The 72,089-nt window shown below is 44.9% G+C and overlaps 1 protein-coding gene across 1 annotated transcript; it reads left to right on the top strand.

Moving 5' to 3' along the window:
• The first annotated feature begins 44,133 nt into the window (after positions 1–44,133).
• Positions 44,134–65,948, top strand: ogna (osteoglycin, paralog a). The gene is made up of 6 exons (XM_038983919.1): positions 44,134–44,392; positions 59,918–60,023; positions 61,804–61,968; positions 62,937–63,139; positions 64,607–64,699; positions 65,003–65,948. The coding sequence occupies exons 1-6, from the start codon at positions 44,234–44,236 to the stop codon at positions 65,171–65,173; spliced, it is 897 nt and encodes a 298-aa protein (XP_038839847.1). The 5' UTR covers positions 44,134–44,233; the 3' UTR covers positions 65,174–65,948.
• Positions 65,949–72,089: the final 6,141 nt, after the last annotated feature.

Genomic DNA, 72,089 nt, shown 5'->3' with positions numbered 1-72,089 from the left:
CATCTGGGCAACAACCGGAGGAAGTAACATACACACACACACACACACACACACACACACACACACACACACACACACATAGGGGTTCATCTGGGCAACAACCGGAGGAAGTAACATACACACACACACAGGGGGGTTCATCTGGGCAACAACCGGAGGAAGTAACACACACACACACACACACACACACACACACACACACACACACACACACACACACACACACACACACACACACACACACACACACACACACACACGAGGATTCAGCTGGGCAACAACCGGAGGAAGTGACACACACAATGGCAAGGTGAAGTTGTAACCATGTGGTCATATCTATCCTATGTAGTTACAGATCTACAAGTGCCTACCTTTCTAGGGAAATTGGGTGTCTGTCACGATCACAAGCCATCCTATAGCGCCTCCTTCTGGTAGACTTCAGTAATACCCACCTCTTCAACACACGGGATTTTTTTTTGTAAAGACCAACTCTTCGATCCTCCTCAACGAGTCAACAAACGCTTCCACCCCCTGTTTGTACTTCAGTGTTTTAGTCGATATCTTTGTTTCTTCTCTGTTTATGAATTTGTATCAACTGTTGGATATGTTCTCTTTGTATTCCTTAGTTACACTGCATGCCTCACTTTTATAATCTGCTAGATGTAGCCTAAATAAGACTGATTTTCATGGTGCTAAACTTATATAATTACGGACTCTAGTCAACGTTATATGTCTAGATGGTGATAAACATAAATTGACAGAAAATACTAGTCAACGTTACATTACATGTCTACATGGTGCTAAACATAATTAAAGAAACTTGTCAACATTTTACATGCCTTCATTTGAACATGATTATCTATTGTAGCATACATGTATGTAACTGTTGTAATTAAATAAACTTGACATATAAATTACAGAAAAGGAAATATTCAACTTTTATTTCACCTTTAAGAAAAAAATGTATTTGTTTTTCCATACGTAACAAACCTGCATATTCATGGATTGCACCTGACGTTGTAAACAGCGTTGCCTCGCCACGAGTCCAACAGGTGACTCAGAACTTCAACTGGGCAGTGTTAGCATCGACCACTGTTAAATTCAACATTATGTTATTGTCAATGTCTTCCGTATTTATTGGATGTGTGATAGCAACAGTAGAAAGATATTCATCAACCCTTCTCTCACATCACCAGTAGAAGACGCCACTGAACCAGGTCTAGAAATATGATTTAAAAGCAGTCAGAGGTACAGTACACAGAATATGACAATACTGTCCGTCAGTCAGAGGTACAGTACACAGAATATGACAATACTGTCAGACAGAGGTACAGTACACAGAATATGACAATACTGTCCGTCAGTCAGAGGTACAGTACACAGAATATGACAATACTGTCAGACAGAGGTACAGTACACAGAATATGACAATACTGTCTGTTAGTCAGAGGTACAGTACACAGAATATAACAATACTGTCTGTCAGTCAGAGGTACAGTACACAGAATATGACAATACTGTCTGTCAGTCAGAGGTACAGTACACAGAATATAACAATACTGTCTGTCAGAGGTACAGTACACAGAATATGACAATACTGTCCGTCAGTCAGAGGTACAGTACACAGAATATGACAATACTGTCAGACAGAGGTACAGTACACAGAATATGACAATACTGTCCGTCAGTCAGAGGTACAGTACACAGAATATGACAATACTGTCAGACAGAGGTACAGTACACAGAATATGACAATACTGTCTGTTAGTCAGAGGTACAGTACACAGAATATAACAATACTGTCTGTCAGTCAGAGGTACAGTACACAGAATATGACAATACTGTCTGTCAGTCAGAGGTACAGTACACAGAATATAACAATACTGTCTGTCAGAGGTACAGTACACAGAATATGACAATACTGTCTGTCAGTCAGAGGTACAGTACACAGAATATGACAATACTGTCTGTCAGAGGTACAGTACACAGAATATGACAATACTGTCTGTCAGAGGTACAGTACACAGAATATGACAATACTGTCAGACAGAGGTACAGTACACAGAATATGACAATACTGTATGTTCCTCAAATTCAAATTCGAAGCCAAAGCAGCAGTACTCTGGACCTCGCTGGCCACGATTTGAATGCTGTACGTATTGGATAAATGCAGACAGTAGGTTTAAATCCGCTCAGCTTCCATAACGCAGTCGTGTCTTTTTGCCAAAACTGACTGACATCAATGATTTTGAAATGCCTGAATCCGTCATGACTGCTTATCTCAATGCATCACAGGCCCACTGGGTCTATTTAGTCAGTGACAGATTTTAAAGTGTTTTTGATCCTCTAAGTTTCTTTGGTCCCCATCCACCAGCACCACTCTTCAAGTCTGTTTAGGATACCCTGACCACACTCACTCCGTGTGGGGCAGCACGTGGGGGGCGTGACTAGAATATGACCCTGGTCACAAACACCTCCTAGGGCATCCTCAACAAAGGACCCAACACCCTGCTCAGCTGTAACATAGTCCTCAACAAAGGACCAAACAACCTGCTCAGCTGTAACATAGTCCACAACAAAGGACCCAACAACCTCCTCAGCTGTAACATAGTCCACAACAAAGGACCCAACAACCTCCTCAGCTGTAACATAGTCCTCAACAAAAGACCCAACAACCTCCTCAGCAGTAACATAGTCCTCAAAAAACGACCCAACAACCCTCCTCAGCTGTAACATAGTCCTCAACAAAGGACCCAACAACCTGCTCAGCTGTAACATAGTCCTCAACAAAAGACCCAACAACCTCCTCAGCTGTAACATAGTCCTCAACAAAAGACCCAACAACCTCCTCAGCTGTAACATAGTCCTCAACAAAGGACCCAACAACCTCCTCAGCTGTAACATTGTTGAGGACTATGTTACAGCTGAGGAGGTTGTTGGGTCCTTTGTTGAGGACTATGTTACAGCTGAGGAGGTTGTTGGTTCCTTTGTTGAGGACTAAGGACCCAACAACCCTCCTCAGCTGTAACATAGTCCTCAACAAAGGACCCAACAACCTGCTCAGCTGTAACATAGTCCTCAACAAAAGACCCAACAACCTCCTCAGCTGTAACATAGTCCACAACAAAAGACCCAACAACCTCCTCAGCTGTAACATAGTCCTCAACAAAGGACCCAACAACCTCCTCAGCTGTAACATAGTCCTCAACAAAGGACCCAACAACCTCCTCAGCTGTAACATAGTCCTCAAAAAATGACCCAACAACCCTCCTCTGCTGTAACATAGTCCTCAACAAAGAACCCAACAACCTGCTCAGCTGTAACATAGTCCTCAACAAAAGACTCAACAACCTCCTCAGCTGTAACATAGTCCTCAACAAAAGACCCAACAACCTCCTCAGCTGTAACATAGTCCTCAACAAAGGACCCAACAACCTGGTCAGCTGTAACATAGTCCACAACAACGGACCCAACAACCTCCTCAGCTGTAACATAGTCCACAACAACGGACCCAACAACCTCCTCAGCTGTAACATAGTCCACAACAACGGACCCAACAACCTGCTCAGCTGTAACATAGTCCACAACAACGGACCCAACAACCTCCTCAGCTGTAACATAGTCCACAACAAAAGACCCAACAACCCTCCTCAGCTGTAACATAGTCCTCAACAAAGGACCCAACAACCTCCTCAGCTGTAACATAGTCCACAACAAAAGACCCAACAACCCTCCTCAGCTGTAACATCGTTCTCAACAAAAGACCCAACAACCCTCCTCAGCTGTAACATAGTCCTCAACAAAGGACCCAACAACCTCCTCAGCTGTAACATAGTCCACAACAAAAGACCCAACAACCCTCCTCAGCTGTAACATAGTCCTCAACAAAAGACCCAACAACCTCCTCAGCAGTAACATAGTCCTCAAAAAACAACCCAACAACCCTCCTCAGCTGTAACATAGTCCTCAACAAAGGACCCAACAACCTGCTCAGCTGTAACATAGTCCTCAACAAAAGACCCAACAACCTCCTCAGCTGTAACATAGTCCTCAACAAAAGACCCAACAACCTCCTCAGCTGTAACATAGTCCTCAACAAAGGACCCAACAACCTCCTCAGCTGTAACATAGTCCTCAACAAAGGACCCAACAACCTCCTCAGCTGTAACATAGTCCTCAACAAAGGACCCAACAACCCTCCTCAGCTGTAACATAGTTCTCAACAAAGGACCCAACAACCCTCCTCAGCTGTAACATAGTCCTCAACAAAAGACCCAACAACCCTCCTCAGCTATAACATAGTCCTCAACAAAAGACCCAACAACCTCCTCAGCAGTAACATAGTCCTCAAAAAACGACCCAACAACCCTCCTCAGCTGTAACATAGTCCTCAACAAAGGACCCAACAACCTGCTCAGCTGTAACATAGTCCTCAACAAAAGACCCAACAACCTCCTCAGCTGTAACATAGTCCTCAACAAAAGACCCAACAACCTCCTCAGCTGTAACATAGTCCTCAACAAAGGACCCAGCAACCTCCTCAGCTGTAACATAGTCCTCAACAAAAGACCCACCCTATACATTGCAATGTTGAGGTTAGATGACTGAATGCCTGAAATGGCCCCAATTCACCTGAAATCTGCATTTGAATGAAAGGAGGAGAGTTCATCAAGATCATCAGCATGACTAAAAATCCATTGTTCCTCTATTATAGCATGCAAATGCCGTTCTCCCCCCACCCCTCTATTATAGCATGCAAATGCCGTTCTCCCCCCTCCCACCCCCCCCCCACCCCTCTATTATAGCATGCGAATGCCGTTCTCCCCCCTCCCACCCCTCTATTATAGCATGCGAATGCCGTTCTCCCCCCTCCCACCCCCCCCCCCACCCCTCTATTATAGCATGCGAATGCCGTTCTCCCCCCTCCCACCCCCCCCCCCACCCCTCTATTATAGCATGCGAATGCCGTTCTCCCCCCACCCCTCTATTATAGCATGCGAATGCCGTTCTCCCCCCCCCCACCCCTCTATTATAGCATGCGAATGCCGTTCTCCCCCCTCCCACCCCCCCCCTCACCCCTCTATTATAGCATGCGAATGCCGTTCTCCCCCCTCCCACCCCCCCCCCACCCCTCTATTATAGCATGCGAATGCCGTTCTCCCCCCTCCCCACCCCCCCCCCTCACCCCTCTATTATAGCATGCGAATGCCGTTCTCCCCCCCCCCACCCCTCTATTATAGCATGCGAATGCCGTTCTCCCCCCTCCCACCCCCCCCTCACCCCTCTATTATAGCATGCGAATGCCGTTCTCCCCCCTCCCCACCCCCCCCCCCCCCACCCCTCTATTATAGCATGCGAATGCCGTTCTCCCCCCCTCCCACCCCCCCCACCCCTCTATTATAGCATGCGAATGCCGTTCTCCCCCCTCCCACCCCCCCCCTCCCCCCCCCCACCCCTCTATTATAGCATGCGAATGCCGTTCTCCCCCCTCCCTCCCACCCCCCCCCCCCACCCCTCTATTATAGCATGCGAATACCGTTCTCCCCCTCCCACCCCCCCCCCACCCCTCTATTATAGCATGCGAATACCGTTCTCCCCCCACCCCCCCCCCGCCCCTCAAAAAATAAAAAGTTGCAATCCGGCTGTTTTCTTTTGTTAATCACGGGGACTTGGACATGCTGTGTGAGGCCTAAGAAAAAGGAGGCAAACCAGCCTGCATCCCAATGGCACTCTATTCCCTATACGGTGCACTACTTTTGACCAGGGCCTTATCCAGGGCCCATACGGCTGTGGTTAAAAGTAGTGCACTACTTAGGGAACAGGTTGCCATATGGGACACAGTCTCTGTCTGCTCTGCAGCGAGTGGCGCTCAGGAAACATATGGAACAGATCTACCGTTTTGGCCAGGCCTCCACAGCTCTGCCACGTCTCACATACCGCTCAGAGACTCTCCGTACCACAGCCTAAGGCTGCTCAGACCGTTATGACAACTCACTGCAGGTTTGGTCCTGGCCCAGCCTAACTTAGCCAGACACCTGGGGAGTGGACCAGCCTACCCCTCTAGCCTACGGCCAGCATGCCTATCTGGGACCCAACCTTGTCTCTCTCTGTACAGCCATGGGGAATGGGGAATAGACCTGCCCCTCCACCTCCACCAACCTCCTGGTACAACAACCCGGTAAAACAACCCGGTAAAACAACCCGGTAAAACAACCCGGTACAACAACCCGGTAAAACAACCCGGTAAAACAACCCGGTAAAACAACCCGGTACAACAACCCGGTAAAACAACCCGGTAAAACAACCCGGTAAAACAACCCGGTACAACAACCCCGTACAACCCGGTAAAACAACCCGGTACAACAACCCGGTAAAACAATCTAGTAAAACCTCCTGGTAAAACAATCTAGTAAAACCTCCTGGTAAAACAACCCGGTAAAACAACCTGGTAAAACAACCCGGTAAAACAATCTAGTAAAACCTCCTGGTAAAACAATCTAGTAAAACCTCCTGGTAAAACAACCCGGTAAAACAACCTGGTAAAACAACCCGGTAAAACAACCCGGTAAAACAACCTGGTAAAACAACCCGGTAAAACAACCCGGTAAAACTAACTGAAGGGCTTTAACACATTTATATTTAAATCATTTAGCAGACGCTCTTATCCAGAGAGACTCATCTTCAGATAGCTAGGTGGGACAACCACATATCACAGTCATAGTCAGTACATTCATCTACAGATAGCTAGGTGGGACAACCACATATCACAGTCATAGTCAGTACATTCATCTTCAGATAGCTAGGTGAGACAACCACATATCACAGTCATAGTAAGTACACGTTTCCTCAATAAAGTAGCAATCAGCAGCAAAGTCGGAGCTAGAAAGGGTCAAGGAAAAGTGTTGGTTCCAGAACAGTCGGAGCTAGAAAGGGGTCAAGGAAAAGTGTTGGTTCCAGAACAGTCAGAGCTAGAAAGGGTAAAGGAAAAGTGTTGGTTCCAGAACAGTCGGAGCTAGAAAGGGTCAAGGAAAAGTGTTGGTTCCAGAACAGTCAGAGCTAGAAAGGGGTCAAGGAAAAGTGTTGGTTCCAGAACAGTCAGAGCTAGAAAGGGGTCAAGGAAAAGTGTTGGTTCCGGAACAGTCGGAGCTAGAAAGGGGTCAAGGAAAAGTGTTGGTTCCGGAACAGTCGGAGCTAGAAAGGGTCAAGGAAAAGTGTTGGTTCCGGAACAGTCAGAGCTAGAAAGGGTCAAGGAAAAGTGTTGGTTCCGGAACAGTCGGAGCTAGAAAGGGGTCAAGGAAAAGTGTTGGTTCCAGAACAGTCAGAGCTAGAAAGGGTCAAGGAAAAGTGTTGGTTCCAGAACAGTCAGAGCTAGAAAGGGTCAAGGAAAAGTGTTGGTTCCGGAACAGTCAGAGCTAGAAAGGGTCAAGGAAAAGTGTTGGTTCCGGAACAGTCGGAGCTAGAAAGGGTCAAGGAAAAGTGTTGGTTCCGGAACAGTCAGAGCTAGAAAGGGTCAAGGAAAAGTGTTGGTTCCAGAACAGTCGGAGCTAGAAAGGGGTCAAGGAAAAGTGTTGGTTCCAGAACAGTCAGAGCTAGAAAGGGTAAAGGAAAAGTGTTGGTTCCAGAACAGTCGGAGCTAGAAAGGGTCAAGGAAAAGTGTTGGTTCCAGAACAGTCAGAGCTAGAAAGGGGTCAAGGAAAAGTGTTGGTTCCGGAACAGTCGGAGCTAGAAAGGGGTCAAGGAAAAGTGTTGGTTCCGGAACAGTCGGAGCTAGAAAGGGGTCAAGGAAAAGTGTTGGTTCCAGAACAGTCGGAGCTAGAAAGGGGTCAAGGAAAAGTGTTGGTTCCGGAACAGTCGGAGCTAGAAAGGGGTCAAGGAAAAGTGTTGGTTCCGGAACAGTCAGAGCTAGAAAGGGTCAAGGAAAAGTGTTGGTTCCGGAACAGTCAGAGCTAGAAAGGGTCAAGGAAAAGTGTTGGTTCCGGAACAGTCGGAGCTAGAAAGGGTCAAGGAAAAGTGTTGGTTCCAGAACAGTCGGAGCTAGAAAGGGGTCAAGGAAAAGTGTTGGTTCCAGAACAGTCAGAGCTAGAAAGGGTCAAGGAAAAGTGTTGGTTCCGGAACAGTCAGAGCTAGAAAGGGTCAAGGAAAAGTGTTGGTTCCGGAACAGTCGGAGCTAGAAAGGGTCAAGGAAAAGTGTTGGTTCCGGAACAGTCAGAGCTAGAAAGGGTCAAGGAAAAGTGTTGGTTCCAGAACAGTCAGAGCTAGAAAGGGTCAAGGAAAAGTGTTGGTTCCGGAACAGTCAGCGCTAGAAAGGGGTCAAGGAAAAGTGTTGGTTCCGGAACAGTCAGAGCTAGAAAGGGGTCAAGGAAAAGTGTTGGTTCCAGAACAGTCGGAGCTAGAAAGGGTCAAGGAAAAGTGTTGGTTCCAGAACAGTCAGAGCTAGAAAGGGGTCAAGGAAAAGTGTTGGTTCCGGAACAGTCAGACCTAGAAGGGGTCAAGGAAAAGTGTTGGTTCCAGAACAGTCAGACCTAGAAAGGGGTCAAGGAAAAGTGTTGGTTCCGGAACAGGGGGCCGAGGTGAGGAGGGGGATTATTGAAGATACTCTTTGAAGAGGTAGGGTTCCAGGTGTTTTTGGGAAGATGGGCAGAGACTCTGCTGTCCTAGCTTCAGGGGGAAGATGGGCAGAGACTCTGCTGTCCTAGCTTCAGGGGGAAGATGGGCAGAGACTCTGCTGTCCTAGCTTCAGGGGGAAGATGGGCAGAGACTCTGCTGTCCTAGCTTCAGGGGGAAGATGGGCAGAGACTCTGCTGTCCTAGCTTCAGGGGGAAGATGGGCAGAGACTCTGCTGTCCTAGCTTCAGGGGGAAGATGGGCAGAGACTCTGCTGTCCTAGCTTCAGGGGGAAGATGGGCAGAGACTCTGCTGTCCTAGCTTCAGGGGGAAGCTGGTTCCACCATTGGGGGGGGCCAGGACAGAGAAGAGCTTGGATTGGGCTGAGCAGGAGCTACCCTTCCATAAGGGGTGTGAGGGCCAAGAGACCAGTGGTACCAAAACAGAGTGTTAGAGTTAGGGTATAGGGTTTGAGCATAGCCTGAATGTAAGGAGGGGCAGTTTCCCCACGCCAGTCAGGAATAAAGTCTCCACACTAGACCTATTCTGTCAGCTCTTCCTGGAAGCTGCCGTCTCAATACTGTGAAATGGTTAACCGTCCTGTGGTACTTCCTAGAAGTCCATCTGGAAAACCAGTTGTGTTTGTATTATAATGATCCCTGGAGATTTTCAGCCTTTGGTGGAACGAGAAGGAATCCCCGGGATGGTTTGAGGGGGTACAACGACATCCGCGTCCCCAAATGGCACCCTATTCCCTATATAGTGCACTATAGAGCCATAGGGCTCTGGTCAAAAGTAGTGCACTAAGTAAGGAACGAGGGTGCCATTTGGGATGACGTTTTGAGAGGAGAGGTCTGTGGTGGAGGAAATCCCATTTGATTTACATTACTGCTCCTTAGATTGATTATCCAGTCACACTCCACCATTCAGTAGTGGACATTGCAACTTCATCGATTGCAAATAGCATAATAATAAATAATAATAATGAATATTATTAAATAATATCTTAATGAAATAGCATGGCCACGACTGTGGACACGTGAAGCCCAGTGAAGTGTATGTGTGTTCCACAGTCCGTCCCTCAGGTGAGCTGACTGTCAATGTTGACAGAATAATGGTTTCGCTCAACGGTGAGTTATTTGTGGGGGGTTTTTCCGTGAAAAAACACATTCCATGCATTCCAAACCCTTCTAATTTAAACCATATGGGACCTCAACTCTCGACACGACCCAAACCTCTCCAAAAAAAAAAAAAAAAAAAACACAGGTATTATTTAAAAAACAAAGGTCACACATTGATCTGCCGTAAGGATGCCGCCAAAACGTGACTGAAGACGTGATCTATTGGACTGAGCCTCAGAACATAACTGGTGTGCCTAAAACCATCATCTTAGACCAAGTCCTCGGTTAAACTTAACTCGTCTTGTCTTATGATCTTGGCAACCAGAAGCTGTGACGAGAGGCTACTTGTGTAATTATACAATACAACGGAGAAATATATCTGTCTGACTGCCTGCCAAACTGTATCTCTTGAGGTTTCCAGTGTGGATCTGAGTCAGAGACAGGCCTGTTGAACAGAGGCCCTGAGAGCAGTTATAAACGAGGGCAGATTGTCTCCTTCTCCTCCCTGCATGGTAAGATCATTAGAACAAACTCACGTGCAGACAAGAGTAGGTTCTCATGGTTGCTTCAAAGCCCTGGTTCCCAACCGCTAATGGGTCTTTCTATAAGCTAGGGTACCAAGCGAGGATGTCCTACACTGGACCACTTGTTACAGCTGTTAATAAGTCATCGATAACAACACCAACAACAACAAAATCATGCCATTACATTAAGATATAAGGGCGGGGGGGAATCATAGCAATATTCAATAAAACCCTTTATCATGTTTGGTGTCTTCACAGATTTGTCCAAAATCGTGTGATATAAAACATTGCTTTTCTGTCCTTGCATTTATAGCAGTGTAAGCTGTCATTATAACATATATTAAGCATTAATCAGTTAAATTAGACATTGAACTTGAACCGTGTAAGAATTCCTGGATCTAGCTGTCGGACAAGTTTTTTTTTTTTTTTTTTTTTTTTTTTTAAGGGGTGGATCAGTTTAATATTGCGGAAAGAATGTTGCTTCCAATGTAATTGTCTGCATCATTTCCAATCCCCCATATTTTTTTGGGTAAATATATATATCCATACACGTATGCATACATATACACATATATACATACACATACCTATATAGACATACATACTTTTTTAAAGAGTATACCTTTATTATTATTCCCCGCAAACCCTACCACCGATCCCCCAATTGGAGTAAACTGATAAACATTTCTGTTTTTACCTTCAATTTATACATCTTATACACATTTTACAGACACAGTCTACTTTATAATAGTTCTCTCTTGTTTGTTCTTAGTCCTTCCTCTATTTCTGTTGTCCATCCAGTTTGATTTCCACTTGTAACTGTGCTATTTCACAAAGGCTCCGCACCTATACACATTTCACAGATCCCGTATGCCCTACATTGTTTATCTTGTTATTAGTCCCACCCTTCAGCTCCACTCAACCCTTCCCATCTATCTTCCAACATCATCCATTTCGGATTTTTATTTGCCATATATTTTTCAACTGTGCTGTGATGCTTCACAAAAGATTTGAATCTTCCTATTCTCATAGCTTCCACGGATTGTAAATTAAAAATAAACATTTTTGCTAAAATAATTATTATATTATTGATTGATTGACTATGGCTTTTCAAATCCCCCAGTATTGCTATCTGTAGCGTTAGTTCTACGCAAATGTTGCAATTCTTCAACCATTCCTGGACCTGTGACCAAAAACGAGCTACATACGGACAATACCAAAATAAATGATCTAATGACTCTGCCTCCTCACAGCAGAATCTGCAGAGCTGGGAAGATTGTATCCCCCATATATATAACATTCTATTAGTTGCAAGAATTTTGTACAATAATTTAAATTGAAAAATTCAAAGTTTTGAATCCGGCGTTGTTTTGCGTATCAATTCATAAACCATGTGCCATGGAATGGGTACATCGAAAATCTCTTCCCAACTATTTTGCAATTTATATGGCACAGCTGTCAGTTTTTTGGTCCTTAAATTAAATTGGTATATGTTTTTATTTATCACACTTTTCTTTAACCATTTATGTTCTTTAATATAGGGCCGACATACAAGTTCCTTACTTTTTTCCCCTTCTACTTGCCTCTTCCATTTTTGTGGTAATGCTGCAATTAATTGGTTGTAATTTTGGGTAGAGCAGACATTTCCATATGTCTGTGTTAGCTGCATGTGTGACATTACTCCACCAGTCCTATTTATGATATCATTCACAAAAATTATACCTTTTTTAAACATTTCTTCGATAAATACAGTTTTTTTATCAATTACTATATTTGAATTTAACCACAATATTTGTTGTACTATTTGTTCCGTCCTTTCAGGTGGATTAAACTGAAATTGCAACCAACTTTCTAAGGCTTGTTTAAAAAATAAAGATATTTTGGAGATTATTTCCTTTTCAAACAACCGAAAGTGAGCAGGTGTAATCTGAATAAAGGGAAAAAGGCCCTTCTTGAACATAGGATGAGACATTCGTACCAATCTACTAGAGAACCAGTTTGGATTTAAGTATAACTTTTGTATGACTGATGCCTTTAGTGAGAGGTCTAATGCTTTAATATTTAATAATTTCTGCCCTCCGAATTCATATTCGTTATATAAATAGGCCCTTTTAATTTTATCTGGCTTGCCGTTCCAAATAAAATTGAATATTTTTTGTTCATATAATTTAAAAAGCAGGTCACTAGGTGTAGGCAAAACCATAAGCAAATAGGTAAACTGTGATATGATTAAAGAGTTAATCAGGGTGATTTTCCCACAAATAGACAGGTATTTTCCTTTCCATGGTAGCAAGATCTTATCTATTTTTGCTAACTTTCTATAAAAATTTATTGGAGTGAGATCATTTCTTTCTTTTGGGATTTGTATACCGAGTATGTCCACATCTCCGTCAGACCATTTAATTGGTAAACTACATGGCAATGTAAAATGTGTATTTTTTAGTGATCCAATACGTAATATGGTACATTTATCATAATTTGGTTTTAATCCAGAGAGGATAGCAAATGTATCTAGATCCTCTAAGAGGCCGTGGAGAGACTCTAGTTGTGGTTTTAAAAGAAAACATGAATCATCAGCGTACAATGACACCTTAGTTTTTAGGCCCTGGATTTCTAATCCCTTAATATTAATGTTTGATCTAATTTTAACAGCTAACATTTCGATGGCAATAATAAATAGATATGCCGATAGTGGACAACCTTGTTTTACTCCTCTAGATAGTTTAAAACTTTCTGAGATGTAGCCATTATTTACTATTTTACACCTAGGGTTACTATACATAATTTTAACCCATTTTATAAGAGATTCCCCAAAATTGAAATATTCTAGGCATTTATATATAAACTCCAGTCGTACTTTATCAAAAGCCTTTTCAAAATCAGCTATGAAAACCAGGCCTGGTGTCCCGGATATTTCATAGTGTTCTATTGTTTCCAGTACTTGCCTTATATTATCTCCAATGTATCGTCCATGTAAAAAACCTGTCTGATTAGGATGAATAATATCTGACAAAACTTTTTTTATTCTATGCGCCAAGCATTTTGCTAGGATTTTTGCATCACAACACTGAAGTGTAAGAGGTCTCCAATTTTTTAAATGGACTGGATCTTTATATATACCACTTGGGTCCTGTTTCAGTAATAATGATATCACACCTTCTTGTTGCGTGTCTGATAATCTATCATTTATATAGGAGTGTCGGACAAGTTATTTGTATAGGAGATCTCAGAAACGCAGATGTAACTAGGTAACATTTTGTGTCTCCTTATGTGGTGAAAACAGTTTTCATGAGCACACAAATCCTAAATAATAAATGCAAATTGAAATCTAAACGCTTCACCGAAATAACCACCTTACCTCCGTAGTCAAAAAACCTAAATCAATACCGTCATTGACGTAGTTCTTCAATAAATATCCATAATACTTGTTAGATGTGCATTGTGGTGTTGAGCTGTTGAAATACACCTTGATATTTTACACACATCATCTGATCCAGGAAGGAATTTTCTGATTGACAGCAAAGTGACGAACAGCTGTTGTGATATAGAGCATGTGATGCAACAACAGCTGTTGTGATATAGAGCATGTGATTAACACTATTGTGATATAGAGCATGTGATTAACACTGTTGTGATATAGAGCATGTGATTAACACTGTTGTGATATAGAGCATGTGATGCAACAACAGCTGTTGTGATATAGAGCATGTGATTAACACTATTGTGATATAGAGCATGTGATTAACACTGTTGTGATATAGAGCATGTGATTAACACTGTTGTGATATAGAGCATGTGATTAACACTGTTGTGATATAGAGCATGTGATGCAACAACAGCTGTTGTGATATAGAGCATGTGATGAACACTGTTGTGATATAGAGCATGTGATTAACACTGTTGTGATATAGAGCATGTGATTAACACTGTTGTGATATAGAGCATGTGATGCAACAACAGCTGTTGTGATATAGAGCATGTGATGCAACAACAGCTGGCGTGATATAGAGCATGTGATGCAACAACAGCTGTTGTGATATAGAGCATGTGATTAACACTGTTGTGATATAGAGCATGATGCAACAACAGCTGTTGTGATATAGAGCATGTGATGCCACAACAGCTGTTGTGATATAGAGCATGTGATGCCACAACAGCTGTTGTGATATAGAGCATGTGATGCAACAACAGCTGTTGTGATATAGAGCATGTGATGCCACAACAGCTGTTGTGATATAGAGCATGTGATGAACACTGTTGTGATATAGAGCATGTGATGAACACTGTTGTGATATAGAGCATGTGATGCCACAACAGCTGTTGTGATATAGAGCATGTGATGAAACAGCTGTTGTGATATAGAGCATGTGATTAACAGCTGTTGTGATATAGAGCTTGTGATGAAACAGCTGTTGTGATATAGAGCATGTGATTAACACTGTTGTGATATAGAGCATGTGATGCAACAAACAGCTGTTGTGATATAGAGCATGTGATGAAACAACAGCTGTTGTGATATAGAGCGTGTGATGCAACAACAGCTGTTGTGATATAGAGCATGTGATGCCACAACAGCTGTTGTGATATAGAGCATGTGATGAAACAACAGCTGTTGTGATATAGAGCATGTGATGCAACAACAGCTGTTGTGATATAGAGCATGTGATGAACACTGTTGTGATATAGAGCATGTGATTAACACTGTTGTGATATAGAGCATGTGATTAACACTGTTGTGATATAGAGCATGTGACGAACAGCTGTTGTGATATAGAGCATGTGATGAACACTGTTGTGATATAGAGCATGTGATTAACACCTGTTGTGATATAGAGCATGTGATGCAACAACAGCTGTTGTGATATAGAGCATGTGATGCAACAACAGCTGTTGTGATATAGAGCATGTGATGAACACTGTTGTGATATAGAGCATGTGATTAACACTGTTGTGATATAGAGCATGTGATGAACACTGTTGTGATATAGAGCATGTGATGAACACTGTTGTGATATAGAGCATGTGATGCAACAACAGCTGTTGTGATATAGAGCATGTGATGAACACTGTTGTGATATAGAGCATGTGATTAACACTGTTGTGATATAGAGCATGTGATACAACAACAGCTGTTGTGATATAGAGCATGTGATGCAACAACAGCTGTTGTGATATAGAGCATGTGATGCAACAACAGCTGTTGTGATATAGAGCATGTGATGAACACTGTTGTGATATAGAGCATGTGATGCCACAACAGCTGTTGTGATATAGAGCATGTGATGCAACAACAGCTGTTGTGATATAGAGCATGTGATGAACACTGTTGTGATATAGAGCATGTGATGCAACAACAGCTGTTGTGATATAGAGCATGTGATGCCACAACAGCTGTTGTGATATAGAGCATGTGATGAAACAACAGCTGTTGTGATATAGAGCATGTGATGCAACAACAGCTGTTGTGATATAGAGCATGTGATGAACACTGTTGTGATATAGAGCATGTGATTAACACTGTTGTGATATAGAGCATGTGATGAACACTGTTGTGATATAGAGCATGTGATTAACACTGTTGTGATATAGAGCATGTGATTAACACTGTTGTCATATAGAGCATGTGATTAACACTGTTGTGATATAGAGCATGTGATTAACACTGTTGTGATATAGAGCATGTGACGAACAGCTGTTGTGATATAGAGCATGTGATGAACACTGTTGTGATATAGAGCATGTGATTAACAGCTGTTGTGATATAGAGCATGTGATGCAACAACAGCTGTTGTGATATAGAGCATGTGATGCAACAACAGCTGTTGTGATATAGAGCATGTGATGAACACTGTTGTGATATAGAGCATGTGATTAACACTGTTGTGATATAGAGCATGTGATGAACACTGTTGTGATATAGAGCATGTGATGAACACTGTTGTGATATAGAGCATGTGATGCAACAACAGCTGTTGTGATATAGAGCATGTGATGAACACTGTTGTGATATAGAGCATGTGATTAACACTGTTGTGATATAGAGCATGTGATACAACAACAGCTGTTGTGATATAGAGCATGTGATGCAACAACAGCTGTTGTGATATAGAGCATGTGATGAACACTGTTGTGATATAGAGCATGTGATGCCACAACAGCTGTTGTGATATAGAGCATGTGATGCAACAACAGCTGTTGTGATATAGAGCATGTGATGAACACTGTTGTGATATAGAGCATGTGATTAACACTGTTGTGATATAGAGCATGTGATTAACACTGTTGTGATATAGAGCATGTGATGAACACTGTTGTGATATAGAGCATGTGATGCCACAACAGCTGTTGTGATATAGAGCATGTGATGCAACAGCTGTTGTGATATAGAGCATGTGATGAACACTGTTGTGATATAGAGCATGTGATGAACACTGTTGTGATATAGAGCATGTGATTAACACTATTGTGATATAGAGCATGTGATGAACACTGTTGTGATATAGAGCATGTGATTAACACTATTGTGATATAGAGCATGTGATGAACACTGTTGTGATACAGAGCATGTGATGCCACAACAGCCCAAGTGTTGGCAAGAATATGTTGTTGTCTCATTCGTTACACCGGTGAAGACAGTTGTCTGTATCCACGTTGGATCTGACATCCCGAGCCATCCCGAGGTTGATCCTCTGTTGTCTGTTTGATTTACTACAGCAGGGTCTCGTTAGATTTAACAGAGAAAGCATCGAGGTAATGAGTTCATGTGTTTTAGTACCTCGGTTTGGACACCGAGTCTACTGTGCCTGTTGTGTAGGACAGACTGTTGTGTAGGACAGACTGTTGTGTAGGACAGACTGTTGTGTAGGACAGACTGTTGTTATTACAGACTGTTGTGTAGGAGACTGTTGTGTAGGACAGACTGTTGTGTAGGACAGACTGTTGTGTATTACAGACTGTTGTGTAGGACAGACTGTTGTGTAGGAGACTGTTGTGTAGGAGACTGTTGTGTATTACAGACTGTTGTGTAGGACAGACTGTTGTGTATTACAGACTGTTGTGTAGGACAGACTGTTGTGTAGGAGACTGTTGTGTAGGAGACTGTTGTGTATTACAGACTGTTGTGTATTACAGACTGTTGTGTAGGACAGACTGTTGTGTAGGAGACTGTTGTGTAGGAGACTGTTGTGTATTACAGACTGTTGTGTATTACAGACTGTTGTGTATTAGGACAGACTGTTGTGTAGTAGGACAGCCTGTTGTGTAGGAGACTGTTGTGTAGGACAGACTGTTGTGTAGGACAGACTGTTGTGTAGTAGGACAGCCTGTTGTGTAGGACAGACTGTTGTGTAGGACAGACTGTTGTGTAGGACAGACTGTTGTGTAGGACAGCCTGTTGTGTAGGACAGACTGTTGTGTAGGACAGACTGTTGTGTAGGACAGACTGTTGTGTAGGACAGACTGTTGTGTAGGACAGACTGTTGTGTAGGACAGACTGTTGTGTAGGACAGAATGTCGTGTATTACAGACTGTTGTGTAGGAGACTGTTGTGTATTACAGACTGTTGTGTATTACAGACTGTTGTGTATTACAGACTGTTGTGTAGTAGGACAGACTGTTGTGTAGGACAGACTGTTGTGTAGGACAGACTGTTGTGTAGGACAGACTGTTGTGTAGGACAGACTGTTGTTATTACAGACTGTTGTGTAGGAGACTGTTGTGTAGGACAGACTGTTGTGTAGGACAGACTGTTGTGTAGGACAGACTGTTGTGTAGGACAGACTGTTGTGTAGGACAGACTGTTGTGTAGGACAGACTGTTGTGTAGTAGGACAGACTGTTGTGTATTACAAACTGTTGTGTATTACAGACTGTTGTGTAGGATACTGTTGTGTAGGACAGACTGTTGTGTAGGACAGACTGTTGTGTAGGACAGACTGTTGTGTAGGACAGACTGTTGTGTAGGACAGACTGTTGTGTATTACAGACTGTTGTGTAGGACAGACTGTTGTGTAGGAGACTGTTGTGTAGGAGACTGTTGTGTAGGACAGACTGTTGTGTATTACAGACTGTTGTGTAGGACAGACTGTTGTGTAGGATACTGTTGTGTAGGAGACTGTTGTGTAGGACAGACTGTTGTGTATTACAGACTGTTGTGTATTACAGACTGTTGTGTAGGACAGACTGTTGTGTAGTAGGACAGACTGTTGTGTAGTAGGACAGACTGTTGTGTAGGATACTGTTGTGTAGGACAGACTGTTGTGTATTACAGACTGTTGTGTATTACAGACTGTTGTGTAGGATACTGTTGTGTAGGACAGACTGTTGTGTAGGACAGACTGTTGTGTAGGACAGAATGTTGTGTAGGACAGACTGTTGTGTAGGACAGACTGTTGTGTATTACAGACTGTTGTGTAGGACAGACTGTTGTGTATTACAGACTGTTGTGTAGGACAGACTGTTGTGTAGGACAGACTGTTGTGTATTACAGACTGTTGTGTAGGACAGACTGTTGTGTATTACAGACTGTTGTGTATTACAGACTGTTGTGTATTACAGACTGTTGTGTATTACAGACTGTTGTGTATTACAGACTGTTGTGTATTACAGACTGTTGTGTAGGACAGACTGTTGTGTATTACAGACTGTTGTGTATTACAGACTGTTGTGTAGGACAGACTGTTGTGTATTACAGACTGTTGTGTATTACAGACTGTTGTGTAGGACAGACTGTTGTGTATTACAGACTGTTGTGTAGGACAGAATGTCGTGTAGGACAGACTGTTGTGTAGGAGACTGTTGTGTATTACAGACTGTTGTGTAGGAGACTGTTGTGTATTACAGACTGTTGTGTAGGACAGACTGTTGTGTAGGAGACTGTTGTGTATTACAGACTGTTGTGTAGGACAGACTGTTGTGTATTACAGACTGTTGTGTAGGATACTGTTGTGTAGGACAGACTGTTGTGTAGGACAGACTGTTGTGTAGGATACTGTTGTGTAGGACAGACTGTTGTGTAGGAGACTGTTGTGTATTACAGACTGTTGTGTAGGATACTGTTGTGTAGGACAGACTGTTGTGTAGGAGACTGTTGTGTATTACAGACTGTTGTGTAGGAGACTGTTGTGTAGGACAGACTGTTGTGTAGGACAGACTGTTGTGTATTACAGACTGTTGTGTAGGACAGACTGTTGTGTATTACAGACTGTTGTGTAGGACAGACTGTTGTGTAGGACAGACTGTTGTGTATTACAGACTGTTGTGTATTACAGACTGTTGTGTATTACAGACTGTTGTGTAGTAGGACAGACTGTTGTGTAGTAGGACAGACTGTTGTGTAGGATACTGTTGTGTAGGATACTGTTGTGTAGGACAGACTGTTGTGTAGGAGACTGTAAAAGGATGTACAACTGGGTATTTCTGCTGTCAGTTTGAGCGCATTATTTTCCTACAGGCCGTTATTAAACTGTTATGTATCGGTGCGACCTGCAAGCCTGTCTGACAAAGTACAGATCATAAAACACATATTGTAGTGTTTTAACGTCAAGGAGTAGATTGAATCCGTATTGAGTCGCCTTCAGAGACACAGCCTCACCTGTAGCCTACTAAAGGAGGCCTCATCTGTAGCCTACTAAAGGAGGGCGAAGGAGGCCTCACCTGTAGCCTACTAAAGGAGGCCTCATCTGTAGTCTACTAAAGGAGGGCGAAGGAGGCCTCACCTGTAGCCTACTAAAGGAGGGCGAAGGAGGCCTCATCTGTAGCCTACTAAAGGAGGGCGAAGGAGGCCTCACCTGTAGCCTACTAAAGGAGGGCGAAGGAGGCCTCATCTGTAGCCTACTAAAGGAGGGCGAAGGAGGCCTCACCTGTAGCCTACTAAAGGAGGCCTCATCTGTAGTCTACTAAAGGAGGGCGAAGGAGGCCTCACCTGTAGCCTACTAAAGGAGGGCGAAGGAGGCCTCATCTGTAGCCTACTAAAGGAGGGCGAAGGAGGCCTCATCTGTAGCCCACTAAAGGAGGGCGAAGGAGGCCTCATCTGTAGCCCACTAAAGGAGGGCGAAGGAGGCCTCATCTGTAGCCCACTAAAGGAGGGCGAAGGAGGCCTCATCTGTAGCCCACTAAAGGAGGGCGAAGGAGGCCTCATCTGTAGCCTACTAAAGTAGGGCGAAGGAGGCCTCATCTGTAGCCCACTAAAGGAGGGCGAAGGAGGCCTCATCTGTAGTCTACTAAAGGAGGGCGAAGGAGGCCTCACCTGTAGCCTACTAAAGGAGGGCGAAGGAGGCCTCACCTGTAGCCTACTAAAGGAGGGCGAAGGAGGCCTCATCTGTAGCCTACTAAAGGAGGGCGAAGGAGGCCTCACCTGTAGCCTACTAAAGGAGGGCGAAGGAGGCCTCACCTGTAGCCTACTAAAGGAGGGCGAAGGAGGCCTCACCTGTAGCCTACTAAAGGAGGGCGAAGGAGGCCTCACCTGTAGCCTACTGAAGGAGGCGAAGGAGGCCTCACCTGTAGCCTACTAAAGGAGGGCGAAGGAGGCCTCACCTGTAGCCTACTAAAGGAGGGCGAAGGAGGCCTCACCTGTAGCCTACTAAAGGAGGGCGAAGGAGGCCTCACCTGTAGCCTACTAAAGGAGGCCTCATCTGTAGTCTACTAAAGGAGGGCGAAGGAGGCCTCACCTGTAGCCTACTAAAGGAGGGCGAAGGAGGCCTCACCTGTAGCCTACTAAAGGAGGGCGAAGGAGGCCTCATCTGTAGCCTACTAACGGAGGGCGAAGGAGGCCTCATCTGTAGTCTACTAAAGGAGGGCGAAGGAGGCCTCGCCTGTAGCCTACTAAAGGAGGGCGAAGGAGGCCTCACCTGTAGCCTACTAAAGGAGGGCGAAGGAGACCTCACCTGTAGCCTACTAAAGGAGGGCGAAGGAGGCCTCATCTGTAGCCTACTAAAGGAGGGCGAAGGAGGCCTCATCTGTAGCCTACTAAAGGAGGGCGAAGGAGGCCTCACCTGTAGCCTACTAAAGGAGGGCGAAGGAGGCCTCACCTGTAGCCTACTAAAGGAGGGCGAAGAAGGCCTCACCTGTAGCCTACTAAAGGAGGGTAAAGGAGGCCTCACCTGTAGCCTACTAAAGGAGGGCAAAGGAGGCCTCACCTGTAGCCTACTAAAGGAGGGCGAAGGAGGCCTCACCTGTAGGCTACTAAAGGAGGGCGAAGGAGGCCTCACCTGTAGGCTACTAAAGGAGGGCGAAGAAGGCCTCATCTGTAGCCTACTAAAGGAGGGCGAAGAAGGCCTCATCTGTAGCCTACTAAAGGAGGGCGAAGAAGGCCTCATCTGTAGCCTACTAAAGGAGGGCGAAGGAGGCCTCATCTGTAGCCTACTAAAGGAGGGCGAAGGAGGCCTCACCTGTAGCCTACTAAAGGAGGGCGAAGGAGGCCTCATCTGTAGCCTACTAAAGGAGGGCGAAGGAGACCTCATCTGTAGCCTACTAAAGGAGGGCGAAGGAGGCAGGAATAAATGGATGGAAAGATTGGAAATGGAGTGAGGGAAAGAGAGATGTGAGGAGGTAAGGAAAGAGGGAAAGAGAGATGTGAGGAGGTAAGGAAAGAGGGAAAGAGAGATGTGAGGAGGTAAGGAAAGAGGGAAAGAGAGATGTGAGGAGGTAAGGAAAGAGGGAAAGAGAGATGTGAGGAGGTAAGGAAAGAGGGAAAGAGAGATGTGAGGAGGTAAGGAAAGAGGGAAAGAGAGATGTGAGGAGGTAAGGAAAGAGGGAAAGAGAGATGTGAGGAGGTAAGGAAAGAGGGAAAGAGAGATGTGAGGAGGTAAGGAAAGAGGGAAAGCGGGGAGGGGATGAAGAGGGGAAAAGAGATGTGAAACAGACCTGGAGAATCCAGTGACGTCTATGAACGTATGGAACCTGACAGCTTCCTGGAACCCACAGCGTTCTAATATTCTAACATGTGAAGTTAAAGCCATAGTGAACTCCATGAAGAACACCAAAGAGGATTCTAAGCTTGAACTCCATGAAGAACACCAACGAGGATTCTAAGCTTGAACTCCATGAAGAACACCAAAAGAGGATTCTAAGCTTGAACTCCATGAAGAACACCAAAAGAGGATTCTAAGCTTGAACTCCATGAAGAAAACCAAAGAGGATTCTAAGCTTGAACTCCATGAAGAAAACCAAAGAGGATTCTAAGCTTGAACTCCATGAAGAACACCAAAGAGTTACTACACTTAAGGGATGGTACATTTCATGCTAACATCATTCATTCATTTGTGTTGGGAGCTCATTATCAGTTTATAAGTTAGAATGTTAGCAAGCTAAATGTCCCTTACCTTGAGTCAAGAGCTCTTGGGGGCATCTAAGCCCTCGTGGGGCATTTAAGCCCTGAACAATGCCTGACAGGCAGCCCTGTCTCCCAGGATGTGTGACGCCCCCAAGACCGCAGCCAATCGCATTGCAAGCAACAACGCAGCGAACTTAGCTAGCTTGTTATCTATGCTGGTTGTTAGCTTGCATAAATGATATGTGTATAATTTGTAACGGACACTCCTTGTTTTATGGATAATATTTACATTTACAGAGCGGGTTGAAGCTCCATTCCTGACAGGCTGATCAGATTCAATAGAATCCTCAGAGGCTGATTAACCAGGATTCTGCCTTTGTAGTCTGTTTCATAGGTAAAGCTCCGCGCAGGCCGATGATGGGCATAACTAGCAAACGAGTTTTGAAGTTGAGGGTGCAGTATTTATGACGTTTGGTCATGAGGACGAAAACTAGCATAGTTCAGCTAGCCAGCTAGTTTAGTTAGGGGGGAAAAAAACGACTCGCAACAGGCTATAGCGGAACACACACGTGCACGAGGCTAATTCAGGACACACGTCGTTTTCATGCCCTGATGTCAGGAGCTGGCAGGAAAATCAGTATGATTAAACAATTCAGAGACAAACCGAATACCCACAGATGACAACTATTTAAAGAGACCGTCTCGATATATACACTCCCAAAATTCAGCTGTAACTGTCAAGAGTAAAACAAAATCTTTAAAGCGATGTTTGAGTGAACCTGAATCTAAAACATTTATGGTAAAGTCGCTTCTGGACACGGTAGACTCCTCCCTCCTCACCACTCTGTTGGATCACAGAGACATACAGAGTAAGCAAATCTGGTGTTGATTTAGCTACATACCAGCAGACAGTAATGGTGTTTAGTTTACATTATCCTGTCCTTTAGCATTACTAATAACCACAACAAATGACCACTACGTAGACAGTCTGCATCTCCACTAAGTGATTACACTAATACAATGAAAAATATGGCGATCAAACGTAAGTCTCAATATAATAAAGGTCATAAGATTCTTTGTTAAAGTTTATTGCAATACCCCTAGTTTGGATCTCATTTCACTGCTATGCTGAGCCCAGAGGTAGTGGTATGCCAAGACGATGGGGAAAATACAGTCAGCAGCCAATATATAAAGCAGCTCGTGGAATAGCCCTCCACGAAGCTGTGGCATATATTTAAGCCGTAATACTATCCATACCTAGGCTGTCACCACAACGTCTCGATCCAACAAGAAAGGAACCTAGCTTAACCTCCACAATCACCACTCTGCATTGCTTGCACTTTGGGGTTTTAGGCTGGGGTATCTGTAAAGCTCTTTGGGGTTTTAGGCTGGGGTATCTGTAAAGCTCTTTGGGGTTTTAGGCTGGGGTATCTGTAAAGCTCTTTGGGGTTTTAGGCTGGGGTATCTGTAAAGCTCTTTGGGGTTTTAGGCTGGGGTATCTGTAAAGCTCTTTGGGGTTTTAGGCTGGGGTATCTGTAAAGCTCTTTGGGGTTTTAGACTGGGGTATCTGTAAAGCACTTCGGGGTTTTAGGCTGGGGTATCTGTAAAGCTCTTTGGTGTTTTAGGCTGGGGTATCTGTAAAGCACTTTGGGGTTTTAGGCTGGGGTATCTGTAAAGCTCTTTGGGGTTTTAGACTGGGGTATCTGTAAAGCTCTTTGGGGTTTTAGACTGGGGTATCTGTAAAGCACTTTGGGGTTTTAGGCTGGGGTATCTGTAAAGCTCTTTGGGGTTTTAGGCTGGGGTATCTGTAAAGCTCTTTGGGGTTTTAGGCTGGGGTATCTGTAAAGCACTTCGGGGTTATAGGCTGGGGTATCTGTAAAGCTCTTTGGGGTTTTAGGCTGGGTATCTGTAAAGCACTTTGGGGTTTTAGGCTGGGTATCTGTGAATCTCTTGGGGTTTTAGGCTGGGTATCTGTGAATCTCTTGGGGTTTTAGGCTGGGTATCTGTGAATCTCTTGGGGTTTTAGGCTGGGGTATCTGTGAATCTCTTGGGGTTTTAGGCTGGGGTATCTGTGAATCTCTTGGGGTTTTAGGCTGGGGTATCTGTGAATCTCTTGGGGTTTTAGGCTGGGGTATCTGTGAATCTCTTGGGGTTTTAGGCTGGGGTATCTGTGAATCTCTTGGGGTTTTAGGCTGGGGTATCTGTGAATCTCTTGGGGTTTTAGGCTGGGGTATCTGTGAATCTCTTGGGGTTTTAGGCTGGGGTATCTGTGAATCTCTTGGGGTTTTAGGCTGGGGTATCTGTGAATCTCTTGGGGTTTTAGGCTGGGGTATCTGTGAATCTCTTGGGGTTTTAGGCTGGGGTATCTGTGAATCTCTTGGGGTATCTGTGAATCTCTTGGGGTTTTAGGCTGGGGTATCTGTAAAGCTCTTTGGGGTTTTAGGCTGGGGTATCTGTGAATCTCTTGGGGTTTAGGCTGGGGTATCTGTGAATCTCTTGGGGTTTTAGGCTGGGGTATCTGTAAAGCTCTTTGGGGTTTTAGGCTGGGGTATCTGTAAAGCTCTTTGGGGTTTTAGGCTGGGGTATCTGTGAATCTCTTGGGGTTTTAGGCTGGGGTATCTGTGAATCTCTTGGGGTTTTAGGCTGGGGTATCTGTAAAGCTCTTTGGGGTTTTAGGCTGGGGTATCTGTAAAGCTCTTTGGGGTTTTAGGCTGGGGTATCTGTGAATCTCTTGGGGTTTTAGGCTGGGGTATCTGTGAATCTCTTGGGGTTTTAGGCTGGGGTATCTGTAAAGCACTTTGTGACAACTGCTGATGTAAAAAAAAAAAAAAAAAGGGGGGGGCTTTATAAAATGCATGTAATTGAAACATGTTTCAATGGCATCAAATACATAAAGAGAGTATACTAGTAGGAAACTAACTCTGCTGTGATAAAAAATAACTTCAGGAAATAAGTTAATGTAGTTGATAAATCTGGAAATAATCTGTGTAATAAACTACCCATAACACTCAGGTGTACTGTAATGACTGCTATATGTTTACCCCACAAAGCTTTTAGTGTAAATAACCTTATGATTGTTCCCTTTAATATGTAACATCATATATCTGAAGTGTTTTTTGAGGCCTTAAAGGTTAACTGCCGTAGTAAAAACCTGTGCTGGGATAATAGCCCCAGGCCTAGGAAGTGGCTTTACAGTTTACATTTACATTTAGGATACATTTATTGTTAACATTCTAGGCTTACATTCTACATTTACATGTTGAAGTCGGAAGTTTACATACACTTAGGTTGGAGTCATTAAAACTCGTTTTTCAACCCCTCCACACATTTCTTGTTAACACACTATAGTTTTGGCAAGTCGGTTAGGACATCTGCTTTGTGCATGACACAAGTAATTTTTCCAACAATTGTTTACAGACAGATTATTTCACTTATAATTCACTGTATCACAATTCCAGTGGGTCAGAAGTTTACATACACTAAGTTGACTGTGCCTTTTAACAGCTTGGAAAATTCCAGAAAATGATGTCATGACTTTAGAAGCTTCTGATGGGCTAATTGACATCATTTGAGTCAATTGGAGGTGTACCTGTGGATTTATTTCAAGGCCTACCTTCAAACTCAGTGCCTCTTTGCTTGACATCATGGGAAAACCAAAAGAAATCAGCCAAGACCTCAGAAAAAAAATTGTAGACCTCCATAAGTCTGGTTCATCCTTGGTAGCAATTTCCAAAAACCTGACGGTACCAAGTTCATCTGTACAAATCATGTACAAACCATGGGACCAAGCAGCCGTCATACCGCTCAGGAAGGAGACTCGTTCTGTTTCCTAGAGATGAACGTATTTTGGTGTGAAAAGTGCAAATCAATCCCAGAACAACAGCAAAGGACCTTGTGAAGATGCTGGAGGAAACAGGTACACAAGTATCTATATCCACAGTAAAATGAGTCCTATATCGACATAACCTGAAAGGCCGCTCAGCAAGGAAGAAGCCGCTGCTCCAAAACCGCCATAAAACAGCCAGAATACGGTTTGCAACTGCACATGGGGACAAAGATGGTACTTTTTGGAGAAATGTCCTCTGGTCTGATGAAACAAAAATAGAACTGTTTGGCCATAATGACCATCGTTACGTTTGGAGGAAAAGGGGGGAGGCTTGCAAGCCGAAGAACACCATCCCAACCGTGAAGCACGGGGGTGGCAGCATCATGTTGTGGGGTGCTCTGCTGCAGGAGGGACTGGTGCACTTCACAAAATAGATGGCATCATGAGGCAGGACAATTATGTGGATATATTGAAGCAACATCTCAAGGCATCAGTCAGGAAGTTAAAGCTTGGTCGCAAATGGGTCTTCCAAATGGACAACGACCCCAAGCATACTTCCAAAGTTGTGGCAAAATGGCTTAAGCACAACAAAGTCAAGGTATTGGAGTGGCCATCACAAAGCCCTGACCTAAATCCTATAGAAAAATAGTGGGTAGAACTGAAGAAATGTGTGTGAGCAAGGAGGCCTACAAACCTGACTCAACTCTCTCCTGACCAGCTCTGTCAGGAGGAATGGGCCAAAAGTAACCCAACTTATTGTGGGAAGCTTGTGGAAGGCTCCCCGAAACGTTTGACCCAAGTTAAACAATTTAAAGGCAATGCTACCAAATACTAATTGAGTGTATGTAAACTTCTAACCCACTGGGAATGTGATGAAAGAAATTAAAGCTGAAATAAATCATTATTTCTACTATTATTCTGACATTTCACATTCTTAAAATAAAGTGGTGATCCTAACTGACCTAAGACAGGATTTTTTTTTACGAGGATTAAATGTCAGGAATTGTGAAAAACTGAGTTTAAATGTATTTGGCTACTAAAGTGTATGTAAACTTCTGGCTTCAACTGTACATGTTTGTTCTATAGGCTTTACCGTCTACACATTTAGGATACATTCTACAATTAGGGTATATTTATCATAACAATCTAGGCTTAAGACTTAAATTCTACATTGTTTTTTTTTTTAGGTTTTACGTACTACATTTACTTTAATATTTCAAGCATCCCGTTCAACATTGATATTCTGGTCTTTACATATTTCATATTTAGAGACAATATCCTGAATTTCATCCTGTGTAGCATGAAGAGTCAACAAACAGATCCCTCCTGGGATGCATCTGTAGCAGGATGTACTGGAACGGCATCTGTGGAGCAGCTGTCTCCATCTCCCCCCTCCCCTACACTCCCCAACTCAACTAGGAGATCTGTGGTCGGTCAAACAGGCTTCAACCTCTACCTTGATCGAACGCCTCTACCTAAACGGCCACCAACTACGACCAGAGCCATGTATTAAGACCAGTTTGGTCAGGTTTTGAAACGGACGCCATGTTAGCGCTTTCATTCTACAAATGTTGGTGATGTAACAAGCAAAACCGAGCAGAGAGTTTAACATCTCTGACAGTTCTCTATGAAATGACCAGCTTTAAACAAGCAAAACCGAGCAGAGAGTTTAACATCTCTGACAGTTCTCTATGAAATAACCTGCTTTTTAAACAAGCAAAACAGAGCAGAGAGTTTAACATCTCTGACAGTTCTCTATGAAATGACCTGCTTTAAACAAGCAAAACAGAGCAGAGAGTTTAACATCTCTGACAGTTCTCTATGAAATGACCTGCTTTAAACAAGCAAAACAGAGCAGAGAGTTTAACATCTCTGACAGTTCTCTATCTCTAATAATTTGCATATTTGCTTTCACCGGGCATCTTCATAGGTTTAAAAAATAATCAGAAGTAAACAACACAGCGTGGAAGCATCCATTATCACTTAGCAACGGCTATGGAGGGAAAGTGGCGCTCTCGTAACGCTCAGACAGAAACCGCATTGGTTCTACAGCTATCCTCCTTCTGCCTGTTTAGGCATATCTGTCATTACTTCTTTTGGTTTTCATTTTCTTTCTTTTTTTGCTTTTATTACCTGCCCTTGGTTCCCCATTACCTGCCCTTGTTCCCCATTACCCGCCCTTGTTCCCCATTACCCGCCCTTGTTCCCCATTACCCGCCCTTGTTCCCCATTACCCGCCCTTGTTCCCCATTACCCCCCCTTGTTCCCCGCCCTTGTTCCCCGCCCTTGTTCCCCATTACCCGCCCTTGTTCCCCATTACCCGCCCTTGTTCCCCATTACCCGCCTTTGTTCCCTATTACCCGCCCTTGTTCCCCATTACCCGCCCTTGTTCCCCATTACCTGCCCTTGTTCCCCATTACCCGCCCTTGTTCCCCATTACCCGCCCTTGTTCCCCATTACCCGCCCTTGTTCCCCATTACCCGCCCTTCCTCATTACTACTGCCATATACACATTTCAGAATCTCCTGAAAGAGCCACAAGATGGTGCTTTAATGTGTCCTTATTTTTTTTAAATCCTACTTTCTGTCAACAATTTGCTGGGAGCCCAAATCTCTCTCCATGAACTTAAAAAGGGCATTGGATAACATGAATAAAGGGCATTGGATAACATGAATAAAGGGCATTGGATAACATGAATAAAGGGCATTGGATAACATGAATAAAGGGCATTGGATAACATGAATAAAGGGCATTGGATAACGTGAATAAAGGGCATTGGATAACGTGAATAAAGGGCATTGGATAACATGAATAAAGGGCATTGGATAACATGAATAAAGGGCATTGGATAACATGAATAAAGGGCATTGGATAACATGAATAAAGGGCATTGGATAACATGAATAAAGGGCATTGGATAACGTGAATAACGGGCATTGGATAACATGAATAAAGGGCATTGGATAACATGAATAAAGGGCATTGGATAACATGAATAAAGGGCATTGGATAACATGAATAAAGGGCATTGGATAACATGAATAAAGGGCATTGGATAACATGAATAAAGGCAAATCACCTGATTGGAACGGTACTTCTCCTGAGGTCTATGTAACATTCTGGGACCAATTAGGTCCATTGTTACTTAAAATTATTAACACAGCCGTTCACAAAGCTTCATTTGGAAGGGATATAAATACCAAACTAATTTCACTTTTATTTATTTTTTTAAAAGGTAAGGACACCACCGGGTGTTCTCACTATCACCCCTTATCTTTCATAAACACAGATATTAAACCATTCTCTAAAACGGTCGTCCAATCCCAAATTGGTACATCCAGACCAAAGCGGGTTTGTTAAAAAAATGATTATGATAACCTCTGTCTATTACATATCTTACATGCTTCCCGTAGCGGAGCTGAAGCGATGGGACAAGACTGTAACTACCAATTGGATATCACAAAATTGGGGAGAAAAAAGGGGTAAAAGTACCACAAAAAAAATAATAAGAAGAAGAAAAGGCTTCTGGAACATGTGAACTTTCATGTGCCTTAATAACATAACTTATATGCCATCTGTAAATATGAATAAAACTGTTAAATTAAAAAGCCTAATTGGTTTAGCCACGGGAAAAAGACAGGAACCTTACCGCTAGCCATGATTGGCTGAGATAATGGATGGGCTGGGCATGCCGAGAGATGAGTTCGGATTGGTCTGCCATGTAGCATGATTCTTTCTATAACATGAGCTGGTCAGTATGTGTAGGTAATCCTTTCTAACGTGGCTTTTTTGAAAAGATATCACGAATAACTGAGATAATATTGCTAATGCTAATGCTTTCTGGAGGACCGATATCTGAAATCAGTAGAATGCCCGTTGGAAGCCGAGAATTATAGCTAAGGAGATGGAGAGATTCAGGCGTTTGATTGCAAATATATGCAGACGGAGTCAGAAACAGAACACACAAAGGCTGTATAAAACACCTGTCAACAGATTACATCTTCAAACTAAGGGCAACCACGGCATCCGTGACCGAGAGGGAGAAGCGTTCATTCATGTATACGGGTAAGAGAATTTAGCAAGCTACATTTTCAGATATTATACGTATCAAATTTTGTCAGAAAGTCGTTTTCATTGCAAGTTAGCTAACGTTACGTGTATGAGCTTATTCATAGTAATATTATTCTGATCTCAGAGCCATTTGCATTGCTAGTTATAGCCTAATGTTAGCTAGCTAGCTAACATTGAACCTAGTTGGTTAGCATTAGCTACCTGTAGATTCATGCAGTGTAGTAACATTATGAGTTGTGATTATGGTTCATTGTTTAGCTAGCTAGCTAGCTACATGTCTAAAGAAAAGACTCCACTATGTAAGTAACCATTTCACTGTACTGTTTACACCTTCTGTATCCCCTGTGTCTGAGACAAATAAACATAGATTTGATTTGATATAGTGTGTGTTTACCAGAGACAGTAATGAGAAGAACAACAGGACATGCACCAAAGTCAGATTAGGATGTAACGTTAGGCCAACGAGACAGTGTCCAAGTTATACAATTATTCTGTAGAATGACCTACTTTTATTTCGTCACACTCACAACCGTATACGATTTTCTGTAATTAGCTCGCCATTAACTTGTAAATCATGATCTAGTTGAGAGTTTATTTCCTGTAACAATGACTAGAGATTGGCTGAAGTTAAGACATTTTCAGCGATATGATATGGTCATTATTTGAACTGGCTAGCCGGCTAACTTAACGTTAACAAGCTAGAAACGAACCAAAACATTGTTTAGAAAGTCGCTTTTAGTTGCCTGGTTTGCTAAATTGACGTATACTAAATTAATTTTTAAACAGATAGGTTTATTGGTGTTAAAATACACCTGTTATGCTAATTTGGACCACCAGGCTGCTGATGTCATGCAGCCTGTAATTTTTGTGTTTATACTTTGTCATAACAACAACGACAAGTTTGATGTCGGACGACAATATGATGATGTCACTGCGACAACTGCCTACAGACATGTTGATGGATGTAGTCTTGAAATGATTGGTTGTTTATTACACTACTCCCTCTGTTTAGCACATGGCCTCACATGTGAATCCTTAAAGAGATGGGTGGGGCTAAGGCTCAAGAGGGTGTGAACGATGCTGAATGGGTGTAGACAAAGAAGCGCTCTCCAGTAGGTGTACCAAAACATTCAAGGGCCATTTTCTCAAAAGTGGGGTTACTAGTTTATCAACTTTCAAAGCACAATTACTTTCCCATTGTTCTTCAACTATAGTGTATGATATACCATTTTCTAGCTCTGAGTCTCTACTTTTATCTAATGTAAAAAACACAATTTCAAATGTTGCTACGTAAGACCGGATCGAGCCAGTTGGTCACAAATGGGAATCACCTCAGGCTCTCCCAATTCGCCAGTTAATATTAGACGTTATAACATTAGAATATATCAACAGAGAGAATGTATGGTGCTAGACATGAATCAATTGAGGCCTGGACAAATAACACTTGACTCTGAAGCCTAACACATCAAAATAAATAATCTATAAAGCCCCAACATAAAACGAAAATATACAGCGCAATCGGAAAGTATTCCGACCCCTTGACTTGTTCCACATTTTGTTACGTTACAGCCTTATTCTATAATTGATTAAATTGTTTTTCCCCCTCAATCTACACACAACACACTATAATCACAAAGCAAAAACAGTTTTTAGAAATTATTTTGCAAATTTGTTAAAAATAAAAAAGTTAAATATCACATTTACAAAGGTATTCAGACCCTTTACTCAGTACTATGTTGAAGCACCTTTGGCAGTGATTACAGCCTCCAGTCTTCTTGGGTATGACGCTACAAGCTTGGCACATCTGTATTTGGGGAGTTTCTCCCATTCTTCTCTGCAGAACCTCTCAAGCTCTGTCAGGTTGGATGGGGAGTGATGCTGCACAGCTATTTTCAGGTCTCTCCAGAGATGTTAGATTGAGTTCAAGTCCGGGCTCTGGCTGGGCCACTCGAGGACATTCAGAGACTTGTCCCGAAGGCACTCCTGCGTTGTCTTGGCTGTGTGCTTAAGGTCATTGTCCTGTTGGAAGGTGAACCTTCGCCCCAGTCTGAGGTCCTGAGGGCTCTGGAACAGGTTTTCATCAAGGACCTCTCTGTACTTTACTCTGTTCATCTGACAAACCACTCATACCAATAATACTGACCCACTATTCGCAGTGTTTCTTAATCTGGGATGCCTGGTCTGCTTCAGACCTGGGTTCAAATACTATTTTAAATACGGTAATATCTTATGTTTCACCGAGTTGTGGCTGAGCGACGACAAGGATAAAATACAGCTGGCGTGGTTTACACTGCGCAGCTGCCTCCGGTAAGAAAAAGGGTGGCGGTCTGTGTATATTTGTAAACAGCTGGTGCACGAAATCTAATATTAAGGCAGTCTCAAGGTTTTGCCCGCCTGAGGTAGAGTATCTCATGACAAGCTGTAGACCACACTATTTACCAAGAGAGTTTTCATCTATATTTGTCGTAGCTGTCTATTTACCACTGCACTCAATTCATTTTTTTCTCCTTTATTTAACTAGGCAAGTCAGTTAAGAACAAATTATTATTTTCAATGACGACCTAGGAACAGTGGGTTAAATGCCTTGTTCAGGGGCAGAACGACAGATTTTTTAATTGTCAGCTCGGGGATTTGATCTTGCAACCTTTCGGTTACTAGTCCAACGCTCTAACCACTAGGCCACCTGCCGCCCGTTTAAGGCCACAAGCAAACAGGAAAACGCTCATCTAGAGGCGGCGCTCCTACTGGCCGGGGACTTTAATGTAGGGAAACTGAAATCAGTTTTACCTAATTTCTACCAGCATGTTAAATGTGCAACTAGAGGGGAAAAAAACTCTAGACCACCTTAACTTCACACACTGAGACACGTACAAAGCTCTCCCTCGCCCTCCATTTGGCAAATCTGACCATAATTCTAGGTAAAGTTAAGCACCATTGACTTGGTCAATAAAGAAGTGGTCAGATGAAGCAGATGCTAAGCCACAGGACTGTTTTGCAAGCACAGACTGGAATATGTTCCGGGATTTTTCAGATGGCATTGAGGAATACACCACGTCAGTCACTGGCTTCATCAATAAGTGCATCGATGACATCGTCCCCACTGTGACCGTACGTACATACCTCAACCAGAAGCCATGGATTACTGGCAACATCCGCACTGAGCTAAAGGGTAGAGCTGCCGCTTTCAAGGAGCGGGACTCTAACCCGGACGCTTATAAGAAATCCGGCTATGCCCTCCCACGAATCATCAATCAGGCAAAGCATCAATACAGGACTAAGATTGAATCGTACTACACCGGCTCCCACGCTCGTCCGACGCTCGTCGTATGTGGCAGGGCTTGCAAACTATTACAGACTACAAAGGGAAGCACAGCCGCGAGCTTCCCAATGACATGAGCCTACCAGACGAGCTAAATTACTTCTATGCTTGCTTTGATGCAAGCAACACTGAAGCATGCATGAGAGCACCAGCTGTTCTGGAAGACTGTGTGATTTGAGTAAGACCTTTAAACAGGTCAACATTCACAAGGCTGCAGGGCCAGATGGATTACCAGGACGTGTACTCAAAGCATGTGCATGCGCTGACCAACTGGCAAGTGTCTTCACTGACATTTTCAACCTCTCCCTGACCGAGTCTGTAATACAAACATGTTGTTTCAAGCAGACCACTATAGTCCCTGTGCCCAAGAACACGAAGGTAACCTGCCTAAATGACTACCGACACGTCTGTAGCCATGAAGTGCATTGAAAGGCTGGTCATGGCTCACATCAACATGTGTTGTATTCGGCGTACGTGACAAATAAAAATGTATTTGATTTGCTCGATTGAGCTTGCCTGTCAGTTCGGGGTAAAATAGAATGGTCCCAAAACTGCAAACCCTGCCCATCTGACACTCCGGGCAGAATTCAAAATAGTACTTGAACCCAGGTCTGGTCTGCTTTAAGGTGCTCCATATCTCCCCTTCTCCTGTCACGCAGTGAAATACCACCCTGATAGAGAAAAGGTATGACAGAAAATGAGCAACAGTAAAAAAAAAATATATATATATGGTATTTTCCACTTTATTGGCACACTTTCCAGCATCGTGAATGTTTACAGATCCTTCGTAAGTGCTACCACACTTCTAACAGTACTTCATCAGTTTCACTCCCCTTGTTTCCATTCCTTGAATGTTTATTTCTGGGGCCCCGTTTCCTTCTCGTCTTGAGGTGCAGAGAGGAGGTGTGTGTCTGCATGTGTGCGTTTCACATGTTTTCCATTTCATTTATTTTGCTTTAAACCTTAAACTTCACTGCGACAAAGCGGTTATGTTTATAAGGGGGGTGGTGGGGGGGGGGGGGGGGGGGGTCTGTCTTTTGTCTTTTTATTTAAACCTGTCTGGTGCCAATAACAATGCACAGGATTCACAGAACAGATCCAGAGAGGATACTGTATACCTTGCCAGATACAGCTCTGGGGAAGCAGTCCTAATACATCCATCTACCTTCCAGGTTCCAGCAGCTGGATACAGCTCAGCAGTGAGACTATAGGGCTCCATAGGAAGGTACTCTGTTAAAACTCCTCTCCTAGGAGGGGACTCTGTTAAAACTCCTCTCCTAGGAGGGGACTCTGTTAAAACTCCTCTCCTAGGAGGGGACTCTGTTAAAACTCCTCTCCTAGGAGGGGACTCTGTTAAAACTCCTCTCCTAGGAGGGGACTCTGTTAAAACTCCTCTCCTAGGAGGGGACTCTGTTAAAACTCCTCTCCTAGGAGGGGACTCTGTTAAAACTCCTCTACTCTGTGGAGACACATACTGTTAAACTTAAGGAGACTTGAGCCAGTGTTTATTGTAGTCATTGGTATTTTGTTTCCTCCTCTCTACTGCAAATTTCCTGTTATGGAAGTGACCTGCCTGACAATACCATCACTGCCCTCCCATTCGCTGCCTGACAATACCCTCGCTGCCCTCCCATTCGCTGCCTGACAATATCCTCGCTGCCCTCCCATTCGCTGCCTGACAATATCCTCGCTGCCCTCCCATTCGCTGCCTGACAATACCCTCGCTGCCCTCCCATTCGCTGCCTGACAATACCCTCGCTGCCCTCCCATTCGCTGCCTGACAATATCCTCGCTGCCCTCCCATTCGCTGCCTGACAATACCCTCGCTGCCCTCCCATTCGCTGCCTGACAATACCCTCGCTGCCCTCCCATTCGCTGCCTGACAATAGCCTCGCTGCCCTCCCATTCGCTGCCTGGGGTATGAATACAGTGACAGTCCCAAATAGCAGCCTATTGCCCCATAGGGCTCTGGTCAACAGTTGAATTTTATTTTTATTTAACTAGGCAAGTCAGTTAAGAACAAAATCTTATTTACAATGACAGCCTACTGGGGAACAGTGGGTTAACTGCCTTGTTCAGTGGGCAGAATGACAGATTTTTACCTTGTTAGCTCGGCGATTCGATCTTGCAACCTTTCGGTTACAAGTCCAACGCTCTAACCACTTGGCCATCTGCCGCCCAGTAGTGCACTATACAGGGAATATGGTGCCCTCTGGGACAGTAGTGCACTATACAGGGAATATGGTGCCATCTGGGACAGTAGTGCACTATACAGGGAATATGGTGCCATCTGGGACAGTAGGGCACTATACAGGGAATATGGTGCCATCTGGGACAGTAGGGCACTATACAGGGAATATGGTGCCATCTGGGACAGTAGGGCACTATACAGGGAATATGGTGCCATCTGGGACAGTAGGGCACTATACAGGGAATATGGTGCCATCTGGGACAGTAGGGCACTATACAGGGAATATGGTGCCATCTGGGACAGTAGGGCACTATACAGGGAATATGGTGCCCTCTGGGACAGTAGGGCACTATACAGGGAATATGGTGCCATCTGGGACAGTAGGGCACTATACAGGGAATATGGTGCCATCTGGGACAGTAGTGCACTATACAGGGAATATGGTGCCATCTGGGACAGTAGGGTACTATACAGGGAATATGGTGCCATCTGGGACAGTAGGGCACTATACAGGGAATATGGTGCCATCTGGGACAGTAGGGCACTATACAGGGAATATGGTGCCCTCTGGGACAGTAGTGCACTATACAGGGAATATGGTGCCATCTGGGACAGTAGGGCACTATACAGGGAATATGGTGCCCTCTGGGACAGTAGTGCACTATACAGGGAATATGGTGCCATCTGGGACAGTAGGGCACTATACAGGGAATATGGTGCCATCTGGGACAGTAGTGCACTATACAGGGAATATGGTGCCATCTGGGACAGTAGGGCACTATACAGGGAATATGGTGCCATCTGGGACAGTAGGGCACTATACAGGGAATATGGTGCCATCTGGGACAGTAGGGCACTATACAGGGAATATGGTGCCATCTGGGACAGTAGGGCACTATACAGGGAATATGGTGCCATCTGGGACAGTAGGGCACTATACAGGGAATATGGTGCCATCTGGGACAGTAGTGCACTATACAGGGAATATGGTGCCATCTGGGACAGTAGGGCACTATACAGGGAATATGGTGCCATCTGGGACAGTAGGGCACTATACAGGGAATATGGTGCCCTCTGGAACAGTAGGGCACTATACAGGGAATATGGTGCCATCTGGGACAGTAGGGCACTATACAGGGAATATGGTGCCCTCTGGAACAGTAGGGCACTATACAGGGAATATGGTGCCATCTGGGACAGTAGGGCACTATACAGGGAATATGGTGCCATCTGGGACAGTAGGGCACTATACAGGGAATATGGTGCCATCTGGGACAGTAGGGCACTATACAGGGAATATGGTGCCCTCTGGGACAGTAGGGCACTATACAGGGAATATGGTGCCATCTGGGACAGTAGGGCACTATACAGGGAATATGGTGCCCTCTGGGACAGTAGGGCACTATACAGGGAATATGGTGCCCTCTGGGACAGTAGTGCACTATACAGGGAATATGGTGCCCTCTGGGACAGTAGGGCACTATACAGGGAATATGGTGCCATCTGGGACAGTAGGGCACTATACAGGGAATATGGTGCCATCTGGGACAGTAGTGCACTATACAGGGAATATGGTGCCATCTGGGACAGTAGGGCACTATACAGGGAATATGGTGCCATCTGGGACAGTAGGGCACTATACAGGGAATATGGTGCCCTCTGGAACAGTAGGGCACTATACAGGGAATATGGTGCCATCTGGGACAGTAGGGCACTATACAGGGAATATGGTGCCCTCTGGAACAGTAGGGCACTATACAGGGAATATGGTGCCATCTGGGACAGTAGGGCACTATACAGGGAATATGGTGCCATCTGGGACAGTAGGGCACTATACAGGGAATATGGTGCCATCTGGGACAGTAGGGCACTATACAGGGAATATGGTGCCATCTGGGACAGTAGGGCACTATACAGGGAATATGGTGCCCTCTGGGACAGTAGTGCACTATACAGGGAATATGGTGCCATCTGGGACAGTAGGGCACTATACAGGGAATATGGTGCCATCTGGGACAGTAGGGCACTATACAGGGAATATGGTGCCATCTGGGACAGTAGGGCACTATACAGGGAATATGGTGCCCTCTGGGACAGTAGGGCACTATACAGGGAATATGGTGCCATCTGGGACAGTAGTGCACTATACAGGGAATATGGTGCCCTCTGGGACAGTAGGGCACTATACAGGGAATATGGTGCCATCTGGGACAGTAGGGCACTATACAGGGAATATGGTGCCATCTGGGACAGTAGGGCACTATACAGGGAATATGGTGCCATCTGGGACAGTAGTGCACTATACAGGGAATATGGTGCCCTCTGGAACAGTAGGGCACTATACAGGGAATATGGTGCCATCTGGGACAGTAGGGCACTATACAGGGAATATGGTGCCATCTGGGACAGTAGGGCACTATACAGGGAATATGGTGCCATCTGGGACAGTAGGGCACTATACAGGGAATATGGTGCCATCTGGGACAGTAGTGCACTATACAGGGAATATGGTGCCATCTGGGACAGTAGGGCACTATACAGGGAATATGGTGCCATCTGGGACAGTAGGGCACTATACAGGGAATATGGTGCCATCTGGGACAGTAGGGCACTATACAGGGAATATGGTGCCATCTGGGACAGTAGGGCACTATACAGGGAATATGGTGCCATCTGGGACAGTAGGGCACTATACAGGGAATATGGTGCCATCTGGGACAGTAGGGCACTATACAGGGAATATGGTGCCATCTGGGACAGTAGGGCACTATACAGGGAATATGGTGCCATCTGGGACAGTAGGGCACTATACAGGGAATATGGTGCCATCTGGGACAGTAGGGCACTATACAGGGAATATGGTGCCATCTGGGACAGTAGGGCACTATACAGGGAATGTGGTGCCATCTGGGACAGTAGGGCACTATACAGGGAATATGGTGCCCTCTGGGACAGTAGGGCACTATACAGGGAATATGGTGCCATCTGGGACAGTAGGGCACTATACAGGGAATATGGTGCCATCTGGGACAGTAGGGCACTATACAGGGAATATGGTGCCATCTGGGACAGTAGGGCACTATACAGGGAATATGGTGCCATCTGGGACAGTAGGGCACTATACAGGGAATATGGTGCCATCTGGGACAGTAGGGCACTATACAGGGAATATGGTGCCATCTGGGACAGTAGGGCACTATACAGGGAATATGGTGCCATCTGGGACAGTAGGGCACTATACAGGGAATATGGTGCCATCTGGGACAGTAGGGCACTATACAGGGAATATGGTGCCATCTGGGACAGTAGGGCACTATACAGGGAATATGGTGCCATCTGGGACAGTAGGGCACTATACAGGGAATATGGTGCCATCTGGGACAGTAGTGCACTATACAGGGAATATGGTGCCATCTGGAACAGTAGTGCACTATACAGGGAATATGGTGCCATCTGGGACAGTAGGGCACTATACAGGGAATATGGTGCCATCTGGGACAGTAGGGCACTATACAGGGAATATGGTGCCATCTGGGACAGTAGTGCACTATACAGGGAATATGGTGCCATCTGGGACAGTAGGGCACTATACAGGGAATATGGTGCCATCTGGGACAGTAGTGCACTATACAGGGAATATGGTGCCCTCTGGGACAGTAGTGCACTATACAGGGAATATGGTGCCCTCTGGGACAGTAGTGCACTATACAGGGAATATGGTGCCCTCTGGGACAGTAGGGCACTATACAGGGAATATGGTGCCATCTGGGACAGTAGGGCACTATACAGGGAATATGGTGCCATCTGGGACAGTAGGGCACTATACAGGGAATATGGTGCCCTCTGGGACAGTAGGGCACTATACAGGGAATATGGTGCCATCTGGGACAGTAGGGCACTATACAGGGAATATGGTGCCCTCTGGGACAGTAGGGCACTATACAGGGAATATGGTGCCCTCTGGGACAGTAGTGCACTATACAGGGAATATGGTGCCCTCTGGGACAGTAGGGCACTATACAGGGAATATGGTGCCATCTGGGACAGTAGGGCACTATACAGGGAATATGGTGCCATCTGGGACAGTAGTGCACTATACAGGGAATATGGTGCCATCTGGGACAGTAGGGCACTATACAGGGAATATGGTGCCATCTGGGACAGTAGTGCACTATACAGGGAATATGGTGCCATCTGGGACAGTAGGGCACTATACAGGGAATATGGTGCCCTGTATAGTGAGTATCAGAGTATCAAAGCCAATGATGAATTTTCAAAACTCTGGTTTTACCCACGTGAGGGGGGGGGGGGGTGGTACTACTCAGATCCAGACCCGTTGCAGAGAAGAAACTAACGTCCGTGGGCGTGGCGTGGCGTTTGGCCGGAGGAGTCTGGGTAGTCGGGTAAAGTGTTAACCTGCTGGCTCCAGAAACATCCGTAGTCTACTGATTTACACAGCTCTCAGACCTACTAGGACAGCTCGCTCCGGGTAAATAACGGCTTGGGACGGTCACAACAGCATTATCCCATCCAATATCAAATCTATACCAAACTCCCGTACCTGCTAGGCCAATGAAGTAATCTTTTTCTTTCTTTTTTTCTCCCCAAATATCGTGATTACGATCTTGTCTCATCGCCGAAACTCCCCAACGGCCTGAGGCGAGGCGAAGGTCAAGTCATGCGTCCCCCCCCCCCCCCCCCCGAAACATGCCCCGCCAAAACCCGCTTAACCCGGAAGCCAGCTGAAAACTCCAAGCTGTAGGTGACGCCAAAACACAGCAACGCCTCAGAATAATTCATTAGCCGCGGTCTAAGGAAAAAAATACTGGCTTCATCACTTTCTAAACTGTGAAATCCTTCCAATTCTAATCTCATAAATCCATTTTGTTAGGATAATAACGTGCCGTTTATAATAAAATAAATGTCCCATTACTCAGACCAGAGCTGGGAAACGACCAGACTTGAAAAAGACAACCGCTGCTGAAAAAAACAGCTTGTAAAAGTGAATACTAAATAAATCAGTTATTGCTGGAGCTATTACTAAAAAGGTACCACAGCCATTCATACCACACACACACACACACACACACACACACACGCATATTACCAAGACCACCACAGAGTCACATTCCACTCAACTAAATACTGGTGGTTGTCAGCCAGAACTCCGGAGTTTCACAGTAAAAGTGATTAAGCTTTTTGAGCGTTGTAATACTGCACATTTTCCTGTGTTTCGGACCACTAGCCCAAAATGTGCAGAAGCACCACCAGACTAGCAGCAGCAGAGAGCACCACCAGACTAGCAGCAGCAGCAGAGAGCACCACCAGACTAGCAGCAGCAGCACCACCAGACTAGCAGCAGAGAGCACCACCAGACTAGCAGCAGCAGCAGAGAGCACCACCAGACTAGCAGCAGCAGCACCACCAGACTAGCAGCAGCAGCACCACCAGACTAGCAGCAGAGAGCACCACCAGACTAGCAGCAGCAGCACCACCAGACTAGCAGCAGCAGCAGAGAGCACCACCAGACTAGCAGCAGCAGCAGAGAGCACCACCAGACTAGCAGCAGCAGCAGAGAGCACCACCAGACTAGCAGCAGCAGCAGAGAGCACCACCAGACTAGCAGCAGCAGAGAGCACCACCAGACTAGCAGCAGCAGAGAGCACCACCAGACTAGCAGCAGCAGAGAGCACCACCAGACTAGCAGCAGCAGAGAGCACCACCAGACTAGCAGCAGCAGAGAGCACCACCAGACTAGCAGCAGCAGAAGCACCACCAGACTAGCAGCAGCAGAGAGCACCACCAGACTAGCAGCAACAGAAGCACCACCAGACTAGCAGCAGCAGAAGCACCACCAGACTAGCAGCAGCAGAAGCACCACCAGACTAGCAGCAGCAGAAGCACCACCAGACTAGCAGCAGCAGAGAGCACCACCAGACTAGCAGCAGAGAGCACCACCAGACTAGCAGCAGCAGCACCACCAGACTAGCAGCAGCAGCACCACCAGACTAGCAGCAGCAGCAGAGACCACCACCAGACTAGCAGCAGCAGAGAGCACCACCAGATTAGCAGCAGCAGAGAGCAGCACCAGACTAGCAGCAGCAGAGAGCACCACCAGACTAGCAGCAGCAGCAGAGAGCACCACCAGAGTAGCAGCAGCAGCAGAGAGAGCACCACCAGACTAGCAGCAGCAGAGAGCACCACCAGACTAGCAGCAGCAGAGAGCACCACCAGACTAGCAGCAGCAGAGCACCACCAGACTAGCAGCAGAGAGCACCACCAGACTAGCAGCAGAGAGCACCACCAGACTAGCAGCAGCAGAGAGCACCACCAGACTAGCAGCAGCAGAGAGCACCACCAGACTAGCAGCAGCAGAGAGCACCACCAGACTAGCAGCAACAGAGAGCACCACCAGACTAGCAGCAGCAGAGAGCACCACCAGACTAGCAGCAGCAGAGAGCACCACCAGACTAGAAGCAGCAAGAGAGCACCACCAGACTAGCAGCAGAGAGCACCACCAGACTAGCAGCAGCAGCAGAGAGCACCACCAGACTAGCAGCAGCAGAGAGCACCACCAGACTAGCAGCAGCAGCAGAGAGCACCACCAGACTAGCAGCAGCAGAGAGCACCACCAGACTAGCAGCAACAGAGAGAGCACCACCAGACTAGCAGCAGCAGAGAGAGCACCACCAGACTAGCAGCAGCAGAGAGAGCACCACCAGACTAGCAGCAACAGAGAGAGCACCACCAGACTAGCAGCAGCAGAGAGAGCACCACCAGACTAGCAGCAGCAGAGAGAGCACCACCAGACTAGCAGCAGCAGAGAGCACCACCAGACTAGCAGCAGCAGAGAGCACCACCAGACTAGCAGCAGCAGAGAGCACCACCAGACTAGCAGCAGCAGAGAGCACCACCAGACTAGCAGCAGCAGAGAGCACCACCAGACTAGCAGCAGCAGAGAGCACCACCAGACTAGCAGCAGCAGAGAGCACCACCAGACTAGCAGCAGCAGAGAGCACCACCAGACTAGCAGCAGCAGAGAGCACCACCAGACTAGCAGCAGCAGAGAGAGCACCACCAGACTAGCAGCAGCAGAGAGCACCACCAGACTAGCAGCAGCAGAGAGCACCACCAGACTAGCAGCAGAGAGCACCACCAGACTAGCAGCAGCAGAGAGAGCACCACCAGACTAGCAGCAGCAGAGAGAGCACCACCAGACTAGCAGCAGAGAGCACCACCAGACTAGCAGCAGAGAGCACCACCAGACTAGCAGCAGCAGCAGAGAGCACCACCAGACTAGCGGCAGCAGAGAGCACCACCAGATGAGAGCACCACCAGACTAGCAGCAGCAGAGAGCACCACCAGACTAGCAGCAACAGAGAGAGCACCACCAGACTAGCAGCAGCAGAGAGAGCACCACCAGACTAGCAGCAGCAGAGAGAGCACCACCAGACTAGCAGCAGCAGAGAGCACCACCAGACTAGCAGCAGCAGAGAGAGCACCACCAGACTAGCAGCAGAGAGCACCACCAGACTAGCAGCAGCAGAGAGCACCACCAGACTAGCAGCAGCAGAGAGCACCACCAGACTAGCAGCAGCAGAGAGCACCACCAGACTAGCAGCAGCAGAGAGAGCACCACCAGACTAGCAGCAGCAGAGAGAGCACCACCAGACTAGCAGCAGCAGAGAGCACCACCAGACTAGCAGCAGCAGAGAGCACCACCAGACTAGCAGCAGCAGAGAGCACCACCAGACTAGCAGCAGCAGAGAGCACCACCAGACTAGCAGCAGCAGAGAGAGCACCACCAGACTAGCAGCAGCAGAGAGCACCACCAGACTAGCAGCAGCAGAGAGAGCACCACCAGACTAGCAGCAGCAGAGAGCACCACCAGACTAGCAGCAGCAGAGATCACCACCAGACTAGCAGCAGCAGAGAGAGCACCACCAGACTAGCAGCAGCAGAGAGAGCACCACCAGACTAGCAGCAGCAGAGAGAGCACCACCAGACTAGCAGCAGAGAGCACCACCAGACTAGCAGCAGAGAGCACCACCAGACTAGCAGCAGCAGTGTGGAGAAGAGGTTTCTCTGAATTGGCAAACAAAGAGTTAAAGTCTGTTCCATAAACTCTCCCGTGCTTCAAGAATCGCCTGGAAGCTACTTGTGCAGGCTTTAAATACTGATTTGACAGATCACATTTTACACACAACCTGCCACTGAGAAAATAGCCCACTACTACTACTACTACCACCACCACTACTACTACTAGCCCCAGCAGCTACTGAACACACCAAACACATACAGGGACACGATGGGAACTCTGAGAGTGTTAATACTCTTGTCCTTTATACCGTCACCATGGGTGCTCTGCTCAACTGGGAAACACTTTAACCAGGATTCAACCCTCAGACTGGAACAACAGGATGTATTGATCAACAGAGAAGATAATCTGGAAGCAAAGAGGTCTAAGGTAGGCTACAAACTGACTTGATCACATTTTATTTTCTAGTATTGATTAGTGACTAACTATATAGTAAGTCAATAATAATAGTTTAATAATAAGTTATAACTCTTATACACTCCAATATACCTTCTCGTAGTTTGATTAAATCAAGTAATTTCAAACATCTTGCAAGGTTGTAGCTGGGATTTATTTAATAATATTATTATTTAATAAGATGTCATTCTTATTATTCTCTAATGATACAATTTAATAGATAAATGTTATATTCAATGTATCGTTATCTATGTAACTAGGAGGCAAATAATTTACAAAACCAATTTCCTTAAACATTTGTGATTTATACTTTGAATACTAATAATCCACTTTCCTTTCGAACACCCAGCTTTTTTTTTAATGCAAACATTGTTTTATTCATACACTAGTAAACAATAACACCTGATCTACACCAAGACTTGAGTACATTACATTAGTTTGTCAGTAGCATTTCATTGTTCCACCTTTTGATTCATATTCTTACAGCAATAATACTTTTTAAATCCCAGTAATACCTTTTCTTCCCCTTATTTGAGAAGCCATTGGACTCTGTCCCATTTCATTGGAAGCAGTCCCATTTGGAAGGAGCCCAGTCTAATTCCTCTCTCCCCCAGTCTAAGTCTAACAGCTGGGCTGTCGGTCTGCCCAGAGCTCTAGACACAATGAGTCAAGACTCACAGTGATTATGATTAGTCAGCACAGTAGGGGCGGGGCTGCTGCTACAGGAGGCTCCACTGCTCTAGTACAACGGAGGTTCCAGTCTGAAGAACTCTCATCCAAACAGCTGCCCCGGTCTGGCTGCTACAGGAGGCTCCACTGCTCTAGTACAACGGAGGTTCCAGTCTGAAGAACTCTCATCCAAACAGCTGCCCCGGTCTGGCTGCCAAGGGGCCCCGCTGCTCCTGTTGCCAAGGGGCCCCGCTCCTCCTGTTGCCAAGGGGCCCCGCTGCTCCTGTTGCCAAGGGGCCCCGCTCCTCCTGTTGCCAAGGGGCCCCGCTGCTCCTGTTGCCAAGGGGCCCCGCTGCTCCTGTTGCCAAGGGGCCCCGCTGCTCCTGTTGCCAAGGGGCCCCGCTCCTCCTGTTGCCAAGGGGCCCCCGCTGCTCCTGTTGCCAAGGGGCCCCCGCTGCTCCTGTTGCCAAGGGGCCCCCGCTGCTCCTGTTGCCAAGGGGCCCCCACTGCTCCTGTTGCCAAGGGGCCCCACTGCTCCTGTTGCCAAGGGGCCCCGCTTCTCCTCCTGTTGCCAAGGGGCCCCGCTTCTCCTCCTGCCAAGGGGCCCACGCTTCTCCTCCTGCCAAGGGGCCCACGCTTCTCCTCCTGCCAAGGGGCCCACGCTTCTCCTCCTGCCAAGGGGCCCACGCTTCTCCTCCTGCCAAGGGGCCCACGCTTCTCCTCCTGCCAAGGGGCCCACGCTTCTCCTCCTGCCAAGGGGCCCACGCTGCTCCTCCTGCCAAGGGGCCCCGCTGCTCCTCCTGCCAAGGGGCCCCGCTGCTCCTCCTGCCAAGGGGCCCCGCTGCTCCTCCTGCCAAGGGGCCCCGCTGCTCCTCCTGCCAAGGGGCCCCGCTTCTCCTCCTGCCAAGGGGCCCCGCTTCTCCTCCTGCCAAGGGGCCCCGCTGCTCCTCCTGCCAAGGGGCCCCGCTGCTCCTGTTGCCAAGGGGCCCCGCTGCTCCTGTTGCCAAGGGGCCCACGCTGCTCCTGTTGCCAAGGGGCCCCGCTGCCCCTGCTGCCAAGGGGCCCCGCTGCCCCTGTTGCCAAGGGGCCACGCTGCTCCTGTTGCCAAGGGGCCCTGCTGCTCCTGTTGCCAAGGGGCCCTGCTGCTCTCGTTGCCAAGGGGCCCAGCTGCTCCTGTTGCCAAGGGGCCCCGCTGCTCCTGTTGCCAAGGGGCCCTGCTGCTCCTGTTGCCAAGGGGCCCTGCTGCTCCTGTTGCCAAGGAGCCAAAGCTTAGGGCTCACCCAGAAAACAGTTAACGTTCCTGGAATGTTCCTACAACTTCAAATAAAATAACTTATTTTGATCCCCATTAGCCAACGCAAATGGCTACAGCTAGTCTTAATGGGGTCTGACAAATAATGAAAAAGACAGACAAAATAGTTTACAATTTACATACATTTAAAAACATGTGCCGTGAGGTGTTGCTTTATTTGTTGTTTTGAAACCAGATTTGCTGTTCACTTGCGCTATATAAACAAATCGACAGGTAGCCTAGTGGTTAGAGTGTTGGGCCAGTAACCGAAAGGTTGCTGGATCCAATCCCCGAGATGACAAGGTAAAAATCAGTCAGTCTGCCCCCTGAACGTTGTAAATAAGAATTTGTTCTTAACTGACTTGCCTAGTTAAATAAAAGGTTCAATAAATATATGATTAGGAGGTGAGTTCCATGCACTCATGGCTCTGCAAAATACCGTACACTTCCTTCTCGACCTGGAGACAGTGAAAAGACCCCTAGTGGGGGTCAGTGTAAGTTGACTGTGCAAACTATTTCGGGAACTTCCAACAAAATGGTTGTTATAGAAACAAGAGAGAGACTGGCATGCATATTAGCCATCTGATAACAATTATGACCAAAACATGCCGCTCTGTTCTGGGCCAGCTGCAGCTTAACTAGGTCTTTCTTTGCAGCATGAAATATGACTGGACAATAATCAAGATAAGACTAAACTAGAGCCTGCAGAACTAGCTTTTTGGAGTGTGGAGTCAAAAAATCAGAGCATCTCTTTATTACGGACAGACCTCTCCCCCATCATAAATAAAAGTTAAATAAAAGTTAAATAAATATCATTATAACCTTTGAATTAATATGTTTTGACCATGACAGTTTACAATCTAAGGTAACACCAAGTAATTTAGTCTCCTCAACTTGTTCAACAGCCACATCATTCATTACCAGATTCAGCTGAGGTCTAGAACTTAAGGAATGATTTGTACCAAATACAATGCTCTTAGTTTCAGAGATGTTCAGGACCAGTGTATTACTGGTCACCCATTCCAAAACAGACTGCAACTCTTTGTTAAGGGTTTCAGTGACTTCATTAGCTGTGGTTGCTGATGCGTATATGGTTGAATCATCAGCATACATGGACACACAGGCTTTGTTTAATGCCAGTGGCAGGTCATTGGTAAAAATAGAAAAGAGTAGAGGGCCTAGAGAGCTGCCCTGTGGTACACCACACTTTACACGTTTGACATTAGAGAAGCTTCCATTAAAGAAAACCCTTTGAGTTCTATTAGATAAATAGCTCTGAATCCACACTATGGCAGAGGTTGAAAAGCCATAGCAGTTAAGTTTTTTCAACAACAGGTTATGGTCAATAATATCAGAGGCTGCACTGAAATCTAACAGTACAGCTCCCACAATCTTCTTATTATCAATTTATTTCAACCAGTCATCAGTCATTTGTGTCAGTGCAGTACATGGTGAGTGCCCTTCTCTATAAGCATGCTGAAAGTCTGTTGTTAATTTGTTTAGAGACAAATAGCTTTGTATTTGGTCAAACACCATTTTTTCCAACAGTTTGCTAAGAGCTGGCAGCAAGTTGATAGGTCTGCTGTTAGAACCAGTAAAGGCCGCTTTACCACTCTTGGGTAGCGGAATGACTTTGGCTTCCCTCCAGGCCTGAGGACAAAGACTTTCCTCTAGGCTCAGATTAAAGATATGACAGATAGGAGTGGCTATAGAGTCAGCTACCATCCTCAGTAGCTTTCCATCTAAGTTGTCAATGCCAGGAGGTTTGTCATTATTGATCGATAACAATAATTTTCCCAGCTCTCCCACACTGTTTGTTCTTGGCATTTCCTCTACAAATGAAGTAATCCTAAAGATAATTGGCAACATCAAATGGTTTTGTGATGAATAAGCCGTCTGATTCGATGAAAGATGGAGTTGAATTTGTCTTTCTGCCCAAAATTTCATTTAAAGTACTTTTAAGTTTTTTTTCCATCATTCTTTATATCATTGATCTTGGCTTCATAATACAGTTTCTTCTTCTTTTGTTGAGTTTAGTTACATCATTTCTCAGTTTGCAGTAAGTCGGCCAGTCAGATGTGCAGCGAGACTTATTAGCCACTCCTTTTGCCCCATCTCTTTCAACCATACAGTTATTTAACTTCTCATTAATCCATGGAGCCATACAAGTTCTGTCAGTTTCTTAACAGGTGCATATGTTAATCAATAATTGGAAGAAGCAATTTCATAAATTCATCAAGTGCAGCATCTGGATGCTCCTCATTAACCACATCAGACCAACAAATATGTTTAACATCATCCACATCAGAGTCACAGCAAAGCCTTTAGTATGATCTCTTATACACTATTTTAGGCCCAGCTGTTGGAACTTTGGCTTTCCTGGATATAGCCACTATATTGTGAATACTGCATCTAAATCGGTACGGATACAGCTTTAGAATAAAGCTCTACAGTATTTGTAAAAATGTGATCAATATTTGTTCCTGTAGTGCTTGTAAACACCCTGATAGGTTGATTAATTAACCTGAACCAGATTACAGGCACTGGTTAGTGAGAAGCTTCCTATTGAGCGGACAGCTAGATGAAAACCTGTTAATATTCAGGTCCCCAAGATAGTAGACCTCTCTATCAAGCATTTCACACATTATCTCCAGATGCTGACTGTTAGCACTTGGTGGCCTATAGCAACGCCCCAAAAGAAAAGGCTTTAGATGTGCCAAGTGAACCTGCAACCCACAACACTTCAATAACACTTGACATAAGATCTTCTCTAAGCATTACAGGGATATGGCTCTGGATTTATACAGCAACACCTCCCCCATAAGCATTACAGGGATATGGCTCTGGATTTATACAGCAACACCTCCCCCATAAGCATTACAGGGATATGGCTCTGAATATATACAGCAACACCTCCCCCATAAGCATTACAGGGATATGGCTCTGAATATACACAGCAACATCTCCCCCATAAGCATTACAGGGATATGGCTCTGAATATATACTGCAACACCTCCCCCATAAGCATTACAGGGATATGGCTCTGAATATATACAGCAACACCTCCCCCATAAGCATTACAGGGATATGGCTCTGAATATATACAGCAACACCTCCCCCATAAGCATTACAGGGATATGGCTCTGAATATATACAGCAACACCTCCCCCATAAGCATTCCTGTCTCTTCTATAGATGTTATATCCTTGTATTGCTACTGATTTATCATCATGTTAATTATCTAAGTGATTCTCAGAAATGGCTAATATATGAATGTTATCTGATGTCAGCAAGTTATTGATTTCATTAACCTTATTTCTAAGGCTACATATGTTAATATGGTCTATTTTCAGCCCTTTCCTGTGTAGCTGATCAAAGATAATATGGACATACAGACATAATAGACATAATATGGAAAAGAGCAAACAAAGCAAGAGGGGGAAAAAACGAACATTATTCAGCAGTCCCATTAATCAGTTGGTGTGTGTGCTGCGAGGTTGAAGCTACGAAGGGAACGTTCCAATAGAGGACAACGGAGGTTCCAGTCTAGATAACTCCTATTGAACCGTGTCAATCTGAGTGAACCGTGTCAATCTGAGTGGACCGTGTCAATCTGAATGAACCGTGTCAATCTGAGTGAACCGTGTCAATCTGAGTGAACCGTGTCAATCTGAGTGAACCGTGTCAATCTGAGGGGACCGTGTCAATCTGAGTGGACCGTGTCAATCTGAGTGGACCGTGTCAATCTGAGTGAACCGTGTCAATCTGAGGGAACCGTGTCAATCTGAGTGAACCGTGTCAATCTGAGTGGACCGTGTCAATCTGAATGAACCGTGTCAATCTGAGTGGACCGTGTCAATCTGAGTGAACCGTGTCAATCTGAATGAACCGTGTCAATCTGAGTGAACCGTGTCAATCTGAGTGGACCGTGTTAATCTGAGGGAACCGTGTCAATCTGAGGGAACCGTGTCAATCTGAGTGGACCGTGTCAATCTGAGTGGACCGTGTCAATCTGAGGGAACCGTGTCAATCTGAGTGAACCGTGTCAATCTGAGTGAACCGTGTCAATCTGAGTGAACCGTGTCAATCTGAGTGAACCGTGTCAATCTGAATGAACCGTGTCAATCTGAGTGAACCGTGTCAATCTGAGTGGACCGTGTTAATCTGAGTGGACCGTGTCAATCTGAGTGGACCGTGTTAATGTCAATCTGAGTGGACCATGTCAATCTGAGTGGACCGTGTCAATCTGAGTGGACCGTGTCAATCTGAGTGGACCGTGTCAATCTGAGTGGACCGTGTCAATCTGAGTGGACCGTGTCAATCTGAGTGAATCGTGTCAATCTGAATGAACCGTGTCAATCTGAGTGAACCGTGTCAATCTGAGTGGACCGTGTTAATCTGAGTGGACCGTGTTAATCTGAATGAACCGTGTCAATCTGAGTGGACAGTGTCAATCTTGCCAACCTGACATATTTTTTCCAAAAGAGGACCACGATGGAAATAAACCTTTGGGTATTATTTTGGTTTTAGCCTCAATCATTTGTAAATGTATGTAATGTTGTCTCCAACTGGAGCAGTCTCCTACTTATAATCCTTAAATAAATTCCAAAACGTTCCTACAATGTTAGGTAACGTTCCAACGCAATCCCAACGGAGTCCCAACGGAGTCCCAACAGAGTCCCAACGCAATCCCAACAGAGTCCCAACGCAGTCCCAACGCAGTCCCAACGCAGTCGCAACGCAGTCCCAACGGAGTCCCAACGCAGTCGCAACGGAGTCCCAACGGAGTCCCAACGGAGTCCCAACGGAGTCCCAACGGAGCAGAACTGACGGTCCAGTCCAGCGAACTCCCAGACAAACAGCTCCCCCGGTTTGTCTGCCAAGGGGCCATCCTTCTCCTCTTGCCAAGGGACCAAAAGCTCAGGTCTTGAATGTTCTGTGAACATCATGTACGCTTACATTCCAAGGCTCCAACAGAACAGAATAGAACTGAGGTTTATTCCAGTCTGAAGAGCTCCCATCCAAACAGCAGCCCTGGTTCTGAAGTCAATGGGGGTTAAAGCTCAGGGACCACCAAGCAAACACAACATTCCTTTGAATATTCCTACAATGGTTAGGTAACATTTCCAAAGCATCAGCAGAACGGAGGTCGGTTCCAGTCTGAAGAACTCCTATCCAAACAGCAGACCTGCTACAGCTGCCAAGGGGTCATGGGGTCAGGGCTCAGAGCCTGGAAAAGTGGGGGAGTTCATTATTTCAGTAGGCAGTTGAACACCTGGAAAGGTCTGACTGCTGCTTGAAACACTCTGCTGGGCTCAAACACCAGTTGACAACCAGTGGCTATACTAGTTCAGGGTTAAACAGATCTCTAGGACATGGGGGAAAGAGTCGTTATTCTACGAGGCAGCGGGCAGACACATGGAGAGCAGGGTTCAAAATACGCAACTTCTCTTTAGGGTGCCTGACATTGAAATATTTTATATTTAAAAATTCTTACACGGGTAATAACCATGCTAACAAAAGCTGCCAGATACCTGGAGAAGATGGAGATTTTGAATGACGGTGCTCTCCCAAATACAAAACAAGCGATGAGACAAACAGTGTGAGTAACTGTCTTGTCTTCACGGGTCTGTCTACTTGCTGCAAAATGTACCGTATGAACTGAAAAATTGCGTTGCGCGTGTTTCCTGTCCACGGCCTGGTTTCTCAAAACTTAAGACTAAGTTCTTCCCTTAGAACATTCGTAGGAGCACCGTTTAAAAAATCTCCAAGCTGTTTCCTAAAAACATTTTTTTATTAACTTTGCACTTGAAAACACTCGTAATCAGTCGCAAACGGTCTGAGGCTCGTTAGATTACGAGCCTCAGACCACTTGTAGAACAGCTAAGTGCATCGTTAGATTACGAGCCTCAGACCACTCGTAGAACAGCTAAGTGCATCGTTAGATTACGAGCCTCAGACCACTTGTAGAACAGCTAAGTGCATCGTTAGATTACGAGCCTCAGACCACTCGTAGAACAGCTAAGTGCATCGTTAGATTACGAGCCTCAGACCACTTGTAGAACAGCTAAGTGCATCGTTAGATTACGAGCCTCAGACCACTTGTAGAACAGCTAAGTGCATCGTTAGATTACGAGCCTCAGACCACTTGTAGAACAGCTAAGTGCATCGTTAGATTACGAGCCTCAGACCACTCGTAGAACAGCTAAGTGCATCGTTAGATTACGAGCCTCAGACCACTTGTAGAACAGCTAAGTGCATCGTTAGATTACGAGCCTCAGACCACTTGTAGAACAGCTAAGTGCATCGTTAGATTACGAGCCTCAGACCACTTGTAGAACAGCTAAGTGCATCGTTAGATTACGAGCCTCAGACCACTTGTAGAACAGCTAAGTGCATCGTTAGATTACGAGCCTCAGACCACTCGTAGAACAGCTAAGTGCATCGTTAGATTACGAGCCTCAGACCACTCGTAGAACAGCTAAATGCATCGTTAGATTACGAGCCTCAGACCACTCGTAGAAGAGCTAAGTGCATCGTTAGATTACGAGCCTCAGACCACTCGTAGAACAGCTAAGTGCATCGTTAGATTACGAGCCTCAGACCACTTGTAGAACAGCTAAGTGCATCGTTAGATTACGAGCCTCAGACCACCTGTAGAACAGCTAAGTGCATCGTTAGATTACGAGCCTCAGACCACTTGTAGAACAGCTAAGTGCATCGTTAGATTACGAGCCTCAGACCACTTGTAGAACAGCTAAGTGCATCGTTAGATTACGAGCCTCAGACCACTTGTAGAACAGCTAAGTGCATCGTTAGATTACGAGCCTCAGACCACTTGTAGAACAGCTAAGTGCATCGTTAGATTACGAGCCTCAGACCACTTGTAGAACAGCTAAGTGCATCGTTAGATTACGAGCCTCAGACCACTTGTAGAACAGCTAAGTGCATCGTTACATTACGAGCCTCAGACCACTTGTAGAACAGCTAAGTGCATCGTTAGATTACGAGCCTCAGACCACTTGTAGAACAGCTAAGTGCATCGTTAGATTACGAGCCTCAGACCACTTGTAGAACAGCTAAGTGCATCGTTAGATTACGAGCCTCAGACCACTCGTAGAACAGCTAAGTGCATCGTTAGATTACGAGCCTCAGACCACTTGTAGAACAGCTAAGTGCATCGTTAGATTACGAGCCTCAGACCACTTGTAGAACAGCTAAGTGCATCGTTAGATTACGAGCCTCAGACCACTCGTAGAACAGCTAAGTGCATCGTTAGATTACGAGCCTCAGACCACTCGTAGAACAGCTAAGTGCATCGTTAGATTACGAGCCTCAGACCACTCGTAGAACAGCTAAGTGCATCGTTAGATTACGAGCCTCAGACCACTCGTAGAACAGCTAAGTGCATCGTTAGATTACGAGCCTCAGACCACTTGTAGAACAGCTAAGTGCATCGTTAGATTACGAGCCTCAGACCACTTGTAGAACAGCTAAGTGCATCGTTAGATTACGAGCCTCAGACCACTTGTAGAACAGCTAAGTGCATCGTTAGATTACGAGCCTCAGACCACTTGTAGAACAGCTAAGTGCATCGTTAGATTACGAGCCTCAGACCACTCGTAGAAGAGCTAAGTGCATCGTTAGATTACGAGCCTCAGACCACTCGTAGAAGAGCTAAGTGCATCGTTAGATTACGAGCCTCAGACCACTCGTAGAACAGCTAAGTGCATCGTTAGATTACGAGCCTCAGACCACTCGTAGAACAGCTAAGTGCATCGTTAGATTACGAGCCTCAGACCACTCGTAGAACAGCTAAGTGCATCGTTAGATTACGAGCCTCAGACCACTCGTAGAACAGCTAAGTGCATCGTTAGATTACGAGCCTCAGACCACTTGTAGAACAGCTAAGTGCATCGTTAGATTACGAGCCTCAGACCACTTGTAGAACAGCTAAGTGCATCGTTAGATTACGAGCCTCAGACCACTTGTAGAACAGCTAAGTGCATCGTTAGATTACGAGCCTCAGACCACTCGTAGAACAGCTAAGTGCATCGTTAGATTACGAGCCTCAGACCACTCGTAGAACAGCTAAGTGCATCGTTAGATTACGAGCCTCAGACCACTCGTAGAACAGCTAAGTGCATCGTTAGATTACGAGCCTCAGACCACTCGTAGAACAGCTAAGTGCATCGTTAGATTACGAGCCTCAGACCACTTGTAGAACAGCTAAGTGCATCGTTAGATTACGAGCCTCAGACCACTTGTAGAACAGCTAAGTGCATCGTTAGATTACGAGCCTCAGACCACTTGTAGAACAGCTAAGTGCATCGTTTGATGCCTTTAAAAAAAAAAAAAAAAATACCTCTTTATACAAAGAAGATCTCTGCTAAACCGAGAATCACATGGTTTATCCGTCTCTCTGTGACGGCGTAAACTTAAAAAATATATATGTTTTCGTTAGATTACGAGCCTCAGACCACTTGTCTCTCTGTGACGGTGAACACTTGACTTGACTTCAATTGACTTCAAATACAAAAGTCGCCAATGTCTTTGCAATTGATACGAACAAGCAACGTATAAAATGATGCTTCATATTAAAACCGAGATGACTACATTAGAAGGTCAACAGTAAAGCTATAGGTCTATTCTTAACGTATGTCATGGTGTGTAGCCTAACATGTGCGCACCGATGGGCCAAATCTGGGATATATTGGGTAAGCATTTGAATAAACTAGGCACTTAGTGGCCGTTCTCTCTCCGGTGGGGTTTCTGGGATACGCATCTTACATCTTCGGGCCGGTGTAGGAAAGATGCATCGTTAAAACACTTGTAAGCCTCTGTCGCTATCGAAAACCAGGTCCTGAATCCCTGACAGTGTGCGTCACTCTACAGTGTTAACCCTAACAGTGTTACTCTACAGTGTTAACCCTAACAGTGTTATTCTACAGTGTTAATCCTAACAGTGTGACTCTACAGTGTTAATCCTAACAGTGTTACTCTACAGTGTTAATCCTAACAGTGTTACTCTACAGTGTTACCCCTAACAGTGTTATTCTACAGTGTTAATCCTAACAGTGTGACTCTACAGTGTTAATCCTAACAGTGTTACTCTACAGTGTTAACCCTAACAGTGTTACTCTGCAGTGTTAATCCTAACAGTGTCAGTCTACAGTGTTAATCCTAACAGTGTTACTCTACAGTGTTAATCCTAACAGTGTTAATCCTAACAGTGTTACTCTACAGTGTTAATCCTAACAGTGTTACTCTACAGTGTTAATCCTAACAGTGTTAATCCTAACAGTGTGACTCTACAGTGTTAATCCTAACAGTGTTACTCTACAGTGTTAACCCTAACAGTGTTACTCTACAGTGTTAATCCTAACAGTGTTACTCTGCAGTGTTAATCCTAACAGTGTTACTCTACAGTGTTAATCCTAACAGTGTTACTCTACAGTGTTAATCCTAACAGTGTTACCACTGATAACCTGAATGACCCTAGAAAGCGTTGGAATGCTATTAAGTCTATGTCTGGTAACAGTAATGTTAATGAATTACCGTCATGTGTTTTGAAGGACTCTGTTGCTGTATATGACACAACTGAAATGCTGAATTGTTTCAATGAGCACTTTGTATCATCTGGTAGGCTGTTTGATTCAGTGTCCTCTGTCTCTGTACAACCCTGCGTGGATGAACCAGTGTCCTCTGTCTCTGTACAACCCTGTGTGGATGAACCAGTGTCCTCTGTCTCTGTACAACCCTGTGTGGATGAACCAGTGTCCTCTGTCTCTGTACAACCCTGCGTGGATGAACCAGTGTCCTCTGTCTCTGTACAACCCTGCGTGGATGAACCAGTGTCCTCTGTCTCTGTACAACCCTGTGTGGATGAACCAGTGTCCTCTGTCTCTGTACAACCCTGTGTGGATGAACCAGTGTCCTCTGTCTCTGTACAACCCTGTGTGGATGAACCAGTGTCCTCTGTCTCTGTACAACCCTATGTGGATGAACCAGTGTCCTCTGTCTCTATACAACCCTGTGTGGATGAACCAGTGTCCTCTGTCTCTGTACAACCCTGCGTGGATGAACCAGTGTCCTCTGTCTCTGTACAACCCTGCGTGGATGAACCAGTGTCCTCTGTCTCTGTACAACCCTGTGTGGATGAACCAGTGTCCTCTGTCTCTGTACAACCCTATGTGGATGAACCAGTGTCCTCTGTCTCTATACAACCCTGTGTGGATGAACCAGTGTCCTCTGTCTCTGTACAACCCTGTGTGGATGAACCAGTGTCCTCTGTCTCTGTACAACCCTGTGTGGATGAACCAGTGTCCTCTGTCTCTGTACAACCCTGCGTGGATGAACCAGTGTCCTCTGTCTCTGTACAACCCTGCGTGGATGAACCAGTGTCCTCTGTCTCTGTACAACCCTGTGTGGATGAACCAGTGTCCTCTGTCTCTGTACAACCCTGTGTGGAGGAACCAGTGTCCTCTGTCTCTGTACAACCCTGTGTGGATGAACCAGTGTCCTCTGTCTCTGTACAACCCTGTGTGGAGGAACCAGTGTCCTCTGTCTCTGTACAACCCTGTGTGGATGAACCAGTGTCCTCTGTCTCTGTACAACCCTGCGTGGATGAACCAGTGTCCTCTGTCTCTGTACAACCCTGCGTGGATGAACCAGTGTCCTCTGTCTCTGTACAACCCTGTGTAGAGGAACCAGTGAGAGCTGGTCAAACTTTTAGCTTTTTGCCATTCTCAGTGCAGGTGGTACATAAAGCCCTGAAATCCTTAGATCAAAGAAAGCCTGCAGGTCCTGATCTTTTGGATCCCTGCTTTTTAAATCTGGCAGCTGATTTCATAGCTGAACCACTTACATATCTGTTCAATCTAACCCTGGAATGTAATGAAATTCCAAAGATCTGGAAATCAGCATTTGTCCTACCACTTTTAAAAGGAGGAGATCCAACTCTTTTAAATAATTATAGGCCAATCTCAAAGCTGTCACCCCTGGCGAAAATACTTGAAACCCTTCAGGAAGAAGCATAGCACAATTACAGCAGCCATGAAGGTTTTAAATGATATCAATGAAGCCCTTGACAAAAAACAGCACTGTGTCTCACTTTTTATTGATCTCTCTAAGGCTTTTGATACAGTTGATCATGCTATACTGAGACAGAGATTGTCGAGTGTAGGTCTTTCAGGGCATGTAGTTGCATGGTTTGCTAACTATCTGTCTGATAGAACTCAGTGCACTCAATGTGATGGGATTATGTCTGTTAAATTGTCCGTCTGTAATGGTGTGCCCCAGTGCTCTGTAATTGGTCCTCTCTTATTCACTATTTATATAAATAATTTAGACAAAAATTTGCAAAAGGCGCAACTTCACTTTTATGCTGATGATACTGTTATTTATTGTTGTGCCTCGTCTCTCACAAAAGCTTTCCGGAACTTGCAAACTGCTTTAAATACTGTTCAACATACCTTGTGTCAATTGAAGCTTATCCTCAATACTGACAAAACTAAACTAATGGTGTTTTCTAAAGCAAGAAATAGACCTCTGAACCTTTCACCTGTTACTACCTGTCAGGGCAAGGAGATTGAGGTTGTAACCTCATATAAATATCTTGGAATTTTAATTGATGACGGCCTCTCTATTAAATTGCATATTCAACAACTTACAAAAAAATTGAAGCTAAAATTGGGGTTTTATTTTAGGAATAAGGCGTGTTTTTCTTTTGAAGCCAGAAGGAGGCTAGTATCAGCTACATTTATGCCTTTACTAGACTATGGGGATATTTTATATATGAATGCTTCCGCTCAGTGTTTCAGATCAATTGACACTCTTTACCATGGCACTTTGAGATATATTTTAAACTGCAAAACCCTTACGCACCACTGCACTTTGTATACTTTTGTATACTTTTATTACTTTTATTTTACTGGTATACTTTTATTTACAAAGCCATTTTGGGTTTACTACCATTTTACTTGTGCATTTTTAATGTTCAGAAATGCGGTGGCTCGTCTCTTCGTTCGCTGGACTTTATCCTGCTAACTGTTCCAAATGTCCGAACTGAAATTGGTCAAATTGATTTTATGTACTCTGCGCCATCGTCTTGGAACACCTTACAAAATACTTTTAAACTGGAAGAACTTGTCCCGATTGGTATTTTTAAATCACTGATGAAGGATTTTGAGGCTGATTCCCTGACCTGTCAATGTTTTGAATTTGCTGTTTTTATGATTTTGTATTACTCTTGTGAACTCTATGGTTTTTTTACTAGATTACGTGTAGTTTTTCCATGTTGTTTGTCTGTAATTGTGTAATGACCTGGTGCTGCCTATCTTGGCCAGGACGCTCTTGAAAAAGAGATTTTACATCTCAATGAGCCCTTCCTGGTTAAATAAAGGTTAAATAAATAAATAAAAGTTACTCTACAGTGTTACCCCTACCAGTGTTACCCCTACCAGTGTTACCCCTACCAGTGTTACCCCTACCAGTGTTACTCTACAGTGTTAATCCTACCAGTGTTACTCTACAGTGTTAATCCTAACAGTGTTACTCTGCAGTGTTAATCCTACCAGTGTTACTCTACAGTGTTAATCCTAACAGTGTTACTCTACAGTGTTAATCCTAACAGTGTTATTCTACAGTGTTACCCCTACCAGTGTTACTCTACAGTGTTAATCCTACCAGTGTTACTCTGCAGTGTTAATCCTACCAGTGTCAGTCTACAGTGTTAATCCTAACAGTGTTACTCTACAGTGTTAATCCTAACAGTGTGACTCTACAGTATTAATCCTAACAGTGTTACTCTGCAGTGTTAATCCTAACAGTGTGACTCTACAGTGTTAATCCTAACAGTGTGACTCTACAGTGTTAATCCTAACAGTGTGACTCTACAGTATTAATCCTAACAGTGTGACTCTACAGTGTTAATCCTAACAGTGTGACTCTACAGTGTTAATCCTAACAGTGTGACTCTACAGTATTAATCCTAACAGTGTGACTCTACAGTGTTAATCCTAACAGTGTTAATCCTAACAGTGTCAGTCTACAGTGTTAATCCTAACAGTGTTACTCTACAGTGTTAATCCTAACAGTGTTACTCTACAGTGTTAATCCTAACAGTGTTACTCTACAGTGTTAATCCTAACAGTGTTACTCTACAGTGTTAATCCTAACAGTGTGACTCTACAGTGTTAATCCTAACAGTGTTACTCTACAGTGTTAACCCTAACAGTGTTACTCTACAGTGTTAATCCTAACAGTGTTACTCTACAGTGTTAATCCTAACAGTGTTACTCTACAGTGTTAATCCTAACAGTGTTACTCTACAGTGTTAATCCTAACAGTGTTACTCTGCAGTGTTAATCCTAACAGTGTCAGTCTAGAGTGTTAATCCTAACAGTGTTACTCTGCAGTGTTAATCCTAACAGTGTTATTCTACAGTGTTAATCCTAACAGTGTGACTCTACAGTGTTAATCCTAACAGTGCTACTCTACAGTGTTAATCCTAACAGTGTGACTCTATCCTCCACTAGAGAGAGGCAGCAGCGTTGTGGCTGGGAGAGGCCTATGACTCCAGCATGGTCTTTCTGCCTGCTGATGAACCAGATGATGCCCCAGCTGAGGGGGGTGATGCCTCGGGTGAGACAACAGTTCTACCTGCCTCTTCTTCCATGTCTCTCACTGCCTCCCTCCCTGCCTCCTCTCCTCCCTGCCCCCTCTCCTACCCTCCCTCCCTGCCTCTCCTTGCCTCCTCTCCTACCCTCCCTCCCTCTCTGCCTCCACTCCTACCCTCCCTCTCACTACTACCTCCTCTACCCTCCCTCCCTACCGCTCTCTGCCTCTCCTCCTACCCTCCCTCCCTCCTCTCCTTCCCTCCCTCCCTGCCTCCTACCCTCCTTCCCTCCCTCCCTGCCTCCTACCCTCCTTCCCTCTCTCCCTGCCTCCTATCCTACCCTCCTTCCCTTCCTACCCTCCTTCCCTGCCTCCTCTCCTACCCTCCTTCCCTCCCTGCCACCTCTCCTACCCTACATCCCCACCTCTCACTGCATCCGTACCCCTCACTGCCTCCTCTCCTACCCTCCTTCCCTACCCCTCACTGCCTCCTCTCCTACCCTCCTTCCCTACCCCTCACTGTCTCCTCTCCTACCCTCCTTCCCTACCCCTCACTGCCTCCTCTCCTACCCTCCTTCCCTACCCCTCACTGCCTCCTCTCCTACCCTCCTTCCCTACCCCTCACTGTCTTCTCTCCTACCCTACCTCCTCTCCTACCTCTCCCTGCCTCTTCTCCTACCCTCCTTCCCTGCCTCCTCTCCTACTTCTCCCTGCCTCCTCTCCTACCCTCCTTCTCCCTGCCTCCTCTCCTACCCTCCTTCTCCCTGCCTCCTCTCCTACCCTCCTTCTCCCTGCCTCCTCTCCTACCCTACTTCTCCCTGCCTCCTCTCCTCCTTCCCTCCCTCCCTACCTCCTCTCCTACCCTCCTTCCCTCCCTCCTCTCCTACCCTCCTCCCCTACCTCCCCCTGCCTCCTCTCCTACCCTCCATCCCTACCTCCCCCTGCCTCCTCTCCTACCCTCCTTCCCTACCTCCTCTCCTACCCTCCTTCCCTACCTCCTCTCCTACCTCTCCCTGCCTCCTCTCCAGTGTCCTAGTATTTGAACCCAGGTCTGCTCAGGACCATGTTGTCTACTCTATACAGCAGGCAGCAGCTGAGCTTTTTAAAAGCATTACCTAGAGGAGAGAAACCTCACTACTTGGCTATATCCTCCATTATAGTAACAGAGGCACCTATGATATCTGGGTTACCAGGACTTGGCTTCTAGACCCATGATATCTGGGCTACCAGGACTTGGCTTCTAGAGCCATGATATCTGGGTTACCAGGACTTGGCTTCTAGAGCCATGATATCTGGGCTACCAGGACTTGGCTTCTAGAGCCATGATATCTGGGCTACTAGGACTTGGCTTCTAAAGCCATGATATCTGGGTTACCAGGACTTGGCTTCTAGAGCCATGATATCTGGGCTACTAGGACTTGGCTTCTAGAGCCATGATATCTGGGCTACCAGGACTTGGCTTCTAGAGCCATGATATCTGGGCTACTAGGACTTGGCTTCTAGAGCCATGATATCTGGGTTACCAGGACTTGGCTTCTAGAGCCATGATATCTGGGCTACCAGGACTTGGCTTCTAGAGCCATGATATCTGGGTTTCCAGGACTTGGCTTCTAGAGGAGCATTGACCACGTTGTTAAACTAACACACCCAACATGTGGACAGATTAGACAAACATAGCCAGTGCTATTGTAAATGAAAAAATAATTTCAGAAGTATTCTATAAAAAGAGTAATACGGTGCCTTACATATATGCCGTAGGCTGGACATCTAAATAAAATAAACAATTAAATTCATTCTGTGTCTCCAGAGCTGCCCACATGCCTGCTGTGTGTGTGTCTGACCGGCTCTGTGTACTGTGAGGAGGTCGTTCCAGAGATGACTGCTGTGCCCACCCTGCCCAAGGAGACCGCCTACCTCTACGCCCGTTATAACAAGATCAAGAAGATCACCAATAAAGACTTTGCAGATATCGGTAGGGGGGATTGAAACATTCAGGGAGACTTCCCCCACAGCTCTGAATTCCTGGGGGGGGGGGGGGGGGGGGGGTTCTGGGGGGGGAGGGTTCTGGGGGGGGGGGGGGGTTCTGGGGGCGGGGGGGGTGGGGGTTCTCCAGATATCCCGGGTTGAATGATTCCTAGTTGGAGAATTTCCTGCCTGCTTTTTATCTTGAGAATCCAGATATCACTTCAAACTGGGATTTATAAAAACCTGGGATCTTTGGGAAAATGTACAGTACTTTGTTCGGTGATTCTGTCTTTCAGGTTTCCTTTGGCTTGCCGTCTTCTCAAACATTCTTCACACAGTCTCCCTAATTCACTAGCTGGATGACAACCACGTTGAGGAAAATTCATTCAGGAAATTAAGAAATTAAGATATAAGATGGACATTTTCATAGGGTCTGTAGACATATGGTGGATATATAAATGCTTCCTTTAGTTGGATATATTTGTGGATGTTATGCGGGCCCCTCCAGGCCCCCCATCAGGCCCGGCCCTCCACTGATAAAAGTAAAAACACAGCTAGATTTAAAAGCTGACGAGATGTAATTTTTTGGAAAACTCTTCCAGGTCTCCATCTTGTCTTCACATTTAGAACGCAGAAGGTTTAAAAAGGCCTAACTGTCAAAAAGGAAGCTGCTCAAATCATCCATGTGTCTGGCCTGTACCATGTGGGCAGACCAAATCTAAATATTGCGTAACTCACTTGATCTATGAGAGGCCTATAGCTTAGTAGTGTCGTGTTCAATAAAACAACAATGGTGCAGTTTGCAACCTCCAAAATGGACAATTAGGTTCTAATTCATTCTACGTCAATGACTCTGAAGAGAATCGACCCGACGTGGGTTTATTCTCAATCTATATTGAGTAAAAAAGTAAAAATCAAAAATCTAACATATTATAATTCTAGTTTTTTTTGGGGGGGGGGGCTTTTCTTCCTCAGTGACTCTGAAGAGAATCGACCTAACGGGGAACCTGATCTCAGAGATTGAGGAAGGAGCGTTCTCTAAACTGACCCTGCTGGAGGAACTCAATTTGGCTGAGAACCAACTGGTCAAGCTACCCATGCTGCCCGGCAAGCTCACCACCTTCAACGCCAACCACAACCGGCTCAAAACCAAAGGGGTCAAGGCCAACGCCTTCAAGGTACAGTGAAAGGACATGAAATACAGATCGATTCCTGGCTGCTTTTATTGACTGCATTGTTTCACCCCGAAAGGTCTTCGTCAGGCTTGACATTGTTCAAAACATTGCGTGATAATGTCTATGTACTTTAGGTGCTTGACTGAGGCACATTAGGTGGCTGATTTGAGCTTTGCCTGGACAACGCCCCGCTTGACCCCTTGGATTTCTTCAAAAAATGTTCACATTATTACAAAGTGGGGTTAAAATTCTGTGGATTGGCCTCCCGGGTGGCGCAGTGGTCTAGGGCACTGCATCGCAGCGCTAGCTGTGCCACCAGAGACTCTGGGTTCGCGCCCAGGGTTAAATCCCTGAGGAGTTACATCCCTGAGGAGTTACATCCCTGAGCAGTTACATCCCTGAGCAGTTACATCCCTGAGGAGTTACATCCCTGAGGAGTTACATCCCTGAGGAGTTACATCCCTGAGGAGTTACATCCCTGAGGAGTTACATCCCTGAGGAGTTACATCCCTGAGGAGTTACATCCCTGAGGAGTTACATCCCTGAGGAGTTACATCCCTGAGCAGTTACATCCCTGAGCAGTTACATCCCTGAGCAGTTACATCCCTGAGCAGTTACATCCCTGAGCAGTTACATCCCTGAGGAGTTACATCCCTGAGGAGTTACATCCCTGAGGAGTTACATCCCTGAGGAGTTACATCCCTGAGGAGTTACATCCCTGAGGAGTTACATCCCTGAGCAGTTACATCCCTGAGGAGTTACATCCCTGAGGAGTTACATCCCTGAGGAGTTACATCCCTGAGGAGTTACATCCCTGAGGAGTTACATTCCTGTCCTGAAGCTAAGTTCAGAAGGTCGACGGTATCTTTGATGTTTCTAGGTGGTTTAACAAATCATCCACAGCATAATTATTAACTTGACCGTGCTTAAATAGATACTCAATATGTCTGATTTGTTATTGTTTCAATCATCTACCAATCACTGCCCTTCTTTAGGAGGCTTTCGAAAAGCTTCCTGGTCTTTTGTCGTTGAATCTGTGCTTGAAATTCACTACTTGACTGAGGGACCTTATAGATGTTGTATGTATGAGGGACAGAGGAAGGGTTAGTCATTAAAACATCATGTCAACCCTTATTATTTAACACAGTGAGTTCATGTAAATGTATTATTATGTGATTTGTTAAGTCAAATTTGACTCGTGAACTAATTTAGGATTGTCTGGAAAAAATACTTTTGTCTGGAAAAAAGGTTTGAATACTTACTATATTTAATTATCCATTTTTTATTTATCTTAGGAAAAATCCACATCCACTTCTCTCACTTTGACGTTACAGAATATTTTGTGTATATAGTTACAAATAAATCCATTTTAATCCCACTTTGTAACACAATAACGTGAAGAAATCCATGAATACTTTTGCAAGGCACTGTATTGCTGTTTATTTTGGTCTCACTGTTTCCACCGTGCAGAGAATGGAGAAGCTGATCAACCTGTTTCTGGGAGACAATGCACTGGAGGCTGTACCGGTGATCCCGGAGAGCGTCCGTATTGTCCACCTGCAGGTCAGTAACACATACGGTTTTGACTTCTGGTTAGAGGCTACTCAGTTGGAGGATTCCCTCTCTACTTACGACGGGAATCCTCCAAAAATGGATTTCTGAAAAACATGAGAACTTTGGGAAAGTTCCCAGAATTGTGCGCGACTCTAATCCCGATTGCGACTCTAATCCCGACCGCGACTCTAATCCCGACCGCGACTCTAATCCCGACTGCTTGACCCAAATAGTTTTGCTGGCACCATCGGAGGGTCCTTAGAGTAATCATGATTCTAACTTTGGTCTTTCCATCTTCTCTCTACCATACAGAACAACAACATCACGAATATCAGCTTGGAGACGTTCTGCAAGGGCAACAACACGTACTACGTCAGACCCAACCTGATGGAGGTGAGGTTGGATGGGAACCCAGTGCTGCTGTCCAAGTACCCCAACAGCTTCACCTGCCTCAAGTCTCTCCCCGTCGGACAGTACCGCTAAAAAGACTAAACTCCCTTGGGGGAAAAAGGTCTTCTGTTCTGACGTCATTGTGACTTCCTGGTTAAATAAAAGGTTCAGTAGAACTTCTACAGGGGCGTATACAGTCAGGTAAACATTTTATTATGAACGTTGCGGATAACAGCCATGTAATGAATAGATCAAACACGATTCCTTATTCTACTTGACAAAGACAAGACCAATCTACACCATACATTCCATTTATGTCTGAATGTTCTTCTGTAAAAATTGTGCCCAGGTCTTTCTCAGTCTCTTTCAGAATGACTAGCGGCTGGGACTGAAATGTTAGTAATCTCACATTAGCAAACTAGTCTACGTTGACTACAAGGCTTTGAACGGATCGCCCGTTTCCTGATTATAAAAAGGTTATTTTACATTTGGATTTGTTCAAGTTATGTTCCAAGACCAAATCAGCTAAGTAGTCAGGAAGACTTTGTAAATACACATTTTCTATGAATGGTTTCTTTTGGATAGTGTTTGACTTCTTTAAAACATTGAGTCAAGCTTTTGGCTTTCCTCCGAATTCTGTGAATTACTTTCATGTAAACTGGTTCCTAACTTAACAACTCAAGTAGAAGTTGATGAGAAAATATATATCTTTGAAATACGTATATATAGTGATGTGAACCTAATGTGACTGTGCTCACAATATCATAAGCTTTGATATTAAAAATGGTAAAATGAGAGGAGGTATTATTTTCTTAAGTTACTCATTTTAGAAATTATTACTTATGTGAATAAACAAATATGATGTACACTTTTTTTATTTTATTTTTAAGCATCTTCGGCTGGGTTTTTAAATGTTTTAATTACAAATTAAATTAAAAACTCTGCTTTGACACGTCCATGCATGAAAGTCAACCAAACAACAAAAAAACGTTTTGTTTTTCCAGTGTCATTAATAAAACAACAAACTATTAACTGCAAGAGAAGCAAATATCTACGGTTTCAGCACACATGTAAATATGGAAAAACGGGGTTTATGTTATTCCTTCAGACCAGCCAACTTGGCAGAGACACGACCGATTTATCCAAGTAGGAGAATGGTTTCCATATGGCCCCGCCGTTTGGATTTCCAATCTTTCATTAGAGTCCTTTACCATCTTGATATAAAACATGCTTGCAGAAATGTGAAATGTGTATAGGTGCGGAGCTTTTGTGAAATAGCACAGTTACAAGTGGAAATAAAATTGGATGGACAACAGAAATAGAGGAAGGACTAAGAACAAACAAGAGAGAACTATTATAAAGTAGTCTGTGTCTGTAAAATAGGTATAAGATGTATAAATTGAAGGTAAAAGCAGAAGTGTTTATTAGTTTACTCCAATTGGGGGAGCGGTGGTAGGGTTGCGGGGAATAATAATAAAGGTATATTCTTTAAAAAAGTATGTATGTCTATATAGGTATGTGTATGTATATATGTATATATGTATGCATGCGTGTATGGATATATATATTTACCCAAAAAAATATGGGGGATTGGAAATGATGCAGACAATTACATTGGAAGCAACATTCTTTCCGCAATATTAAGCTGATCCACCCCAAAAAACAAACAAAAAAAAAAAAAAACATGCTTGCAGATCTCTCACACACACACACACACACACACACTTCAAAATCATTCATTATCTACCAGCCAATATGGGAACAATCAATCATAAATTATCTAAAATCTGCCAATATTGGAACACTCATAAATGACCTACCAGCCAGAAGCTGAAGGCAAATGACCGGATCCTACTGTGTAGGATTAGGATCAGACTATTTCACGTGATATAATAGTTACTAGACACTGAATGGACAAAACATTAAGAACACCTGCTCTTTCCATAACAGACTGACCAGGTGAAAGATATGATCCCTTATTGATGTATTATGGATCTCCGTTAGTTCCTGCCAAGGCAGCAGCTACTCTTCCTGGGGTTTATTATGGATCCTCATTAGTTCCTGCCAAGGCAGCAGCTACTCTTCCTGGGGTTTATTATGGATCCCCATTAGTTCCTGCCAAGGCAGCAGCTACTCTTCCTGGGGTTTATTATGGATCCCCATTAGTTCCTGCCAAGGCAGCAGCTACTCTTCCTGGGGTTTATTATGGATCCCCATTAGTTCCTGCCAAGGCAGCAGCTACTCTTCCTGGGGTTTATTATGGATCCCATTAGTTCCTGCCAAGGCAGCAGCTACTCTTCCTGGGGTTTATTATGGATCCCCATTAGTTCCTGCCAAGGCAGCAGCTACTCTTCCTGGGGTTTATTATGGATCCCCATTAGTTCCTGCCAAGGCAGCAGCTACTCTTCCTGGGGTCCAGCAAAATTAAGGCAGTTCATACAAATTTCAAAAACATTACAATACATTCACAACACACTGTGTGCCCTCAGGCCCCTACTCTACCACTACCACATATCTACAGTACTAAATCCATGTGTATGTGTGTGTATAGTGTCTACCCTGGGGAATTGCTGATTCTACCTGGATTATGTTTGAGAGGCTTCCATTAAAGAAAACCCTCTGAGACAGGCAACTCTTTATCCACAATATAGCAGGGGGTGTAAAGCCATGACACGTTTTTCCAGCAGCAGACTATGATCGATAATGTCTGTCAAAAGCTACACTGAAGTCTAACAAGACAGCCCCCACAATACTGTTATCATCAATTTCTATCATCCAATCATCAGTCATTAGTGTATATAATCAGATATTAGTGCTTTTCTTATAGGACACAATTGTCTTTATACACTGAACAAAAAATGTTATGCAACATGTAAAGTGCTGGTCCCATGTTTCATGAGATGAAATAAAAGAGGCCAGAAATTTTCCATACCCACAAAAAACGTATTTCTCTGAGATTTTGCACAAAATTTGTTTACATCCCTGTTAGTGAGCATTTCTCTTGGCATATCAAGAAGCTGATTAAAAAGAATGACCATTACACAGGTGCACCTTCTGCTGGGGACAATAAAAGGCCACTTTAAAATGTGCAGTCTTTTTTAGAGAATTTGGCAGTACGTCCAACCTGCCTCACAACCGCAGACCACGTGTAACAGCCACCCGGACTGCTGATGAAACTGACGACTATTTCTGTCTATAATGAAGCCCTGTTGTTGGGGAAAAACTCATTCTGATTGGCTGGGCTTGGCTCCCCAGTGGGTGGGACTATGTCCTCCCAGGCCCAGTCATGTGAAACCTATAGATTAGTACCCTAATGAACTTATTTCATTTGACCGATTTCCTTATATGAACTGTAACTCAGTAAAATAGTTGAAATTGTTACATGTTGCATTTATAATTTTTGTTCAGTTTATAACAGTTGGGTTATTCAGCAGTATTGCAAATGCATCTGTACTGACGTATTGAACAGCCAGAGGGGAACAGAACCTGTTGATTGGATCATGTTCACAACTTTATCGATCACATTATTGATCACAGTAATAATCGCCACAGAGCCCGTTACTCTCATCAACAGATTATTGATCACAGTAATAATCGCCACAGAGCCTGTTACTCTCATCAACAGATTATTGATCACAGTAATAAAATCGCCACAGAGCCCGTTACTCTCATCAACAGATTATTGATCACAGTAATAAAATCGCCACAGAGCCCGTTACTCTCATCAACAGATTATTGATCACAGTAATAATTGCCACAGAGCCCGTTACTCTCATCAACAGATTATTGATCACAGTAATAATCGCCACAGAGCCCGTTACGCTCATCAACAGATTATTGATCACAGTAATAATCGCCACAGAGCCCGTTACTCTCATCAACAGATTATAGATCACAGTAATAATCGCCACAGAGCCCGTTACTCTCATCAACAGATTATAGATCACAGTAATAATCGCCACAGAGCCCGTTACTCTCATCAACAGATTATAGATCACAGTAATAAATCGCCACAGAGCCTGTTACTCTCATCAACAGATTATTGATCACAGTAATAATCGCCACAGAGCCCGTTACTCTCATCAACAGATTGTCCCTCAAATCAAATTGTATTAGTCTCATGCGCTGAATACAACAGGTGAATTGCTTACTGACAAACAGGCATTACAGGCATCCAAACAGGCATTACAGGCATACAAACAGGCATTACAGGCATACAAACAGGCATTACTGCTCATCTAACCTGGACCCCTACTTTTCTCCAGTCAAGCCTGATTCTCAAAAGACAGTACGGCGTGAAGTCAGGAGGAGAGTACGGCGTGAAGTCAGGAGGAGAGTACGGCGTGAAGTCAGGAGGAGAGTACGGCGTGAAGTCAGGAGGAGAGTACGGCGTGAAGTCAGGAGGAGAGTACGGCGTGAAGTCAGGAGGAGAGTACGGCGTGAAGTCAGGAGGAGAGTACGGCGTGAAGTCAGGAGGAGAGTACGGCGTGAAGTCAGGAGGAGAGTACGGCGTGAAGTCAGGAGGACAGTACGGCGTGAAGTCAGGAGGAGAGTACGGCGTGAAGTCAGGAGGAGAGTACGGCGTGAAGTCAGGAGGAGAGTACGGAGTGAAGTCAGGAGGAGAGTACGGCGTGAAGTCAGGAGGAGAGTACGGCGTGAAGTCAGGAGGAGAGTACGGCGTGAAGTCAGGAGGACAGTACGGCGTGAAGTCAAGAGGAGAGTACGGCGTGAAGTCAGGAGGAGAGTACGGCGTGAAGTCAGGAGGACAGTACGGCGTGAAGTCAAGAGGAGAGTACGGTGTGAAGTCAGGAGGAGGTTGGCTAAGGTTGGCTAAGGTTTGACGATCCAGCTGTGAACCATTTTTTCAACACTCTCACAGTAAATCATTGATCAGATAACATCAGATAACATTCCTCTTTTCCTTGTCAGATATTCCCCGGGACTCACTGGGATAGAACGTGCAGATACTGGTTGTGCTTATTCAAAAAGGTGAAGGTGTCGCCTTCAACACATTCTCTATCATCTTCATTTTAAAATTCGAGTGCCTGGCTTCAGCATTCACGGATATGCGTTTCTAGTCTGACTAAATTGTTGAGTGGGATTCTGCTGCAACCTTGCAGCTTGAACATGTCTATGCAGGGTTACACCAGACGGACCTGCCATTGTGACAGCAACTAGGGGAGTGTTTAACGGCAGTCGTACCTGGACTGGAAGACGATACCTTGAAGCAGGTGTGTAAGACATGGGTCACGCATGAAGAGAGAGCTTCCCCTGTTGGCCATGGGCCGAAACGAGCCGTATAAAAGGACTAAGTAAAGTCCTACCTGGAAGTGCTGGAATGTTCTGCGCCTGTCTTCACATCTGTCAGAGAACCTCCTGACGGTCCTGAAAAACAGCAGCAGATCTCTCTTGTCCTCCACTCTGCAAGAAAACATAAAACACAGTTAATCAGGTCACCGCACTACATTATCCCTGTCATTATCACACATTTACACAGTGCATTAGCATACATTATCACTGAACACCATCAACAACAGGTCCTACTTGTTCTCTGCTCTGCAATTTGAAATCAATATGAAATCCCTAAAACAAGTGATGGGATTTCAATCCTGGCCACGTAACAGATAACCCTCATTGACTCCTGTTTTAAAAAGTCACATCCTCGTTCAAGACCTAAAATGGTACAGTCACTGGGAAATCGTGCAACTATACCAATGAAAAGATACCGTAGGGCTGGTTTGAAACAGAGGGTTACCTACTGAACATAGATAGCGTGGTTGTTTTTAGAGACTCCGTCTGATCTGAAAATCAGCTGCGGCCTTGGACTGATTCATTTAAAATGCCAGAAGTTTGATTTAATTGTAACTTTTGCTTCTCAAACCAACACGGTGGGGCATTCTGATTATTACTAAAAATGTTGGTTAAAGAAGCTTCTAGAAATGATGATGTGTCTTTGACTGGTTATAATATACAGCGACTTATTCAAAATGGTGTTGTGTTACAGCCTGAATTCAAAATGGATTAAATTGGCGGGTATTCTCACCCATCAGTCTTTATGGGTAAGTCTCTAAGAGTTTTTTTTGCACACCTGGATTGTAAAATATTTGCACATAATTTTTTTTAAATTGGTTGTTGATCATTGACATTTGTCATGTCTTGTCATAGACTTTCAAGCCAATGTAATACAACTGTAACTCGGCCACTCAGGAACATTCAATGTCGTCTCGGTAAGCAACTCCAGTGTTTATTTAGTCTTGTGTTTTAGGTTATTGTCCTGCTGAAAAGGTGAATTTGGTCTCCCAGTGTCTGTTGGAAAGCAGACTGACCGAGGTTTTCCTCTAGGATTTAGCTCTATTCCGTTTCTGTTTATCCTATAAAAAAACTCCCTAGTCCTTGTCGATGATAAAGCATACTCATAACATGATGCAGCCACCACCATGCTTGAAAATATGAAGAGTGGTACTCAGTGATGTGTTGGATTTGCCCCATTTTTTGCAGTTTTACTTTAGTGCCTTGTAAACAGGATGTATGTTTTGGAATATTTTTTATTCTGTACAAGTTTCCTTCTTTTCACTCTGTCATTTAAATTAGTTTTGTGGAGTAACTACAATGTTGTTGATCCATCCTCAGTTTTCTCCTATCACAGCCATTAAACTCCATAACTGTTTTAAAGTCACTATTGGCATCATGGTGAAATCCCCTTGTGGTTTCATTCCTCTCCGGCAACTGAGTTAGGAAGGACGCCTGTATCTTTGTTGTGACTGGGTGTATTGATACACCATCCAAAGTGTAATTAACTTCACCATGCTCAAAGGGATATTCAATATCTACCTTGTCTGCGAGGTATTGGTCTTTGTGGTTGAATCTGTGATTGAAATTCACTGAGGGACCTTACAGATAATTGTATGTGTTGGGGTACAGAGATGAGGTAGTCATTCAAAAATCATGTTAAACATTGTTATTGCACACAGAGTGAGTCCATGCAACTTATTATGTGACTTGGTAAGCA

Source organism: Salvelinus namaycush, unplaced genomic scaffold (assembly GCF_016432855.1).
Source record: "Salvelinus namaycush isolate Seneca unplaced genomic scaffold, SaNama_1.0 Scaffold20, whole genome shotgun sequence".
Taxonomy (NCBI): domain Eukaryota; kingdom Metazoa; phylum Chordata; class Actinopteri; order Salmoniformes; family Salmonidae; genus Salvelinus; species Salvelinus namaycush.
The sequence above is the reverse complement of the archived record's forward strand: the minus strand, read 5'-3'. Positions and strand labels throughout refer to the sequence as shown.

Excerpts from the sequence above, each read along its gene's own strand:
- ogna (XM_038983919.1), top strand. The coding sequence starts at position 44,234 with ATGGGAACTCTGAGAGTGTTAATACTCTTGTCCTTTATACCGTCACCA. Across the intron at positions 60,024-61,803 it reads TGAGGGGGGTGATGCCTCGG|AGCTGCCCACATGCCTGCTG; the intron begins GTGAGACAACAG and ends CTGTGTCTCCAG. Across the intron at positions 64,700-65,002 it reads TCCGTATTGTCCACCTGCAG|AACAACAACATCACGAATAT; the intron begins GTCAGTAACACA and ends TCTACCATACAG.